This window comes from Desmodus rotundus, chromosome 11 (assembly GCF_022682495.2).
Source record: "Desmodus rotundus isolate HL8 chromosome 11, HLdesRot8A.1, whole genome shotgun sequence".
NCBI lineage: Eukaryota > Metazoa > Chordata > Mammalia > Chiroptera > Phyllostomidae > Desmodus > Desmodus rotundus.
Genome location: NC_071397.1, coordinates 24,052,497 through 24,124,585, shown reverse-complemented (window position 1 = coordinate 24,124,585; position 72,089 = coordinate 24,052,497). Strand labels below are relative to the sequence as shown.

General features: G+C 38.1%; 1 protein-coding gene across 2 annotated transcripts; it reads left to right on the top strand.

Moving 5' to 3' along the window:
- The first annotated feature begins 20,330 nt into the window (after positions 1-20,330).
- Positions 20,331-54,744, top strand: LGSN (lengsin, lens protein with glutamine synthetase domain). 2 transcript variants are annotated; one of them, XM_045184870.3, is made up of 6 exons: positions 20,449-20,536; positions 41,702-41,831; positions 43,117-43,203; positions 43,462-43,659; positions 50,052-50,218; positions 53,328-54,744. In XM_045184870.3, the coding sequence occupies exons 1-6, from the start codon at positions 20,507-20,509 to the stop codon at positions 54,525-54,527; spliced, it is 1,812 nt and encodes a 603-aa protein (XP_045040805.2). In that variant the 5' UTR covers positions 20,449-20,506; the 3' UTR covers positions 54,528-54,744. The 2 variants fall into 2 exon arrangements, with proteins under 2 accessions (XP_024432347.2, XP_045040805.2); XM_024576579.3 differs by lacking the exons at positions 20,449-20,536; positions 43,117-43,203 and adding an exon at positions 20,331-20,426.
- Positions 54,745-72,089: the final 17,345 nt, after the last annotated feature.

Sequence of the window (72,089 nt, the reverse complement as noted above, 5' to 3'; positions counted from 1 at the left end):
CCAGAAATACAAATTTTAAAATCTTTGAAACCATATTTCAGGCTAATTTAAATGCCCTGAGATAATCTATGATCTGTGGACAAATAACTATGACTAGACCCAGAAATCATCATTGTTAAAATCTGTGAAGTATTTTACAGTTTATAAATTTCTTTGTATATTTTAGTAGATTTGGGACTAGCCACAGTACTATGAAGTAATTAGTACAGTAATCATTTCCTATTACAGATAAAGAAAGTCAGACAAAGAAATCAAGGCACTTGTTGAGTATTACATGGCCAAAATTACTCTAAATACAGTTCTCTTAACTCCACAGCTTATTAACTTTTTACATTTTTATGAGTTAGTTTAATTAATTTACAGACTTGACCCTTTTTTAACTTTTGCTTGGCGTGAATAATTTTAAAGTGTTTTAAAATAATCAAGCTCTTCACTTGTCGATGTCTGGGCAGCTCTCCAATAACTGAGGTTACTGCAGTGCTGTTCTGATCCCGTGAAGCTGGCTCCGACCAGCAGGTCTCAAAATGTGGCCCTTTCTAAGTACTGTATACTGAATACTTGTCTTAGGGAACAGCAGGTGCTTTAGAAGGATAAAAAGTACTACATTTCACTACTATTACTATTTCTATTGCTGCTAACAAATTACCACAAACGGGAGGCTTAAAATTACACAAAAATAGGACGTCACAGCTTCCGTAGGTCAGATGTCCTGACATGAACGAGGTGAGTTCTGTGCTCGAGGTGTCACGTGGTGTTGGCTAAGATCAATTTTTTTCCATTGAATTTATTGGAGTGACACTGGTTAACAAAATTATACAGGTTTCAGGTGCACAATTCTACAACACATCGTCCTGTATGAAGACTCTGGGGAACAATCCACTTCCAAACTTATTCAGGCTGTGGGCAGAATTCAGGTCCTTTTTGCTGTAAGACTGACGTTCCTATTTCTTCGCTGACAGTTGACTGAGGGCCATTATCAGCTTCCAGAGGCCTCTCGCATTCCTTAGCTTCCCCCCTTTCAAAGCCAGTAACGGAAAGATATTTCCCCTTGCTAGCCCCTCTCCTGCTTTGAATCTCACTTCCCTGTCTGGGACCTCTAGACACGGCTTTAAAGGATCCACGTGGCTAGGTCAGGCACTCCTGGGTGATTTCTTTATCTTCAGGACAACTCATTTTGAACCTTAATTGCAACACAAAATTCCTTCTCAGCAACACCTAGATTAGTGTTTGACTCAGTAACTGGAGAAGGTGTGTGTATACCAAGGTCTAGGAATTTTGGGCCCTTTTTAGAGTTCAGCTGACTGTGCTTGTCAGCTGTGCAGCTACAAGCATTTTCTAATTTGGCCTCTAGTCTCCAGTCTCTGCTTTAATACTTCCATAAATTCACATTACAAAGTGGGCCCCTCAGTGCATCTTTCTAAGGCACAGTTCTGATTAAATTTAATATCTTGCTTAAATCGATAACAAAACAACCACCACTTTGAAGGCCTCTTCTAGCCTGTAAGTCAGATCTTGGAAAATCAGAATCTGTACCACCAGCTTCTCTCTACCTTCTCTCACACATCATTTAACTGAGAAATTGCTGTTTGTCCTGTGCACGGTGAGCTCAGTTCTTTCACTTCTCCCCCTCTGCCTCACCTTCAGTTTCACAAGTACAAATCCCAAATGTTATTTCAAGGCTGCATTCTGACAGTAACTCCTCCTTTAAAAGCCTTTGCTCTATTTTGTTTTAAAAATCTGTATCTCCAATGTAGTTAGCATTGCACCTTGGGTTAAGGTAATTAATAAATGCCTCCTTGCTTCTAAATGATGGATTCTTCTAGGCCAGATTGGGACTTGGTTCATCTTTGTCTCTCTGCAACACCCAGGAGTACCACGTAGAGATTTTATGTTTCAAAATATTTGTTGCATCATTAACTAAAAATCAAAATAGAAATCAGAATGTGCAAAGAGTTTACAGGCCTTCGCTGGGAATGCTTGATGATGTTTCGACATCTTTTACGGTCCAGGTTGATTGTATTCTTTCTTTTGTGGCTACTATTTTTCAAGATCATTGACTCCAGAGCTGCTGCTTTAAGTTAGAGCAAATTCTTCAGTGCTTAGCCAATACTAAATGATCAACTCGTTTAGGTTTTCTTCTATGATAAATGCTTTTTATCTCCTGGAGAAAAACGGTTTCTGTTTAAATTTAAGACACGCTTAGTCTTCTATCTTATTTTCTCATTCACAGAGTTAACCTTTTTCTAGTATCAGGTGCATTTCTATACAAGTCATTCCTTGATTAGTGGACTCTGCTGTATGAGTCATGTGTGACTCAATAATTATTTTGGATTTTTAATGAGTTACCATTTATTTAAATAGGCTTCAGAAACATGATTAGTCATTGTGAGATTCAGCTTGTACATTTCCAGTTAGTGACTAGTTAAAAATAAGAACAGAACAGATATTTACTTGGTAACTTTCCAAATTTTCAAAAGACTTTGGCATTAATTATCTAATTTTATTTCATGATGCATGTGTCTCAGTGGTTGCGGAAAACAGTACCTTATCTCAGAGACATATCTTAGAGACCTCTAGCTTTTATCACATACTGGACCAAGTCATTTTGGAAACCTGGAAAAAAAAAAAAAAGAAGACTAGCTTTGAAATTCATCTGTATGGGAAAATGCAAAAAATAATTCACAAAACTTTTGAAAAGGAACAGTAAAGGAAGATGTGCCCCAATAGGTATCTGAAGTTACTTGAAATTTGTGGTAAATAATTAGTGTAACAATCAACAAATAGGTCAATAGACTGAAATATGAAATTCAGAAACAGACCATTTATGTTTGGAAATTCAGTTTATAGAAAAGACAGTCTTTAACTAAGTGACGAAAATTATTAAGTAAATGATATTGGACCAGAGATTACTTGTTGGCCTGTTCTGTTCTGCTTTCATAGTAACAGAAGTCATGCTTTCCAGCTGGGAGTATGGCTGCCCACAATAAAGACAATACTTCCCAGCCTCCCTTGCAGCAAGCTAGCCATGTGATTAATTCCTGATCAATGGGGATGTAAGTGTGAAAGTTGTGCTGCGATCTTAAAGTGAAGGGCATGGCTATCAACTGCTATCCTGGAGAAATCTTGGCCCATGTAGGAAAGTCTTCATTGTGCTAATAAGATAGAAGGAACAGGGATGTTGACCTTCACAACAAACCCTGGCTTGACTATCTTCAAATTTTATTTTTGGAGGACAATAAAATTCTGTTTTGTTTAAGCTTCCATTATTTTGAATTTTCTGTTAGCTTAGATGAACCTCATTCTAGCTGAACCAGATATAAGACTTGATTATACATTTAAAAAATAAATTTAAAGTAAAAAAAGTAAAAAGAGAAGAAATATAAAATAAACCACCTTATTAAAAACTGCTTAAAGAGAAAGCAACAATTCCCAAGCCCAAACCATGTATTATTATTATTTTTTTAATCCTCACCCAAGGGTGTGTTTAATCCTCACCAAGGATTTTAGAGAGAGAGGAAGGAAGACAGAGAGAGAAACATGGACACGGGCAACATCAATTGGTTGCTTCCTGCATGCACCTGGATTGAGGGATCGAGGGATTGAACCCACAAGCCCTGACTGGGCTACAACCTGCAATATTTTGGTGTATGGGACAATGTTACAACCAACTCAGCCACCTGGCCAGGGCCCAAGGTATGTATATTTGAGCTTAGTTTTCATCTCTCTACTGCTAATGTAATAAGTCTTCAAAGGGATGTCTATCTATTTTTGTGGGATGATGATGTTGGTCCCAAAGTTCATTTGGAAGTTTCTTGATTAGGACCTGGAATATATTTTCCTATAGAAATTAAGCTGTGGCCCTGGCCAGTGTGGCTCAGTTGGTTGGAGTATCACCCCACACACTGAAAGGAAAGGTTGCAGGTTCTATTCCCAGTTAGGGCACAGACCTGGGTTGTGGGTTTGATCATCTATCTGGGTGTGTAGGAGGCAACCAGTCACTGTTCCTCTCTCTCTAAAATGCAATGAAAAAAATGTCCTCAGGTGAGGATTTAAAAAATTAAAAAGAAAAAATAATAAGTTGTGGATGATGGTTGAGTTTCCTATGAGCCCTTGCTGCAGAGGACAACGGTTGTTTCTGATGAACATGTAAGACTTTGAATTCAAATATTGATAGTAGTATGCATTTCTAGTCTAATATAATCACATGGCAAAGTTTAAAGTATTCTATGTGTTTATATTATCATAAATATAATTTTATTTATTGCTCAGCAAAATATTATAATTAAAAAATTTTAAATTATATAATTTTACTTCATGATGCATGACATGATGAACCATGTATCATGCATGCATAATTAGATAATTAATGTCAAAGTCTTTTTAAAATGTGGAAAGTTACCCAGTTAAAAAAAAAAAAAACCCTTTGTTTTCCTTGGGGTTAATTTCAGTTTATGTCCTTCACTTGTTTGTCCTTCTTTGTACTAATCATCATTTGACCCTAAACTTTTGATCAATTGTCAAAATCTCTTCTTAATACATTCAGACCCACCAGGTATTCTTACAAAGCCTGTTATTTTGAAGATTGTTTCCTAAACCTTCAGAACTTCTTCCATGTGGAATGGTTTCCCCGTGGGCACAGCTGTCATCCTGGGAACTTTCTTCACCTTGCCCGTGAGTGGGATCCCATTACCTGAACTGCACGACTTCCTGTGTTTTCACTTCCTTGCATTGTGGCAGAGCACATCCTGTGCTACTAGCTAGACTCCCGAGAAAGAAGGGTGATAATGAAGCATGCTGTGTTTTTTGATATCTCAGTATATTATCTTGATAGTTTGACTGGGTAGATGACTTTAGATTGCCTTTCCTCAGAATTTCAAAAGCACTGGTTTTTTTTTTAAACATAACAGCTTTGCTGTTCAGAAGTCCAAACCACTCTGACTCCTAATCTTTAGTAACTATTTTCATTTTCTACTGCTGTGTACCAAATTCTCACAAAGTAGAGACTTAAAACAATACTTGTTAATTGTTTTACAGCTCTGTAAATCAGAAGTCAGATTGGGTTCTGCTGGACTCTCTGCTTTTAGGATCTCACAACACCAAAATTAATGAGTCAGTCAGCCTGGGCCCTCATACGAAAGTTTTGGGGAAGAATCTACTTCTAAGGTCTTTCACATTTTTATCTGTAGGATTTAGGTTCCCATTTTCTGGCTAGTGATCAGCTGGTGTCTACAAACAGTGCTTGTTATGTGCTCTCCAGGTATCTTCAAGCCAGCACTGTTGCCTTTAATCCTGGTGATTTCCATTTCTAACTTCCCCTTGCGCTACCAGTCAGATGAAAGGCTCTGTTTTTAAAGAGCTGATGGGATTAAATTAAACATACCTGGCTAATTTCAGTATTTTAAAATCTGTAATTTGGGATTATAATTGCAGTAGCAAAATCCCTTCATAGTAGTACATAAATTAGTGCTTGATTGAATAATCAGAGGATGGAAATCTCGGGGAGCCCATCTTGAGAATTCTGCCTACCACAGTAACCATTTGTACTTTGCAAAAGACCCCTCCCTCTCTTGGAAATTCACCCCTTCAATGCTTGGTTAAGGAATAGCCTCTTCATCCGATTCCCGGTCATCTGCCGGTTCAAACTCACTACTGCCAGGGCCGGTTTCCTTCACAGATTCCACGGAGAGCACCTAAGAGTGTGGAAGGCCTGGCCATTTGTAAATGGAGGAATTCTGAGCTGGGTAATCCGTTTTTGACATACATATTTATTTAAGTTACATGCTTTTGACTGTTCTGTCTTACAGACATGAAACTCAAAGTGATAGGAACTCTTCAATGCCAGATCATATCTCAGGTTGACTAAAATAAGGAGGAAATAACAAATGTAACTGAAAGCCTACTCTTTTATGGAAATCAGGTTAAAATGTGAATATGACTCAATTAAAAATGATGCAGGCATACATAATGAATCAGCTCACAGGCTGTTTTCTTTCTACTAATCTGTTGGCATAAAATCATAATTAACATTGTTCCATTTATTATATTTCTAAGTATGATACAAGTAGGTAAGACATTATTGTTACCAGATGGGGTCTGGGCCCAGTGCGGTTCTACTTTGAGCCTGCCAGTAGTATGTGGGGTTTTTAATGTCTGTAGAAAAGGTTGCACAACACAAGTCCAGGTGATTTTGAGAGTATATTTATTAAAGTGGGAAGGGCTCTAGGTAGAAGAAGCAACAAGAGAGATAAATTGAGAGAGAAAGGGGGCTTTCAAAGTAGGTTGAAAGGGTAGTCCCGGGACAAGCTGCCACAGCTTGCTGCTCCCCTGGTTGGAACTCTTGTGGGGCCCCTTAGAGTTTAGAAGAAAGATAGCAGACATACAAGGTGTGGGTGTGCTTTGGCAACAGTGCACCATGTGACCATTGTCTTGAGGTCTTTTAACTTTCTTTGGTCACCTGGAATCCTAGGGGAGGTCTCAGGGGAGGGTCTTTAAAAAAAATTATTGTTTATGCTATTAGAGTTGTCCCACTTTTCCCCTCTTTGCCCCCCTCTACCCAGCCCGCCCCCAACTTGCAAATCAGTCCCCTCAATGATGTCATATCCATGCATCCTTCATTTATGTTCTTTGATTAATCCCTTTACCTTCTTTCAGTTAGTCCCCACCTCTCAGGGGAGGGTCTTAATAGAATATTTATTAGCTTTTCAGAGGTGTCCTTCAATATGTTTACTCATCAAAATGTGTGTCTAGAGAGACACAGGGGTTAATTTGTGGTTAGTTTCACTTTTAAAGAATGTTAACAAGAACATCATTGAAGAGGGACCGGGAAAAGGCTGTTCTGTCCCAGAATGGTCTGGAATGTGAAAACCATTTGCTCCTAAGTGTCCTTGGTTAGGCAAGATAAAACCTTGTGATTCATTAGCTGACTATAAATTGCTCAAATCGTTTGGCCTTGTTTAATTATTTTGTCTCAGTTTCCTTTATTCCACTTGTCAAGGAATTTCCCTCGCTTCTTGCTATCTTGCCTCATTATTACAATTAAAGTATAAGACATCTAAAGTTCTTTATATTAAACAAATCTTATTATATTAGCAAAATCAGGATGTGAACTGAAAAGGTCTCTTACATGTTTGAGAGGGACCAATGTTTTAATCAACTGGGAAAATCTTTCAACTCAAAAGAAGGCTGGGTAAGCCTGGGAGAATGTAAGAGGCAAAGGAGATTAACTCCAGCGTGTTAAAGGTTGAGAGCTGAGGTGACATCACTGAGAGAAACATGCTTGATGAAGAACAAATTAATGCTATTTGGCACAATCAAGCTGCTGTCTGTCTGGGCCAGAATTTGGCAGACAAGTAATTCTTTTATTTATTTTTTATTTATTTAATCTTTATTATATATTTTTCCATTACCATTTAGTCCCCTCAGTAATTCTGATTCTCAATGCATGGTTCTAATCTGTGCAACAAAAGGATAGTATTAAATCCTATTATTTCTCAAGTGATATTTACTTTTTAAAAATTTTATTGAATTTATTGGGGTAACATTGGTTAATAAAATTATTTAGGTTTCAAGTATACAATTATATAATACCTCATCTGTATATAGTATTGTGTGTTCACCACCTAAAGTCAAGTCTTTTTTGTAAACATTTATCCCCTGTTTGCCCTATTCTACCTTCCCCCAGCCCCCTTTCCCTCTGGTAATCACATACTGTTGTCTGTGTCTGCGAGTTTTTAATAAATTTAACCAAGGATGTAAAACACCTACTCAGAAAATTATAAGACATGGAAAAGAAAGAAACTGAAGAAGATACAAATTAGTGGAAGCACATACTGCGTTCATAGATAGGAAGAATTAACATCGTTAAAATGTCCACACTACCCAAAGCAATCTATAGATTCAATGTGATTCCTATCAAAATACCAATGGTGTATTTCATAGAACTAAAACAAATATTCCACAAATGTATATGGAACCACAAAAGACCATGAATAGCCACAGCAATCTTGACACAGGAGCACAAAATTGGAGGAATCACACTACCTGATATCAAACTATACTACAAAGCCATAGTAATTAAAACAGCACTTTACTTGCATAAAACCAGATATATAGATCAATGGAACAGAATAGAATCCAGAAGTAAACCCATACCTTTATGGTCAATTAATATTTGACAAAGAAGTCAAGAACATACAATGGGGCAAAGCCTGAAGAGCAGATAGTTGCTATGTAATGGCTCTGCCCTCACCCCCATTATCTCTGTCACGGTGATGTAACAGCACCCAGAATGCCACCTTATGTATTGTTTTGAGATAATTTTGAACTTACAGAAGAGTTTCAATAACACTGGAGTTCCAGTATGCTTCTCTCCAAGCTTCCTTTTATGTTAACGTCTTACATAATCATAGAACATTTATCAAAATTAAGAAATTAATCTTAGCACAATACTATTAAGTAGTTTTTACACTAATGTTCTTTTTCTGTTTTATTTTTTTTTATTTTTTTTTTAAATTTATTTATTGTTATTTAATTACAGTTGTATGCCTTTTCCCCCATCCCTTCACCCCACCCCAGGTGAACCCACTTCCCTCCCCCCTCTCCACCCTCCCCCTTGGATTTGTTCATGTGTCCTTTATAGTAGTTCCTGTAATCCCCTCTACCCACTGTCCCCGCCCCCACCCCCCACCCCCGCCCTTGCTATTGTTAAATCCCACATTCCATTTAAGAATGCCATTAGTTTTAAAAATTATTATTTTAGATACTCTCAGAAACTTTGCAATTCTTACCTGGGCTAATCACTAAGATAGGTTCTTAGTGGGAGTTCCTTTATGAAGTCAAATTCCTATTGTAACACTTACAGCCTGGGAGTTGGGGGCACACATAAAACTTGAATACCACAAGGAGTATAAATAAGTGAGGGCACTGTGGGTGGGTGCTCCTTTCCTTAATACTTTACAGAATCACAGAATATTGAAGTTAGATGCAACCTGAGAGATCATCTTGCCCCAAACCTCATTTTGCATGTGAAGGAGATGAAGAGAATTAGGTGAGTTGCCCTTAAGGAGCACATTTTCATTTAGAACTCAGGTTGCACTACTACAGCTGTTCTCGGTGTGGTCCCCCCCAAACCCCAGGCCCTTTGAGGAGGCGGTGTGGCCAAAATTATTTTGTAATAGGAAGAAGACATCGTTTGCCTTTTTCACTTTCATTCTCTCATGAGTATACGCGGGGTTTTCCAGAGCCCCTGTGTCAGGTGGTTTCACAAAAGCAGACACGAAATTCTAGTGGTTTTCTATTTCTAGATAGTAACAAATTCTGTAAAATTGAAATGGCATCAAGCTGCTATTACTTTTTGTATATTTTTAAAATGTAGGTGTTTTTCTTTAAAAACACGTTATTTATGTTAGCACGTACTATGTTTATTATTATTCTGTTTTTAAAATATGGTGAATGTTGATAGAACTCACATAAGTAAAAGGTTTGGGGTTCTCAATAATTTTTAAGCCCTGTTCCAGTAACTAGAATGATGTCATCAGTTAAGAGAAGGACATACAGACAACACCTACATCAAGTCTGTTAAATTAATGATGTGTCACTCCCTTCTTTCCCTAAATATAGCTCTGGCTGTTTGGGAATAATATTTAATTCATTGTATGTGAGTGCAAACTCCTTACATGCCGTGGAACTCAGAATTTCATGCTTTCATAGTCATGACTGATTTTCGTTAGCTTTATGAAGTTTCTGCTAAATACATGAATGCTTGTAGATATGTGCCAATAATCAAAATGCTAAATTAAAGTGCCTTGAACTAGATTTTTATTTTATGAACTCTGCATAATTGTGATGTACATTTTTCAAGGAGTTACATTGTTTTCTACATGCTGCTTAATTAATCTGAAAGAGCAGAAGGCAGGAGAAATTCCCCTTCCAGAGCAAGTGAAAAGGACAAAAAAGAAAAAAAAAAACCAAAACAAAAAACAACTTTTCATATTCTCTGCCAATGTGTATTTCTGCTTATCCATGAATTCAGGGATACTCTACTCAGCCCCACCCAAGCTTTATTATATATATTTTTTAAATCATGGGTTTTAAATCTCAATCCTATAAACAGATCTACTGTTTCCTTAGAAAATGAGGTGTTTCTAGGAAGAAGTGGGGAGAGGTGGGTGCTGGGTGAGTGGAGGGGACATCCAGCAGCTTTTGTTTTTAACAGTTCCAGAACTCCTAGGAGACCCCAAATGTTACTCTTCACAATTTTTTGCTATGTTCTCTTCAACAAAGGGTGTCAGTTGCAGTCTTCTCGTTGTCTTTGTCACAACTGAACGCATATGAAAGAGAAGCAAACCCATACAGCTTCTAGAACAAGCACATATCGGGAGGAAGACTAATTGGAAGTATCCTTCTCTCACTGTTGTCGTGGCCTTAAACCACAATTTTGTGACTGATGGAGGTGGTGAGAAAGACTATTCTTTTCTATGGACTCATTTTCACAAATCAGCTATTTCCTTAGTCCCATTGGGCATGTTTTATCCTATATCTTTAGCAGTCAGTGCTGGGAAGGCAAGAACTTTTCATCTCATACACTGCTTTGTAACATGTAATATGCATAAACATAAAATAAAACCAGAATCATTGTGATTTTATCTTCTACCACTGTTTCTCCCACAATGAAAGAATAGGTTTAAACTTTTACTTAATTTGCATCCTTTGCTCCTCCAATCCTGCTAAATGATTCATCAGAAGGCAGTAACTTACTGGTAAACAACATACTGTTTCCCCTTGTTGGTACTTAGTACACTTTAGCTTGTGCAATCTGTTCTCATAAAATGAATCTCATCATTCTTTAATCATTTTCGTCACTCCTCTTTGGATCCATTCAATTAGATTACATATTTTGGCAAGAGAAGTACTTGAGTTGAACAGTCTTCCCATATGTTATCTTAGAAGAGTGGTAGGGAAGAGCCTCGGATCTTATATTCATGGCTCAATCATTTTGACAGATACAGCCTCAATATAGTGGGTATAGAACAAATGCTTGAGAATGAGAAATGTAGGATATGAATTTATTGACAAGATACTTCCCCCCCCATCTTCTAAGCCCTTTACTAACATTTGGTTTCTTGAAAATTAATTTTAAATAACAGTAAGTCTTTTCATGTAGCTCATGTTAATATCTGGATTTGGTAATATACCACATGTCTAAGGACAACCAATGATTCTATTAGCTGCCTGTGTAGTCATTTTATGATACAGCTATTTGCCATGCATGTACTGAGCTAACAACATTGACAACATGAATAAAGTAATGAATGAATAAACTAGGAAAGCAGCAAAAATTTTCCAAAAAGACATAAAATATATGCACATAAATATATGCAAGTAACCTAATGGGCTTTATCATACATACAATTTGTTTCTACTTTAAAACTTTTAAGAGTGAAATCTAACATTTTATAAATTTTTAATATAATAAAATTCTGATTAAAATTACAATTGTTCTGCAAAACTTATTTGATTTCTTGACCTTAAATAATACATTTTCAATCAGTATTTTAAAAAACAAATCATAAATCACTCTAAGGAAAAGAATGTATAAACCTCATAAAAGACAAAGCATTTCAGAAGAAAGGAAATTACATTAAGCAAATAGCATTTATTCTTTTTGCTGACTTTAAACAGAATATGAGGCAATGTGTTAAATAAGAATTCTACCAGGAATATGAATGCAGTTGAAAGGAGTATTTTTAGAGAATAAATTTATTTTTTATTTTTTAATATATTTTATTGATTATGCTATTACAGTTGTCCCATCTTCCCCCTTTTATTCCCCTCCACCCTGTACACCCCCTCCCACCTGCATTTCCCCCCTTTAGTTCATGTCCATGGCTCATACATATAAGTTCTTTGGCTTCTACATTTCTTATACTATTCTCAAACTCCCCCTGTCTATCTTCTACCTACCATTTATGCTACTTTTTCTCTGTATCTTTTCCCCCTCTCTCCCCACCCACTCCTCCACTGATAACCCTCCATGTGATCTCCATTTCTGTGGTTCTGTTCCTGTTCTAGTTGTTTGCTTTGTTTGTTTGTGTTTTAGGTTCATTTGTTAACAGTTGTGAGTTTGTTGTCATTTTACTATTCATAGTTTTGATCATCTTCTTTTTCTTAGATAAGTCCCTTTAACATTTCATATAATAAGGGCTTGGTGATGATGAACTCCTTGAACTTGACCTTATCTGGGAAGCACTTTATCTGCCCTTCCATCCTAAATGAGAGCTTTGCAGGACAGAGTAATATTGATGTACGTCCTTGCCTTTCATGACTGAATACTTCCTTCCAGCACCTTCTTGCTTGCGAGGTTTCTTTTGACAAATCAGCTGACAGTCTTACGGGCACTCTTTTGTAGGTAACTGTCTCCTTTCCTCTTGCTGCTTTTAAGATTCTCTCCTTCTCTTTGATCTTGGGTAATGCAATTATGATGTGCCTTGATGTGTTCCTCCTTGGGTCCAACTTCTTTGGGAGTCTCTGAGCTTCCTGGACTTCCTGAAAGTCTATTTCCTTTACTAGATTGGGGAAGTTCTCCTTCATTATGTTTTCAAAGAAGTTTTCAATTTCTTGTTCTTCTTCTTCTCCTTCTGGCCCCTCTATGATTCAGATGTTGGAATGTTTAAAGATATCCTGCAGGTTCCTAAGCCTCTCCTCTTCTTTTTTTTTTAATTTTAATTTTTTATTGTTATTCAATTACAGTTGTGTGGCTTTTCTCCCCATCCTCACTTTTTTGAATTCTTGTTTCTTCATTCTATTCTGGTTGAATATTTATTTCTTCTGTTCCAAATCATTGATTTGAGTCCCAGTTTCCTTCCCTTCACTGGTGGTCCCTCTGTATATTTTTCTTTATTTCACTTTGTATATCCTTCATGTTTTCCTTCATTTTGTGACCATCCTCAAGCATTTCTGTGAGTATCCTGATTACCAGTGTTTTGAACTGTACATCAGATAGGTTGGCTATCTCTTTGTTGCTTAGTTGTATTTTTTTCTGGAGCTTTGATCTGTTCTTTCATTTGGGTCATTTTTTTTTTGGTCTCAGTGTACTTGTTACATAGTGAGAGGTGGAGCCTTAGGTGTTCACCAGGGCGGGGCAACCCTTGTCGCTGCGCTGTGATGCTGTATGTGGGGGAGGTGTCAAGAGAGGGAACAATGGCACTTGCTCCACTCTCTGCCAGTTTTCAGTCACTCCCTCTGCTACCCACAATCAAATTGGGCCCCTCTGGTGCTGATTCCCTGTGGGTGGGCTTGTACGCACTCTAAGCCCCTGTGGGTGTCTCCAATGAACTATCCTGTGAGGCTGGGAGTTTCTCCCGCTGCCGCCTCAACCCCCATGGGTGTTTTCAATCAGAGGTTTGAGGCTTTATTTCTCTGTGCTGGAGCCCTGGGTTACTTGGCCTGTCTTATTCCCCAGTTGTTCCTCCTGGTTTATCCGCACTTGAATGTGGGACTGCCCAGCCCGCAATCTGCTGCCTCGCCAGCCCGCCAGCCACACCGCCTTGCCGCAAGTCCTCTTTGCCCAGCTGCCCATCTCTGCCCCTCCTACTGGTCTGGGTGAGTGTTTCTTCTTTATCTCCTTGGTTGTCAGACTTCCATACCATTCGATTTTCTGTCAGTTCTGGTTGTTTTTTGTTTTTAAATTTGTTGTCCTTGTTTTGGTGGTGCGGGAGGCACAGTGTGTCTACCTACGCCTCCATCTTGGAGGGAAGAGAATAAACTTTTTATTTACTCCCCAAGAAACAAGAGGGGCATGGTGTGGAGAGATACACCAGCCTTCGAAAGGTGATATTTTTTAAAAAACAAATTTAATTTTATTCATGTATTTTCTCTAAATATTTTACACTTATTTTTAAAGTGGTATATAATATGTATATGATATGTTACATACTTTTATTTTATATAAAAATGAAAACAGAAAGTCTCTTAAGGGAGTTTACAAAGTATAAATGAATATATTTGTGGATCAAATCATCTCTATCAGAGGTTGGCCACCTGGCCACTGGGTTGGTCTGCTGCCTGTTTTTGTAAAGATAGTTTCCTTGAAACACAGCCACGGTAATTTATTTATATATTGTCTATGGCTGCTGTCATACCATGGCCAAGTTAACTACTTGTAATGGAGATCATGTGAATCATAGAGCTTAAAATATTTACTTATATGGCCTTTACAGAAGAAGTTTGATGTTGTTTTTCATTAAAAAAAAACCATTTCACTATTTTTTGTTTAAATTAATTAATTTAAAGATTTTATTCATTTATTTCTGGAGAGAAGGGAAGGGAGGGAGAAAGAGAGGGAGAGAAACAACAGTGTGAGAGAGATCCAACAATCAGTTACCTCTCATACACCCCCAACCGAGGACCTGGCACCTGGCCTGTGACCCAGGCACGTGCCCTGACTGGGAATCAAACCAGTGACCTTTGGGTTCACAGGCTGACTCTCAATCCAGGGCCATACCAGCCAGAGCTCTTTGTTTATTTTTTAAATTAAAAAATTTTAATTATAGTTGACATTTGATGTTATGTTAGTTTCAGGTGTACAGTATAGTGGTTAGACCTTTATATAACTTACAAATTGATCCTCTGTTAAGTCTAGTACCCACCTGGCCCCATACATATTTATTACAATGTTATTGACTATATTCCCTACACATCCATGTGACTATTTTGAACTACCAATTTGTAGTTCTTAATCCCTTCACCTTTTTCACCCATCCTCCTACCACCCCCTCCCGTATGGCATCATCAACTTGTTCTCTGTATCTATGAGTTTGTTTCTGTCTTGTTTGTTCATTCATTTATTTTCTTTTTTCTTTTAGATTCCACATATAAATGAAATCATGTAGTATTTGTCTTTGACTTCTTTCACCTAACATAATATCCCTAGGTCCACTCTTGTTGTTACAAATAGTAAGATTTCTTTTCTTTCTTTTTCTTTTTTTTTGTGTGTGGTACATTGTATATAGGTACCACATCTTCTTTATCCAATCATCTATTGATAGACAGTTAGTTACTTCCATATCTTGGCTATTGCAAATAATTCTGTAATGAACTTAAGGGTGCATATATCTTTTTGAATTCATGTTTTGAATTTCTTTGGATAAATACCCAGAAGTGGGATTGATAGATCATATGGTAGTTCTGTTTTTAATTTTTTGAGTAACATCCATACTGTTTTTCATAGTGACTGCAGGAATTTGCAATTCCATCAACAGTGCATAAGGTTTCCCTTCTCTCAGATTTATTCTTAAATTCATATGTGCATGTTAATTATCTTTCAATAATTTCTTTTAAACATTCTTCTACTTCAAGGGTTTTTCTTTCTCTTTTAAAAATTGAGAAAAAAGGTCAAATTGGTAATTTCTGAAAAAGATGAGATAAAAAATGTGAAATACATCTTGGTCTCAAATTCTCTATACATTCCATTCTGAAGTTTTCCCTCTTTACTCAAACCTTTAGGTATCACTCACTTTCTACAGATGAAGGACCATCATTGCTTTTATCTAACGTCTCCAGAATGTAAGAATATGAAATATATGATATCAAACATGACTTCTAAAAACTAAAAACTACCTGTGCCCTCCTAAAATAGATTGACAATTTGATTTTGTTGCAAGTGGTCAAATAAATTTCCCATTCAGATCAGACAATTTTAGACCAAGGAGTAAGACCCACAGAGTTTTCTTTAACCTGTGTGGCATCAGATAGGCTTTCAAATGCAAAGGGACAGGCTAATTGAAGTTCCCCACCTTAGTTATGTACGTATTTATGTTTTCTTATGGGCTGCATTTTTTTTTTTAAGCATGAATTCCCTCTTATCTTGCCCTGCTGGTTGTGTGGACTTTGTCCAGCCTACTGGACCTTATTTTGCCTTTTACTAGGTTGGGGCTTCAGCAAGACACTTAAGATTTCTGTATCTCAGGCAGCCAATCTGTGAAATGGTAATAGTAATATTAGTAATTCATTGTCTTCTTTGGAAGTTAAATGAGTTAGTATCTGTAAGGCACTTAGAAGTTTACCTGTATTCACTAAGAACTATATAAGTGGATACTACTTTGTGTACTGCAGTAACGTAGTACTGTTAAATATTTGTAAATTTTGTAAAGCTTTCGTTGTAAATACAAACTTTTACAACTGGAATATAGGAAATAGTGAGGACATTCCAGCTTTATCTAGGTCACAGTTCCAAAGTGAAGAGATTGATACACATTGTGTTGGCACAAGGACTTTCGCTGGAGAAGCTCAATTATCAAGTCAACGAAAGGGGTATTTTTTTTATTAAAATTTTAAAAATTTTCAGCTTTATTACAAGAGTAATTTTAAAACATCACAAAACATATTGAAAAGCATAATGACAAAGGTCATTAAGTATTGGAACCCACTGTGTAGTGTATTCTGTCTAAGATGGCACTCTCCATTATTACTTTTGCATGCCCATCTTCTCCTTCCACTCTCCCCCAAACTCCAACCCACTAGCACCAAGGAAGAACTATGTATATGCTGTCTGTAAGCACAAAGCAGGCAACAACACAGGGTTAGGCCAAAGGAAAGCTAGGGGCAAAGAGAGAACTCTTTCTCTACTTCACGTAACCCAACCTCAGGTATGGATACTAAAAAAATGTTCTATGATTCCATGGCCCGGAGGGCAACCATGGTTAACATTTGGGTGGGTAAACATATACATAGATATGAGACTTCTGGCCAAGATGGAAGTGTAGGTAGATACACTTTGCCTCCTCACACAACCAAAAGAAGGATAATAACAAATTTAAAAACAAAAAATAACCAGAATTGCCAGAAAATCAAACTTTATGGAAGTCCGAAAACCAAGGAGCTGAAGAAACATTCATTCAGATTGGTAGGAGGGGCAGAAAGGACACGTGGTAAGGTGGTGGCTGGAGGACCAGGAGGTTCCACATTTGCATGCAGGTAAACCAGGAGGAACAACTGGGGAATGAGACAGACCACAGAACCCAGAGTTCCAGTGTGGAAAAATAAAGCCACAAAACCTCTGGCCATAAAAACCCGTGGGCATTACAGAGGCGGGAGAAACTCTCTACCTCACAGGAAGGTTTGTTGGAGAGATCTACAGGGTCCTAGAATGTGCACAAACCCAACCACCCAGGAATCAGCACCAGAAGGGCCAGATTTGCTTGTGGGTAGTGGGGGAAGTGACTGAAAGCTGGCTGAGAGTTAAGAAAGTGGCAATGTTCCCTCTTGGACACCTCCCCAACATACAGCACCACATGCAGTGAAGTGGGCTGCCCTGGCCCGATGAATACCTAAGACTCCACCCCTTACATCATAATAGGCACACAGAAACAAAAAAATATGGCCCAAATGAAAGAACAGATCAAAACTCCAAAAATAGAACTAAGAGATGAAGAGATAGCCAACCTATCAGATACAGAGTTCAAAACACTGATAATCAGGATACTCACAGAAATGCTTGAGGATGGTCACAAAATGGAGGAAAACATGAAGACTATACAAAGTGAAATAAAGAAAAATATATAGGGGGCCCACCAGTGAAGGGAATGAAACTGGGACTCAAATCAATGATTTGGAACAGAAGGAAGAAATAAATATTCAAACAGAACAGACTGAAGAAACAAGAATTCAAAAAAATGAGGAGAGGCTTAGGAACCTGCAGGATATCTTTAAACATTCCAACATCTGAATCATAGAGGGGCCAGAAGGAGAAGAAGAAGAACAAGAAATTGAAAACTTCTTTGAAAACATAATGAAGGAGAACTTCCCCAATCTAGTAAAGGAAATAGACTTTCAGGAAGTCCAGGAAGCTCAGAGACTCCCAAAGAAGTTGGACCCAAGGAGGAACACATCAAGGCACATCATAATTGCATTACCCAAGATCAAAGAGAAGGAGAGAATCTTAAAAGCAGCAAGAGGAAAGGAGACAGTTACCTACAAAAGAGTGCCCGTAAGACTGTCAGCTGATTTGTCAAAAGAAACCTCGCAAGCAAGAAGGTGCTGGAAGGAAGTATTCAGTCATGAAAGGCAAGGACGTACATCAATATTACTCTGTCCTGCAAAGCTCTCATTTAGGATGGAAGGGCAGATAAAGTGCTTCCCAGATAAGGTCAAGTTCAAGGAGTTCATCATCACCAAGCCCTTATTATATGAAATGTTAAAGGGACTTATCTAAGAAAAAGAAGATGATCAAAACTATGAATAGTAAAATGACAACAAACTCACAACTGTTAACAAATGAACCTAAAAGAAAAGACAAATAATGAAAACAAAAATGAAGCAAACAACTAGAACAGGAACAGAATCAGAGAAATGGGCATATGGCAAGATTTCAATGGGGAGGGGAAAGGGAGGAATGGGGGCGGAAGTACAGGGAAGAAGAAGTATAACTGGTAGGCATAAAATAGACAAGTAGAGATCAAAAATGGTATAGGAAACAGAGAACTCAAGGAACTTATATGTACAACCCATGGACATGAACTAAGAGGGGAATGCTGGAGGGTTGGGGGGTGCACGGTGGAGGGGGGATAAAGGAGGAGAAATTGGGAAAACTAATAGACTGATCAATAAAATATACTTAAAAATAAAATACATTTGCTTAATAAATACGTATTATTTTAAATTTTATAATGCCATCAGAAATTTATTTATTTGTGATGTAACATAAAACATACCAATGGACCTGAAATATATACCATTTAGATGATCACTTACCATCCTTTATAACAGCCAGTACACAATGGAAACCACTTTTTCAAATGAACTGAGGCCTTATTACTCTAGTGTCTAATATCCTTATCGGATTTTTTTGTGTTCAGTTTGTGAATCATTCTTAATAGATCACCCCTAGAATGATTTTCACCAAACCTGAAACAGGTGTAAATAATATAGACTACCTTCTGAAATCAGCAATTTAGTCAGAGAACACTTAAGTATTTGGTATATAAATCGTGTGAAGAGCTTTGATTTTATGTAGCAACTCATCATGAATATGAATTGTTATTTATGGGTGAAGATATCTGACAATAGATATTTTCAGTCCTTTATCTAGTAGAAAGCAAACACTCATGATGGCTTAAGTGGCTACACTGATTGACGGGAGCACAGAGGATATCACTGGAAACTAAGCCATCATAAAAATCTGACTTAGAATGGCACAAGAGACTATATGTTCTTTGGCAATACACACTTAATTCTTACAATAGAAGTGTGGCATTTTTTTCCCAGATAATATATTTATTGTTTCTTATACATCATTCATTCATTGAACAAATGTATTTTGATCTCTCATTGTAAGTCAGTCAGTGTTCCAGGTGCTGGAATTACAAAACAGAAGCTAAACCCTCTAGGAATTCATATGTTAGGTGGGAGATACAAAGACAGCATGGTAAGCATTATGTAAAGTTTTGTGAAAGCCAGAGGATAGAGTGACTATATATTAAGAAATGAAATATGACATTATCAAAGAAAGAAAGAAAAAAAAGATCAAGCAAATATAACAATAGAAAACAACTTTCTAAAGACCTGGCTGACAGACTGGCTGACAGACTGGAGTGTTGGCCTGGGCTTCCTCAGGCCTGTAAGTCCCAGAGAGAAGTGATCAGCTATGGAGACCTTACACTCGTAAGTGAAAATTGCTTAGAGGGTTTTATTTGATTCAGGAAAAAAGAACAAAAAACCCTTCCCCTCTGTATCAACTAGTACCTGAAGGCACAATTGAAGGCAGCAGAAGCGTAATTTCCAACTCCCTTTCATAAAGCTCCCCCTACTTCCTCTGACTGAGGTAGGATTGTTTATGGTACCATGTAGGGCAGCCTGCAGATAATCCCATGCTCACTGTGGCCAGCTGGGAAGGGCTGGGGTTTGTCAGAGACTGACATTTGGAGAACTGAAAAGGCCAAAGAAAGATGGCTGTATTTATATAACGAAGGAATTAATTTAGAATTAATTTAAAGGGCAGAAGAAGACCTGAAAAAAAAAGAAAAATGGGCATTACAAAAGAGTAGATTTTTGCCATTGGTAAAAATCTGGGTCACTTACCGCTGTATTTTTCCATTCGTGTCTTTGTCTGTGGACTTTGATAGCACAATTGTCTAGTAAGTGTGCATCATCCGAGTCTAACAATAGATTTCATTCCAGAATACAATTGTTATATAACAAAAATTCACTATGTTGGGGAAAAAGCCAATCAATACAGTTTTTAAGCTTTGTATGCCTTTGTTTGTAGGAAGTCAGGCATAAATGAGCGTTTGTCATTGGACTCTTCTAGTGCGTTTTCAGCATACTGTGCCTTGGGCATGATACATCACAGTCTGGTGTTTATCTTTTATTACCTGCCAGACCCCTCTGGAAAGAGCCTCCATGGAATTCATCATCTGCAGTGTTTGTTTCAGGTATACATATAAAAACATGTTGAATGCATCGGCTGGGGATATTGTGGTTTCCAAGGGTAACTTAAATAAAAAAGTGTGAGATGAATAATGAAGGGGACCTTCTGGAGGAGGTATGAAGTTAATAATTAAAATGTTATTTATGAAAATACTGATAGCAAAGCCTTCTATTGCTGTATGTCAACTATTTGAGTGCCAGTGTGAATAAGGACTGCATGATTATACTTGTTTTATGTCTATTTTGGAGAGTTTTGTGAAGAAACTCCCTTCTTTACTACACATTGAATTTATAAAAAAAAGTAAATTCAGAGTTTGCATTCGGAAAGTTCACTTAGTTTTAATAATCACTTAAAATAACTTCATTAAGTACCAAGTTTCAGAAGCATAAGGATGCTATAAAATTTTTTATGCCTATTTTGATTGTTATCGAGAGTGCAATCTTTGTTTTTGTTAGAGTGTTTGTCTCATTCTAATAAAAGGTGTTGAGGGAGTGAGGGCTGGGTGGAGAGGGGCAAAGGGGGGAAACGGGGGTCATCTGTAATAGTGTCAACAATACAAAAGGATTTGAGGTTAAATGGTTAAAGTTGAGAACTTTGGGAGCTAAAATAGAATAATACTTTTCTCTACCTTCTAAGTTCTTCTGGCTTGTCTAATAACCAAACTAACAGCTTAACAGGAGAATATCAAATTTTAATACACACGCATGAGGAATTCACATAAGCATGAAAATTCCCAAAACAGTGAAGCCGAATTGAGTAAATATGCCATTTTGGACAAATGAGAAAAGGTGGGGTAAGGGGGTATTAGATTTTAGAAGTGAGAATGGGCTGGAATACACAGGGCAGGCAACTCAGAAACCATGGAAAACCAGGGTGTGTCTAGCTAACAGGCCCCAGTCGGAAGCCCTCCTATTTACCATACTTAATTTGAATTAGGCTAAAGCAAACATACCAAGGTTTTCTTCCTGAAGAGGTTTCTCTATCTGAATTTCTTGGGCAGGAAAAGGGGAAGGGTCAAGGTTCTCTCTGTCTCCCCCCCCCACCCTTAACAAACAGCTTAAAATTGATATTTCAAAAAAGGCAACTTCAGAGTGGCACAACTCTGGTCCCTCTCAGAACTCAATTTCAAGTTATATTTGAAATGTTCAGCATTTTAAATGGTGACAGCCACTCATCTGTTCTCGAATATATTAAAACAGTCAGTTGTCAACATGTAGCATTTCTCCTTAGTTCCTAATGTGTATGTGCCCAAGTCCGACCTTTGTTTTTCTGACAGATTACTCTGAAAAGCTGAAGTGTAGCCTGGAAGGCATGCTGCGGTCAAGTCTGGGAGGGTGTGAGTTTTCTTTAGATAAAGTTAAGAAAATATAAGGCAAGTAGCATACCTACTATGTGCAAGGCACAATGGTAGACTAATTCACTGTGGAATAGTGTCATATAGAGAATCGACCAGATCCTTACTCCTTCTTCCTCTAGTAGAGAAGACAGATAAAAATCTAAGGAAGAATGAGTCACTGCTATGTATACTGCGCATAAGCAGTGTGTTTTGGGATGGAGACAAGACTAAGCATACTTTCCACGAGGAAATTGGGTAACGCCGCATGAAGAAGGGACTCACTGGTGAGGAGCTGTGGCTTATCAAATAGTGACCTATCATTGTCAGAGGCATCAAACGATGGACATATTTGTGTAAGACAACCAATTTATCTGAAAGCAGATTTGTAGTTGCAAGTGATTGTTAGGGTGGTCAGTGACGTGGGCTGTGAAAGAATTCACAAAGAGAAGAAAGTACAGAGAGTAAAGGTTTTGTTTTTACTTTACCAAGAGAAGGAAAAAGCTAGGTGTGGAGAAGTGCACCAACCCTGAGGGATGGGGCTTTGAGCTTTTATCGGGGAATGGGGGGTTGTAAGGCAGGATGTTTCAGCTGGGCTGCAACTTGTTTCAATGTTATCTTTGGGTGCAGGGCCCAGTCTGGTCATTGTGGTCTGGTTGATGTGGTCTGGTGTGTCCTGTTTCGTAAGTTCCCAGAGCTTCTGTGCCTTCAGGATGCTTCCAGTAATTTTCTAGTCCTGAGGACAAAGGCTCATAAAATATTAGGGTTGATCATACATTATGGGGTCCAGCAAGCTCTGGCAAAGAGGGCCTGAAAAGGGGGCTTTTGTTCTATTATTCTCCGCTCTGGTTTTTGAGATGGATTTATTCTTAATGACCTGAACCTGTTCTGCTTCTGAGGAATAGAGATGAAGTTCTCTTCTTCTAAACTACTTCCTGCGGATTATGGACATAGAGTTGTCCCTGCCTGTGGATCTGGGTATGAGTCATTAAGAGGGAGAGGGTGGAACTGGACAGCCCAAAAGGTGAGAGCTGTTGTCGGGGTTTTTTTGCAAAAGGAGTCTCCTAGAACTTGGGTGCTTTGTTGGGTGAAAGATATAAGGTATCTTAGGAGATATGGCCTAAGGTGACAATAAAGAGAAAAGCAGTAATGGTACCTAGAAAAGCAGTCAGCCAAGAAAACCAAGACCAGATATTGGCCTTAAAATCCTAAAAAGGAAAAGGCAGAGTAGTGGGTAAAGTCTGTGTGGCTGACACTGCATCGGTAGCTCTCAAGTCCAAATCAAGGGGTGAAAGAAAAAAAATGAAATATTAGCTTGGAAGAAAGCTAGAAAAATTAGGATTTAATCAGTTTTTGGGTGACAGTAAACATTGTGATTTCCACTGAAACACAATTTTTCTCCCTAAATCACCCTTCTTTTATCAAAGAGACTGCATTAAGTCCAGTTTCAGTTTGCCCTGATTATTTGCATGAACACAACAAGAATAGTAATTGATCATATAGGCTCTTTCAGATCTGCTTTGCTGGAATTTTACAAGGAACCTTCAGATTGAACTTTAGCCAGCCTCTCAGGGCAAAGAAGCCAAGCCACATAGTTGCTATCTGGTTTTGCCTGAAATTGCTATAAGTTTGGGTAGATTTCTCAAGTTCTTGGGGTCCCCCAAATGTCTTGAGGTTCCTTCCTTGCCATCTTTCAGGAAAGCAACCTTCATTCCTTACCTGGAAAGACTGCTATGAGCCACATGACCAAGCAAGGTACCAGGCCTTTTCTCCGAGGGGCTTTTATTGGCTTCAAAAATCACTCTTAATTCCTGAAGGCTTTCTGGGGACATCCAGAGTCCAGGAATGGCTCTTTAGATCATGACATTCCAGACAAGACTTGGCTAATAAAAGCACCTTTGGAAACTGGCGCTATTGTAAAGAGAACAGATTCTTATTTGGTTTATGCAAACAAACACATTGGCATGAAAATAATACTCATTCATTAAGAGTTGCCAAATTCTGGAGGGATTAGGTAGGGAGGAAAATATAAATGTTTCAATATTGCTTATGAGGGTGTGCTTTAGAAATTGCGCTAGAGAAAAAAAAGTTTCCTTATATTTAGAAAACAAAAAGATTTAAAATCAACAAAATTTTGAAAAAAATTTTGTTTGTCTTGATTATTTGCCTGCATTTCCATGAATCCAGTTTTCTTTAGGGTTCTATAAATCTTCATTTACTTCAAAAATATGACCTGCCTAGATACCTGTAATTTAAAGGCAGATTTCTTTTCGTGAACCTTTCCAAAGATACATTTGCAAATATGTTAGAGTAAAACGCTGAGTGTTTATAAATGACAAAATTTAAAATGACATGGTTTGGTTATAGATTTGGTTATAATGCAATTGATAAAACAATTTGCTTCTTTGTAAAATATAATATTTCAAGATATCAATTTCATAATACTTGTTATGAAATGACATAAAAGAACAATATAAGCCTATATTTTTATTTTTATTTTACTTATTTATTTATTTTTTAAAGCCCATATTTTTAGATTCAACATTCAATTTCAAAGCATATAAAGATCTAACAGTATGCAAGGTTTTAAAATGTTGTACAGGACTTACCGGAAGTGTGCATTGAGCACTGGAAACAATTCATAAATTCCTAAGGTGTGAGTTACAAACACACAGAGCACCACTGCTGGATGTTCCCACAGGGAACCATCGCTGGTTGCTTATCCAGTGTCACTGACAGGGCACCTGCTACCCCTCAGAGCCTCTTGTTTGAACTTGGCTTTAAATTTTTGCAAGTTTCTTTCTAGAGCAGGTTGGAATTCTAGAGAATCTATTTTGATAAAAATATATGTATACAAATAGAACATAGTCATTATTATTCTGTTTGGCAAAGCTTCCCATGTAATAATTAAATAGGCCTAATTAGTTCAAAGATGAAAATTCTTTTGCAAAGAATAAATCCTTAAGGTATTTGAGGGGCCCATTGGAACAACCCAAAGTCATTTCTTGGTTAAAAGGTCTTTTAAAATTTAAACTTTGGGAAGGTCATCAAACAAGCTTAATTAAAAGATTATAACATAAGCTTGGTGTAAAACAAATATATGTATGTATTTTTTGCCAATAACTCTAAAAAAATTAATCAAACTTAAAACTTGCTTTAATATCAAAAATTTTGTCCAGAACATGAGATCCTGCTTAATTTATGTAAGTATTTAATATCTTTAGGCCAATGAAATACTACCCTCTAGTTATGTCATTCGGAGGCAGAAAACATATCACATGTAACACACAGACAAACACATATCACATATAGGCCACACATATGAAGACTGAACACATGAAGATGCGTAATTTGAATTACTAATTTTTGTGGAGAAAGCACAAGATTTTTCTCATTTGCATTTGACACCTTTTAAGAAGACTGGGAGAGGAAATGGAAGGTCCTAAATACCCAGAGAGAGGACCTGCTGAGATTCTCAATGAAAGCTTCAAGGACTGTGAATGGACGGTGGAAATAAAGAAAGCCTTGGCTTCAGTCCAAGGAGTCTAGCAGCAGGGAAGAGCCTTGGGGGGGGGACTGCTTTGGCCCCCTGAAAGGTCAGAAACCTGGTGTCAGAAGGTAAATGCTCCAGAGAGAGGACCAGGAGTTACAGTAATGAAAACAGCTCAAGGTCCTACCAGGGGCAAAGATGTCATCAGAGAAAAATTAGGTAGAATAAGGGGTACTGGAGCCTGAGGTTTCTTTCTTCACAAATTTAAAACTTTTAACAAACTTTCACAAACCTTTTGGCAACTTTCAAAGAGTTCTTATCCATTCAGAAAGAACTATCTTTAGAACAATTCACTTTCAATTCTTGTTCTTCAAAATTGCATCTTCGTGCCTTAAGCCTTCTAGTACTAAAACCATACAATTTCTTTCCAACTTAATTTGACTTTGAACTTTTAGAAACCTCAATTTCCAATGATAAAAGGTACGCAACTGGCATTCCCTAGATTGACTTTTATGAACACATTTCACGACCTTTAGAAACATAGGTTTCTCTACTGGCAAACACACTCTCACTTTCAAGAAATACACCTCTAACAAAGCACAAGACATTAATCTACAGCTCCAAATCCACTTTACAGTCTCTTTGTAATAAAAAGCCAAAAGCAGGTAGACTTAAATTGAATTGCTTTGCTCATATATAGCTAAGGTTTTTCCCCTTTTGATAAGAATTATCTTCCCAAAATTTGTCTGGAAAAAAAAATAAAACTGGCAAGTTGGACCTCAGTTTGGGAGAAGTTTGACATTAAAAAGGGAACCTGGACCCAAATAATGCCTTCTGACCCAGCAACCTCGAGGAGAGGGAGTTGGGTCACAGGCTTAGGGGGTTCCTGAGAGGGACAGCTGGCCAGAACAGGAATGGCCTGGAGAAACCCAGTCTGAAGTGGGGGCAAGAGGAGAGAGGTCTGAGGAGGAGAAGTAGGAAGAAGAAGAGATGGAAGGGGTGTTAAAGAGTCAGGCAAAGAGGCAGAAAAGCGGGTTGAGTTTAAAATGCCATTTTTTTCTCTGCATTGAGAGGCAGACCCAGTTGTTATAGGATTTAGCAACTTCCAGGTGTCCTGGGGAAGAATTCAGAGTGTTTTATAGTCTGGGAGGGGATAGACTCAGTACTGAGGTTTACAACAATGACAACGAAAGGAGGGGTAAGCTATCACTTTTGATAAAATGTCTTTGTCCTGAAATTCTGAGAGACTAACTGATTGCTGGCTGTGAAGATGGGTGAGCAGCGACTGTCCTCGGAGTCTGGAGAGATGGAGAAGGATCAGAATCTTCTCTCCAAACCTCACAGAGACAGGGTTAGGGAGTTAGCCCCGGTCAAGCTTCTACTGCCCACCGCTCCCTTAGTCACAAATCTCAGGAGGCAGAGGAGAGGGAGAAGTAGAGGATGTCACTGTACGGGCCACCAAATTGTTAGGGTGGTCAGTGACGCAGGCTGTGAAGGAATTCATGAGAAAGTGAAGAGAGTAAAGGTTTTATTTTTACTTTCCCAAGGGAGGAAGAGGGCTAGGTGTGGAGATCTGCACCAGCCCTGAGGGGTGGGGGCTTTGAGCTTTTATCAGGGAATCGGATGGTTGTACAGCAGGATGTCTCAGCTGGGTTGCAACTTGTTTTGATGATATCTTTGGGTGCAGGGTCCAGTCTGGTCTTTGTGGTCTGGGGTCTCGTTGTTGTGGTCTGGTGTGTCCTATTTTGTAAGTTCCCAGAGCCTCTGTGCCCTCAGGGCGCTTCCAGTACTTTTCTAGTCCTGAGGACAAAAGCTCATAAAAACAATTAGGGTCTGTCAGTACTTTGTGGGGTCCAGCGAGCTCTGGCAAAGAGGGCCTGAAAAAGGGGCTTTTGTCCTGTTAGTGATGGTTTAGAGAAAGAAAGTAACTAGTATTGACATCACCAGCTTTTTGAAATTTTGATTTCTACTGAATTGGAATAGGTTTTGCTACTACTGAGCTTATGGTAGAACTGTGTTTTCTCCCTTACCTCTCTCTCATAGTTTTAGCCAAGGCTTCCAGGTGACCCAGTTTTTGTGAAAACTCTTAAGAGTCACACTGTCTCTAGTCCAGTCTAGACCATTATTGATTGTTTGCTCTTAGGAGAACAGAAAAAACAATGACATTTTAAAGTACACAATTTTCACAGCAAGAGACATAGTCTCTCTTTTGGAAAAAAGTTCCTTGTTAACTGGGATGGAACATTATATTTAATAGATGTAATAAAGGTGAGCCTTGGCGTCCACTTGACCCAACTGTCTGCTGAATAACCTCCTTTGTGCTCTTCTGAGTAGGGTCATGTTCTCAGGAAGAGAAAGTACTTGGGAGGACAGAGGGAGATAGTATGTGCCATTTCTTTTCCAGTTAGCTAGCTACTGTCTGGGAAAGGACGAAGATTGTGCTCCATACCAGATGCTCTGGCAACGTGAGCAGCTGCCGCAGGAGGGTAACCGCAAAAACACGGCAGCCGAATGAACAAAGGCTTGATGATTCAGGAGGGCAGATTGTGTGTGTGAAGAAAATCTGCTAGGATGATCACTTTTCCAAGCAGATTCTTCAGCAGAACCTTCAGTAAAAATGAAGTTATTAATCTTAGATTTGGTATTTCCCTAAAGAATATCTTACTGAGATTCCCTGTTCGAAGCAATATCATAAAGTCATGCAATCAGCCGAATTCCTAACGGTGGTGAACAAGAAATAGATCAAAAACACATTCTTATTCCCGAAGGTAGATCGTATGGGTGTATGAGGTTGCAAAAGTGAGGGAAATGGCAACATATCATAATAATTAAAATCTATCTGTCAAAAACCTTGTGTGTGGCACTGAGCTAGGTAATATGCCAAGCAAGTTGGGTAAGATCTGTTCTCTGCCCTGTAGATGCTTATGACTCATCCCCAAAACACCCGCACAGGTAGACAGAGAGAGCCACTGCTGCCACATTGTAGGAGGAGTGAATGCCCCCCGAGGTGAGCCCAGAGGTCTCCTGTGCTTTGCAGCATGTATGCGTGTGTGTGTAAGGGCACTGACGCACCAGCTCTGTGCGAGGCTACGGCTGACCTTCTACGGGCGGGACTCAGGGCTAGAGGTTTACTGGCCCGAACTTACCCTACTTTCTCTGCTTTCTGTTATTTTTTGTGCAACTCTAGACAAACTTCCTGATTCTATTTTTATATTTTAAGTACATTTTATCTCTTAGGATTTAAAGTTTTGTTTTCAGATTTCCAGGTTTTTAGTACATTTTATATTAATTTTTATTTACCTCAAATCCACCTTTTTCTGGTTCGAGTACCTCTCTCGATGTTAAAAATAGGTTGGTGTTTCACACGCATGGTTAAGAGTCCACTTACTGAAACCAGAATGTCTGTGTTATGTTGTAGGCTGACCAGTAATATCTCCACTAAGGTTTCATTTTTATAGCTTTAAAGAGTTTTATTTTCCCTTTGCATAGGAGACCTTTATATGCCTTTTGATATAATAATAATAACAATTTTATGTGGTATACGTTTATAGAAATAAACACATATTTATCCACTTGTAGCCCATTAAGACTTTCCTAAGATACAGGGCCTAGAACTATATTTATTACTCTAGTTCTAGGCGTGTTATATTTTTAAAAGATAGAATGCCTTCTCCCATTGTATTTAAAATATTCTGTTTGATGAGGCCCAGTATTTTTATCTGCAGCAGCCCATTCATTGATATCTTCACCAACAGTTCTATAATGTTTTTGGATAAATTTCACACTATATCAGAACCCATTCTTGTAAATATGTATTACATACCATATGTATATTTAAAATTTTCTGCAATGTCTTAATCAATGTCACTCCACTACATTCAATAAAAATTTAAAAAAAGAAAAATTTTTTCCTGTAAGTCTTTTCTTACCTTTGAAGTATATCTGTTGCTTTTCTGCCTATCCACAAAGCTTTCAAAAATTACTTTGATCCTCTCCACAGAGATAAATATATTTTTAGGTGCAAAATCTTAATGTCTCTGGAAAATATGGAGATTTATTTTTCAGTTCACTTAGGCTAAATAAGAGAAGTACTAGCACTGAGCTCAGGGAATTGACCAGATTTTTTGCTTGCTTTACTATTTTAGCTTCCTTTATTATTTAGATTCATCTTATTAAAATAACATGGCACTATACCTTCAGAAGATTATTTTCTTCCCTTCTCTGAAACCATTGGTTAGGCACATTTCCCCATAGAGAGAGGTCTGTGGCAGCCTTTGCAGGGCCTTGCTCCCAGAAGGGATCTGCTCCCCGCTTGGTGCTGCTGTTGCGTGTTTTGCTGTCTTCCTGGGATGGGTGTGAGATCCAGAGCTCTTTACACGAGAAACAGCCCCATCATTTACATTGTGACACTTCTTTCACACAGAGCCTCTTTATAATGAAGCTGTTCAAAAATTCTTGGGTGGATGTGGGTATATAGGTGCAATAGGGTTCCACCTACCTGTGGGCTTGGATCTAGGTCATCTTATTGTAAAAGTGGTGAGCATCTCTGGTGGTAGAGCTGGAGGTATCTGGTGATTCCTGACATTTGACTGTCTGATCCCTTTACAAATGCACTTGAGGATGGGAAACATGACACTTTCCCAAACAGACCATCTCATTTTTAGCTCATTATGTTAATTAAAATTCTGATTCTCTGTAACTTTCAAGACATTTATCTGTATTTTCCTTCTGTGCTTAGTTTCACCTCAAAGGACAAAGATGTTACTGAACTCGAAGTTGAAGTGTGAAGTTAAAAAAGACTTATATTTACTGCTGCATTTTACATAACACCGCTCAGCATTTAGTTTTCTCAAAGGCAACATCTTTAGTTTTTAGTGTTTTATTGTTTGTAAAATTTGTAAGTAGCATGAAGAAATGAAAGAAGACTTTCAAACCACCCTTTTGGATTTTGTATTTTCTAGCTGTGAAATTAGGTGCTTTACTACATCTTTCAGAAATTCAGCTACCTCATCAAGAAAATGGTCTGGTAGTACCTTCCTTATTCATATAACATATACTCATACACCTTTTTAGTCATGTATTATATTACATTCCATGAAACAAGTAATCCATCTTCTAGATGTTCTAGAAGAACTAAAGATGGATTAGAGCATAAAGATGGATAAGAGCATCTAGAAGAACTAAAGATGGATTGCCCTATTCTATTGCTAAAGATGTGACTGGCCTATTCTATTCTAAGTACTTGTGGAATAAATGAATTAATTCTGTACAAAGTAGAGTAGTCCCAGTAAGTCACTTGCCAACAAGAAGTGTGAATATACTATATCTATTCTCTTCAATTTCTATTTGGTATATTTTAAAATGTGTCTGGCCCCAATCAGTCCTGATACATTACATCTTTATTAGAAACAACTATTAAATAATTTATATTAGAAAATGAACCATTACAAGAACTATTTGTAGTAATAAAAAAATAGTTCTTTCTGAAAATATTTACTTGTCAGAAATGTACACATTATGGGAAAACAAACAATTTTTATTACACATTTTTAATTTTCCATTTTACTTTATGAATTTCTATACTTTTAAATGTTTGCAATGAAGGTTATTACATTTGTAAGAAAGAAGAGATAACAACAAAAATCTCCAGAGATTCAATGTATTCAGATGGGACTTCCAAAAATGCAATGGAGTTTAAAGACTAAAATTCTTTAAAAATATACAAATGAAGGTATAGTTTTCAGTACAAGTAGCCCTGTGGATAATGTGTCCTTAAGAATATCTTATTTTCTGTTAGTTGGAAAATGGTGGTCTTTTGGGTCCTTGTGCATAATGATCTCAGAGAGTCCCTAAATTTGTGTAAGACTAAAGGAACTTTGTAGAAACAGCTTGGTTGAAGGAGTGAATCACATACTAGACCATAAATGTGTTCTATGTTTTCAAATAATCTCCAAATGTTGTTTATTTATCTGGTTGGTGAATTAGATATGTCAAAATGAGAATATTTCAGGCAGGATCTTGAGTATGATATGGAATAGATAAGCATCTACAAACATTGTTAACCACCAGGATTAAGTAAATATTTTGTAATTGATTCTTTTAAATGTCTCTGAATTTTCTTTAATGTCGCTTCTTAATGTTTAGAAAATTCTCTTGGAATATCAGTATGTTTTTGTTGTGCTATGAGGAAGTATAGGAAATAAGATTTTGTCCAGGTCTTAAAGGGAATAATCATTACCCCTTGTAATAAGTTGTGGTTTAGAGGATAAATACAGTAAAAAAAAAAACAACACAAAAACTCTGAAGAAAATGAGAAACTAATGGGGTGAAGAGACAAGTTTGCTCTGAAGTAACTTGTCACCAGCAGAAACTTTTCTTTTTCTAAGCCATTCCTGAGAAAACTTTGAAGGAGTCCATGTGATATTTTCTCTAGGAAAGCTTTTTTGATTACATCAGCTTATTGTGTTACCATCAGATCCTGTTGGACATCCAAAGAAATCTTACTTGGAATCATTTATGAAGGAGAGACTGGATCCAAATGTCCCTTCTGATTTTGTATTTCAACATGGTAGGCCATAGTTGCCATTCATTCATTAGAAAATATTTATTAAATTTCCATTTTATTCTAGGCAATAGATTAAGCACAAGGACACATTTAAAATGTCATCTTCTAGGGATCTCCAGTCCTTGTCAGTCTTTCCTGATTTCACTTCCTATTTTACCTATCTTGGATTTCACATTTTATTATTTTAGCCTCTTACTTGCCAATATCCTTAACTTATTTTCTTATTGTCTTCCTGAGTTTGTATACTCACAAACCTCAACCTTGTATTTCTTCACATCTCCAACAGGGCTTTGCTAGAGAAAAGTTATTTATCTGTGTGCTGTGGATTGGTGCCACCACAACACTAAAGTCTCTAGCTCCTGCGGGACACTCAACAATTTTGTTCCTTGAGTTGGCCCTTTCTCATTCTCTGCTGACTGTGTCAAACCATTTACATCTCCTTAAAAATTTAGTTTTCCATATCCTTACTGTCTGAGCCTTTCCCACCCAAAAGATGAAATTGGAATCTCTAGAACTGTACACCTTTCTTATCCAGAGTAGAAAAGAAGTGAATTGCCACTCTCTTCTTGAAATGGGTAAGAAAGATCAAAGGCTTAAAATTAGTTTTATATTCAGATTCTGCCACTTAAGTGACTTTAATCTTCCTTAAGCTCAGTTGTATCATTTGAAAAGCACTCATTAAGTGTTGACAATTTCTTTTTTTCTCTTCTTTTTCTAATTTTCCTCTTCCTCCGTATTTTTCTATTTCCTCCTCCTTCTAACATTCTATCTTCTTTTCTTCCTTTTATAGAGGAAGATATTTTAAAAATTCTATATCCAGTTAGACACCAAACTACCAAATGTACCTCACAATGCATCTGTAGTATCCTCATTTTTCCACTATCCCCACAGCCATGATCCTAGTTCTGGTCAATGTAATCGCTACCCTAGATTGCCTAACTGGATATTAGTGGTCTTACTTAGTTCCTTGGTTTATAGCTGCAGTGGTTCTTACCCCTAGAGGAGGTATATATATATATACTTGGCATTTAAGGAATCACAATGCTTGGGCTAAACTAATCATTGCCTTTTCATTTAGAGAAAAAAATATGTAGATGAAAGAAAGCTACTTTAATGATACTGATAATTATTTTACAAAGCACTGAGTGAGATTTCTAAGAGGAAACTAAACAGTTTACCAACTGCGACGAAGAAGACAATAATCATGATTTATTTGAATGGGCTACAGAGTTTAATAAGGGATCTAGTGTCATTGGGGATTTAGGAAAATTAATCATCTTTGAGTGAGGTGACCACAGTGAGTTGTCCAGGGAGTTGGGTTAATTTTGAGTGGTGGCTGTAAGAGTAGAAAACTACCTCATTGGGTTAGGCTAATCAATAGCTAATCAATAATGGCCTGGGCAAGAAGGAAACAACGTTGGTCTCAGGAATGAAAAAACTAATTTTGTCAGTATGGAGATAGGTTTGTGGGGGAAAATAACCAGCTATGGAGCCTGGAGAGATTGGTGAGGCGGTGCCTCAGAGAATACTAATTTGAACTTTTCCTGAAGGTGATAGGAAACTGTGGAAGTGTCCTAAGCAGAGAAAAATTGTGATTTAAAGAAGTAACATGGGCAGTAGCCTGGAGAATAGGTAGGGGAATGGTAACACTGAATGTGGGAGAACAGTTCGGCAATGGCTGTGGTAATCTAGGTGACAAAGTGGGAAGTGGAAGCACTCATTTCTAAATGGGAGTCACCGAACAGAATTATCATAATGTATTTACCTCCTCCTACTTTATTCTTTGCTGCTTTCAAGTGGCACTGGGTATACATGTAACTCTATACACTTTAAATTATTTTCGTAGAGCCCTGGCTGGTGTGGCTCAGTGGATTGAGCACCGGCCTGTGCACCAAAGGGTCATTGATTTGATTCCCAGTCCAGGGCACATGCCTGGGTTTTGGGCCAGGTCCCCAGTAGGGGGCGTGTAAAAGGTGACCATGCATTGATGTTTCCCTCTCTTTCTCCCACTCTTCTTCCCCTCTGTCTAAAAATAAATAAATACATTCTTTAAAAAAAATTATTTTCTTAGACCAGGTCGACAGAGATAGAAATGGTGGTTAATAGGTATGGATATTTTTAGATAAGTTGATTCAAGGGTATGATGTGCTCTTTGAAGTATCTCTTCTGTAAATATTTTAAATACATTTCCTCCCTTTTTCATTGAAGAATATATTTTAAGAAAACTGAAGACACATTCTTTCAGTTTGACATATTCTTTTAAATCTGATAATCATTCATTCTTTCCCCCCCATTACTTCTAACAGAGGTTAAAACTTGTGAGATTTTCTTGGCTTGCTTTCTGTTTTGTGCACCTGTATCACTTGCAATATCAGAATGTATGGATGATTTTACCTCAGACCACAGCCAGTATACAGGGGTCAAAAGAAAGGTTTTAAAGTATTGACATTAAAACAGTAACTGTTAGAGAAAATTAAAAGTAAATGAATAAAAATCATTGATATTTAGAATGTAAATAACACTGGTTACTTTGTTGGAAGGAAACTTATTAGGTCGAATTAGGGTCTACATTTAATGCTTGGCAGCATCCCTTCAGGTTAAACCTCTTTTACTTAATTTGATCAAGACACTGAGTTGAAACACGAAATGACAATATTATATTAATCCATATAAACAACTTTCAGAAGAAACACTGTGATGAGAAAAACACAAATTATGAAAATATCTTGTAAAAGAAAACATTCTATAAAGCCATTCCTGTGTATAAGACAGAGGAGCCATCTGATGGAATGATAGCAGAAACATTTCTCAAGTGGGAATATGTTTTTGGGTGGAAATGTCAAAAGAAATCAGAATCAACCTGTTGGAGAATTTGAGAGTCTACATTAAGCATGAGTTAGATTTGTATACTTATCTATGCGATTGGAAACTGCCTATCTGTCCCGGTGCTCAAGGTCTCTCTAATCATCTACTGCATCCCTCTCTATCCTCAGTTCAGGTGTCTCCTTTCCTTCTTTAAGCTTGGCCTAGTTTCCTTGGCTATGTGAAGACTCTATTTATAAAATATCCTGCCAGTTTAATAATAGCAGCATTAAAGTCCAAGCCTGAGAATGTTGTACACACTGCTCCCTCTGAGAAGCCTCAGACTACTTAATCCACCCTCATCTGTCCAATAGATTCCTCTAGTTTACTGAGTTCAGAATCTAGAGCTGCTTAGATAACAGATTAGAACCTGACCCAATGGAAGGTTTTCCCCATAAATTAGGGGCCCATGAAGTATTCTAAAATGAAGTATCTTCCCACAGAGATCCCCAGTAATGCATGGTGCCTGGGTAATATCACAACTAACATCTATTTAGTACTTACTATGCGTCAGGCACTGCTTGTTCAACATGAAGTTGCAACCTGATTTGTCAGCTGTAAATGTATTGCTGACGGCTTACATAACATTTCCAAACTAGTAGATAAACAGCTGCAAAGAGTCAACACCCCAAACTTCTCTAGTAATCCTACCACTCCCAAAGGGTCCTTGGACCTCTCCAGAATCCATCAACTAAAGAGTTAACACTTGGCCCTCAGGAGCTCTCTAGCATTCTGCCCTAGCCTTCTAGAGCCAATTGCTGGGATTCAAACCCTAGCTTTACTATTTATAATATGTGTGATCTGGGGCTAATTAGGCTTTCTCTGACTAAGTTTCCCTCATCTCTGAAATTGAGATGATGATATTATCTATCTCAAGAGATTGTTCTGAGACTAAATGAATTAATATACACAGAGCATTTAGAAGAGACTTGATACATAGTAGGTATAATAAAAAGTGTTTATTATTTTTCATAGCTGTGCTAATGGTTAAATATTTTGACAGTCAACTCTCAGTACCACACTAGACACCACTGATGGCAAAAAACACAGGGTCACTGCAGCTATCACTGTGCCCAGGGCCCTCTACAATTGCTGCGTATCTGACAGCATTTCAGTCTTTGAGATCTTCTGCGTGGTAGTTGACAAACTTTCTTTTCTTCTTTACTCCCTACTTTATACTTTAAATTAATTGCCAACATTTAAAAAGCATGAATCTTTCCATAAGAACCCAGATATCTGGCATTCCTTGGAGATTTGGGAAACAGGTGTCACTGGGGCCACGTTTTGTCACGGCAACAACTGGCTAGCGCCCCATGTTGGCTCCTCTCTGGGAAGGGGTGTCAGCTCTGGTGTTCACCATCTAGCCCACGGTGGCTCTTTATTATCGGCCTGGATTTGAGTTTGCTGTCCATGAGATCCCTGAATCACTTTATTTACAACATGCAGAACTTTAACTTCCATACTACTACTTCCATAATAATACGTTATTGCCTATTTTTGATTGTAAGATTATTTAAAAAGGGACTGTGTTCTATTTATTTTTATGTCTTTAACTTTGCCTCATCCATAGTAGGTTACCCATAGTCTTCATTGTTTGAACTGATGAAGTTTAAGCTGGTGGTAAGTTTTAATCCTTATACAGAAAAGAGTTATAAAAATCACACAGTTGTAAAAGGTTATATTGAAGAAGTTGAGTGAACAAGTTTTTATGAGTCACACAGATACCATTATATGGTAGAAGTGGAATACCATCTAGTTCAATTGTCAGGCTGCGGTGATGTGGGAAGCTCCTTAAATTATTCCCATTCTTCCTTGGCAGTCATATGAACTTGAACAAGTGATTTAACCCCTGTGGAGTATTTTTCTGCCTTGGCAAAAATGTAGGCAATAATGAATTTCCACTGGATGTTTTATATGTGTTAAGTGAGACATAATATTGATTGGGTATGAAATACTTATAAAATGTTGATATACTTGCAGAGTATGACTGTATTTGTTGTAGTGTTTCTAGATGAAAACACCAACATTACAGTAGAACTTTCCGCTTAGTGGAAAAGTCAGAATTAGAACCCAAACCACACAAATCCTGGTTAGTATTTTTTTTAATTTTTAAAAATGACTTTCTTTTTTTGCATTTTTAAATTATATTTTATTGATTAGGCTATTACAGTTGTCCCAATTTTTCTCCCTTTGCCCCTAACCACCCAACATGAATGTGTTACTTTGCAAAACTATGGTGTTGAGGTAAATGGTAGTGACTATTGTCATTTAGGAAGAACAAGTAAAAATACCATCAAAAACTTGTATTGAAAGGCTTCCTATTGGGAGATTTTTACTGAAGAAATGCTAGTTTTTAAATTTTATTTTTAAAAAAATTATATATTATTGATTATGCTGTTACAGTTGTCCCAATTTTTTACCCTTTGCCCACCTCCACCCAGCGACACCCATTCCCTCAGGCAATCCCCACACCATTGTTCATGTCCATGGGTCTTGTGTATAAGCTCTTCAGCTACTCCATTTCCTATACTGTACTTTACATCCCCATGGCTATTCTGTAACTACCTATTTGTACTTCTTAATACCCTCACCCATTTCCCTCTCCTCCCATCTGGCAACCATGAAATAATTCTCTGTATCCATAATTCTGTCTCTGTTTTTCTTGTTTCCCTAGTTTCTTTTTTAGGTTCAATTGTTGATAGACATGTTTTTATTGCCTTTTTACTGATCATAGTTTTGGTCTTCTTTTTCTTAAACAAGTTCCTTTAACATTTCATATAATAATGGTTTGGTGATGATGAACTCCCTTAGTTTTTTCTTGTCTGGGAAGCTCTTTATTGGCTCTTCGATTCTAAATGATATCTCTGCTGAGTAATCTTGGCTGGAGGTACCTGCTTTTCATGACTTTGAGTATTTCTTGCCAATCCCTTCTAACTTGCAAAGTTTCTTTTGAGAAATCAGCTGACAGTTTTATAGGAACTCCCCTGTAGGTGACTAACTTTTCTCTTGTTGCTATTAAGAGTCTCTCTTTATCTTTAACCTTTGGCATTTTAATTGTGATCCAAATGTTAAAAGGCATGAATTTGTCAGAGGCTGCTTACACTATCCTCATTTTCTTGGATTCTTTTTTCTCCTAGTTGTTCTAATTGGTTGTTTTTTGTTTCCTTATGTTCCAAATTGTTGATTTGATTCTTGGCTTCATGCAGTCTACAGTTGTCTCCCTGTAAATTGTTCTTTATTCCAATGAGTGTATCCTTTGTTTCTGACAAGATCTTTTTTATGCTGCTCACTAAGGTCCTCACTAAGTTCCTTGAGCACCCTTATAACCAGTGTTGTGAGCTCTCCATCTGGTAGATTGCTTATCTACATTTGTTTAGTTCCTTTTCTGGAGTTTTGATCTGTTCTTTCCTTTGGGCCTTGATTCTTTGCTCCTTTTGATGGCCTCCCTGTGTTTGTTTCTATATATTAGGTAGAGCTGCTTGACTTTGTGTCTTAGCACGGCCTAATGTAGTAGGTGTGCTGTAGGGTACAGTGACATGGCCTCCCCTATCACCCAAGCTGAGCATTCAAGGTATCCTTTGTGTGGGCTGAGTATAGCTTACACTTGTAGTTGAGCCTTGATTGGTGTTGGCAGGTCAATGAGAGGGATTTACCCAGGCCAGTCAGCTGCAAGGACTGGTTTTGACCACTGACCACCAACATCTGCTCTTTGTGGAGGATCAGCTGTGCAGGGTCAGGGTGGTATTGCTTTGACATGGTCTGTAGTTGTCCACTGGGTGTGCAGGCACTGGAGTTTCCCAGGTGGTGCAGGCCAAGGTCAGTTCCACCTGTGTTCTTCCCAGGGCCATGCTGCATGAGCTATAAAACAACTTGAGATGGCTGCTACATATGCTGGGCTTGGAGATTCCCAGGTGAAGCCAAGCTGTGAATCTAGGCTGGCTGCTGCTAGTGCCCATCCTGGGGCCACTTAGCAAGAAGTATGGGGGCTGGGGACTCACTGAGGCTACCTGTTGCTTATTTGATAGGATTTAGAAAGTTATGAAGCATGAGCCAAGACCTACCATTCATATGAAAAAGTCATGGTTAACAATTTGGGTGAGACCATAAGTTGGGTAGGACAGAGTTCCAGGGGATCTCCAGGGCAGGGCAAACAATGTTAGCCAGGTTGATGGCGTCTCAGATATGGCAGTCCACTGCCAGCTCTGTGGCTCTGTTGGGGGAGGGTTCAGAAAGGGAACAATGGCCTCTGCCTGCTTTTCTGTCTGGGAGAAAGCTATCTTCCAGCTCCCACCTTGATGTCAGATACTTCACTTCCTCACTGTAGGTCACTGGTGCATTTCAAGCTGCTACCTCAGTGCTGGAGCTCAGAGTGAGTGAGTCTGAGTAAGTTCGTGTGTAGGTTCTTTGAAGGGGAACTGCTTCAGCCTCCAGCAGTTTCTTCTACTGATTCAATTCCTGCTGTTTTTTGCAGCCAGAAGTTATGGGGACTTATCTTCCTGGCACTGGAACCCTAGGCGGTAGGGCCTGGTGTGTGACTGGGACTTCTTGCTCCCAAAATATCCCTCCCAAATTTTTATTCACCATATGTGGATGTGGGATCAAGCCCATTCTGCATCTTTGCCTCTGCTACCAGTCTTGGATGGATGTGGTTTCTCTAATTCCTTAGTTGTCAGACTTACATTCAGCTCAATTTCTGACACTTCTGAGTGAATGGTTGTTTTATATTTTAGTTGTAATTTTGATGTGGTTGTGCAAGGAGGTGAGCCATGTTTACCTATCTGGTCATATTCTAATGATTTTTTTTACTGAAATATCATTCACATCATAACTAAATATAATTGAAAGACTAAGGAGAATAAAAATACTCCACTGGAGGCAGGACAAACCAAAAATCTCCTAAATTTGTTTCAGCTATTATAGATATGTCTATACTTTGGCCATCCTAGTATACAAGAGAAAGTCAAACGACTGAACTAAATGTATTCTTTATGTAAAAATATTTTCTCTTGAACATCTATTATGGAGTCAGAAGTACATACTATGACTTAGTTCTGGGATTTTAGTGGTGAAATTCTCAGGTTAGTAAGTAGGTGAATTGTCTTTGTTGTTTTCTTAAGAAACTTTTCCTTTTGGTCTTGAATATATGGAGACAGGTGAATGTTACTAAAATGAACTTTCTCTGGGCTTCAGTCTCTGGCATTTTGGAAGGACAATGGCATTTGGAAATCAGAAGACCTGTTTGTAACCTGCATCTTCCATTTACACATGTGGCTTTGAGCAAGTTATTCTGGATTTCACTTTTATCATTTATAAAATGGAGATTCAACTACTTTGAGGGTTATGCTAAGGAAATGTGCCTAAGTGCTCAATTTTAGCATATTACTATATCAGTTGTATGTCAGAGTTTAAAGCCGGAAGAAATCTTAAAATTTATCTCATTTGATTCTTAAGTCTCTATGTAAGGGGACCCTCAAAAGGTCAAACTAGTACAAATGTTAGTCTGCTCAGTTTTCTTTGATATTTATATACCTGGACAAATATTTTATTTTCTAAATGAGACTTCTTAAAAATAAACAAAGACATATATTTATAAAAATAGTTACCAAAAATATAATTATACATTGACACCTATATGACCCTAGTAACCAATGTCACCCCAATAAATTAAATATAAAAAGAAAAACTACAATTATATAATGTATATTTCTGGCAATGCAATTTTAGAAATGATAAATATGTAAATAGGTTAGTATATTACTATCAGAATTCTATAAGAAGTGTATTGGGAAAATTTACACAGATATTTAAATAAAATTGTATACTACTAAGAAAAAATTATCTCACAATTAGTATCATATGGTCCAAGTATAATATTATCTGGAGTGAAAAAGACCACAATACTCTTAAGTAGTAAAATTTTAAAATAACAAAAAAGTTTTACCTTGTGAAATATAGCTTTGTTAACATAGAATCAAAAATAACATTATTATAATTACATATAAATGAGAAAAAGAAAAAAAATTTTCTCTATTAACTTTCAGAGGCTGAATTGGTTTTCTTGAAAAACAGGTACAACTGTGCCCCAGCAACTGCTCTGCTTGTGTTTATATAACTTGCCCCCAGATATGGAACTTCTGAGATCCTGCTCTTCAAAAAGATAATAGCTCAAAATATTTTAGAGTGTAGTTTTTGACCCTGACCATGCCACTTTCATTTCCCCTCAAAATACCAGTGTCAGCTTAAAAAAAATTGTCGTTTTTTTTTAGCGTTGGCTTTTGTATCCTGGGGCTCAGAAGTGATTCTGTCCATTGCTGGTGCAGAGCCACAGGAGCTCCTCACCCTCGGCCCCTGCCTCTCTGCCCAGTTTCCTGCTGGAAATAGCCCTCCACAGATCTATCAAGTGATCCTGTGGAAGATGAGAGTGCAGGAAGTTTGGTTATTTAGTTTAAAATTGTTTTTCTTTACACATCTTAAGCTATAAAACAGTTTGAGTATGACACTCGATTTACACATATAAAATACAGTCACAAAATAGCATTTTATCAAGTACATTTTTGAAGTAAATATTGATGCAATAAGGATGAGGTAAGAAAAAAGAGAATCAAATTCTCAAGTTCTTATGCCTCTGGTCAAAGATATTAGAGATGCTAAAAAAGAAATCTTAAGAGGAAAACTTTTTAGCTGAAATGCATTTGTTAAACTTATTTAGGAATAAATAATATAAAACACCCCAGAGTATAAAATAAGGATAGAAATCTTGACTAGTTGGACAAGATCTTAATTTATTTCATGAGATTTTCTGTACCACATCCAAAAGACCATACAGAAAATCCAGCCTGTCAGCAGAATGCTGGGCTTTGTAATTTTGAATTATTCAAGTGGAGGTGGAAATGACAAAATTTACCTTGTCATAAAAGTCTCCTATACTCACTTTAAAATTTAGCTGTCCAATCATCATACCTTCTTGACAACCAAATTTAGTTGTGTGCATGATCTGTTATTGGACCTTTTGTTGATTAATTATTACAGGACGCGAAAGATGAAGATAATGAGACGGAAGGCAGCAGGATGAGTAAATTAAGGAGGACAAGAAAGAAAGACACTAAATCACAGATTTCTTCAACTGAAACAGGGGAAATGGATATATCCAACTCAAAAGGTACCTTGTACACGTGCTTGGGTAGCTTAGTCAGTAGAGTGTGAGACTGACTCGGTCTCCGGCAAGCAGTGTCCACGGTGTTCTAGCTGAGACGAGACAAATTCACATAGACTACCGAATCCTGTGGAGGAAAAGGGACGGCATGGCCACTCTCTCAAGAGGAGAGCACCAGGACCCTTGCCTTGACAGGCTTTTATTGGATTAATTTGCATAGGAATACAGGGTGTACATGGAAAGTTCATCAATCATTATCAGGCAGTAATAATCAAATAGATAACATTCAAATAACTCTGAGGGCTTATTTTGAGTCTGGGTCAGATAGCTAAAGGACCATAAAACTTTGGGGAAAAAATTCATTTCATGCTTAGACCCTTATCATTTAAATTGAGGGCATTAGCAAAGCAGGTTTCATAGGATTTTATGCATTTTTTCTTAGGCCTGATCTACCCAGGGGAATCCGCCCTTTCCAGCACAGGGCCACACCCATCTCTGGCATTGTTTCAGGCTTAAGTCAGGCAGGGGAAATGAGGCAGCCAAGAGATTAGGAGACTTCTTGCAGACAGAATGAGGACTCAGGCTATGTCAAAGCCAAGGGGTGAGGGCCTATCACCCCCTTTTTCTATAGTCCCCCAAGTCCTTCCCTGAGGGCCCCCTCATGGCCGTGCCTTAGATCATCCTTCCCTTGAGGAATCTTACCCATCATTGGCTAACCGGTCATGCACTGGGGGCCAGACAGGGTGAAGTAAAGTGGGCAGAGGTGGGCCTCTGCCAGGGAGATAAGCTTTGTCTTCTTAGTGGCTTAGGGTCCCAAGGTCTCTCACTCAGTCTTAGCCATGGGGGGGGGGGTTACAGTCTCTGAAACCAGGCAGGGCAGGTCCCAACATGAGATTCTTACTCTCAGGAGGTATCTTGTGACTGTCATCCCTCAAAAATATGTGGTCAATGACAATCTCTATTTGGTCCATCTTTTCATAATAAATTTGTTTTTCTTCAATGGAAGGAAATCAAAGAAATAAAATTTATTTCTACATGGGCAACATAAAAGATGGCAAATATGGGCTTACAATGTAAATATATGAAAACAATCAACCAAAATATTCAGAATTTATAGGGCAGCAGAGTGAGGAGATATAGTGGGGAAAAAAGAGAATGTAACGGAAGGAACATATAAGTAAGAAAAGAAGCGCATGTCTGTTCTGAGTCCAAAGATTATTACTGAGGATTTGGGAGGTCACGATAAAGGTGTGGAGCATGTTTTCATACTATATGTTTGAATTCCAATTAGACTCTAATGGATCCGAAACAGTGCTGAAACTACAAGTTAATTTGGACACGGACTCAATTCTAGGAACATTGGTGTTTTCCAAAGCAGGTCAGTAGGAATGGCTATTGCATGGCAACAGTAAAAAGCAGTCAGACTTTTTTAGATTTTTAAAATTGTTTTTAAGTTCTCTATAGACGATGCACCCCTTATGGCCTGCAGCTAGGGTGTACTATGCCCACTGCCCCTTATTTGGTACGTCACCACCTAGGAATAAAATTGTTTCATCAAGCATTTCTCTCCATGTCATATTGAAAGACAGTTGGAAACAATGGCATTATGCCTTAACATTTTTCTTTATTACTACAGAAAGGATCAAAAAACAAATGGTGTGCCACAAAGTGGGGGATGTGAGCAAACCAGTTGTGGGACATAGCTCTACTGAATCTCATCTGCCACAAGATGACAAGGACTTCCAGGATCACGTAACAGTGATAAAACCCTCACCCCTCAAAACGTCAACCAGTGCTCCTGGTGGTGAATTCAACCCAGACTCCAGCTATATTGGTAAGGACTCTGGGCATATTTTTCCAGCCACTAATCCCAAATTTGTGTTTGAATTAGAGATAATGTGATTTTGGCCAAGGAATGCTGGCTTGGTAGTTAGAATACTTAGAAGAATTTATACAGCTATCATTTATAAAGTGCTTTACAGCTTTCTTTACCCACTAGGCTGCTTATCTGGAAAATGGAGGGGTTGTAATGGATGATCTCTCAAGTCTTTTCTAAAAGTGACTGTATGTTATTCTAAATTTCTGGCTTTTTAATAGTGATATGGCTATTTTGGACTATGAGTACATGGGTTAAAAACCTCCGAGAACCAAATGAGAGAAACTAGTTAAAAAGAGGTAGGGTATTTTTTTTTCCTTGAGGAAATCCACAATGAAAAGATTGAACAAACAAGGTTTGGAAAGGCAGAAATATAGCAGGGTATGAAGTTAGAGAGACTGTATCCACCAGGCAATGCCTACTTCTGACACTAATTCCATGCTTGGGAGTTTCCCAAGATTAATTTTAGTTTTCATAATGTGCTATAGGACTCACAGAATTCACTGAAAGTGATTATACTCAAGGTTATGGTTTATTATTATGAAAATACAGATTAAAATCTGACAAGGGAAGTGACTAGTTATGGGGCAGTCCAGGAAAGTTCTAACCATGAAGCTTTCTTTGGCTTTCTCCATGTGGAGTCATGAATGACACTGTTCTCTTGGCAACAATATGTGACAATATGCACATTGTGTTGTAAGCAGAGAAGCTCACCCGAGTCTTGGTGTCCAGAGTCTCTATTGGGTTTACACAGCCAACTGGCCATGTGACTGATCTCAGTCTCTAGCTCTCCTGGGGGTCAAGTTGATACTGCATGATGCAACAATAAACGACATTGCTAGACTTTCTAGGGGGGCCAGAAGCCCCAGGTAAACAAAGATACTCTTGTCAGGCAGGAAATTCCAAGACCTTAGAGATGACCTCCTAGGTGCCAAAGGTGAAGGCTGGTGCTCTCCTTGGGCAAAGTGAAATTCTTTACTACACATAAGGGCTAAGGAGGAAGTAGAGCCTGGGAGTGAACACTGTCAGAACTCCATATACTTGTGCATTAGTTTTCTATTGATCCCATAACAAATTACCACCAACTTAGCATCTTGAAAGAACATAATTCATTATCTCAGACTTATGGATATCAGAAGTCTGGGTTGGTCAGCTGCTTTCTCTTTATCAGGTTTTGCAAGGTCAAAATCAGAGTGTTGGAGCTCTGGGTTCTTAGATGGAGACTCTAGGGAACTTTCCACTTTCAGTTCATTCAGATTGTTGGGAGAATCCAATTCCTTACAGTTGTAGAACTGAGGTTCTTATTTTCTGCCTGGCTATCAACTGGGGTGGCCCTTAGCTCCTAGAATTCTCTCCCTGTTTCTATAAGTCAGGGCCAGCAATGCCTCAACTCCTTCTCATGTGTGGAATCTCTCCCAATTCCCCTTCTTCCACAGTTCTTTCCTGCCTACAACTGGAGGCAGTTTTCTGCCTTCAAGGGCTCACCTGGATAATCCATAACAATATTCCTATTTAAAGATTGTATATAACTATAACAACATCAAAAAGTGCCTTTCGCCATGCAGTTTGATGTAATCTACAGGTTCAAGGGCTTAGGGTGTGAAAATCTTTGGGAGGATATTCTGCCTATCACACCATCTCTCACTTCTGCATTTCTCTGTGCTTTTGTTTTCATGAATTTCTCCATGAAGAGAATGAGCACTGACAGCCCCTAAGCACCAGGGATTATCAACAGAAATGCCATAGGGGCCAGGCAAATAACACAAATGAGTGAGGTGGGCTGGTATAGAAAAATAGGGAGTGGTGCTGGCTGTGAGAAACTAGAGCAGAGGTTGACAAATTATGGCTTGGGACCAAATTCAGCTTGTGCACTGGTTTTTGAAAAGAATATTTATGTATTGTCTGTGGCTGCTTTTGTGCTACAGCGGCATAGTTGAGTAGTTGCAACAGATAGTATGAGGCTTGAAAAGCTGCAAATATTTGCTATCTGTCCCTTAACAGAAAGTGTTTGCCAACCCAATTAGGAGATACATACTCCATTCCAGAGCTCTAGTTAATGGTTGCTATGAAGAAATATTCACCTAGTGTTCCACATCTAGTTTTTTCAAGGGAAGCTTGAGCTCAAGATTTTTATATGAAAATTTCTGATATTTAAAGGGCAACTAATTTAAAAAAAAGTTTTCAAACATTGGGAAGACTAATAAGAAAACATCTGCTGGCCATATTGGCTCTTTCACAAACAGTTTGTAACCTTTAGCCAAAAAAGAGAGGTGGAATTTACCATATCTTAGTCTTAAGAGAAAAAATCTGAGGGAAGAACCTGTGTCATGAATTGTATTTGCACAAATCAACTAGGAGCTTGGGTACCATTATTGACTCAACTTCATTCGGAAGCTCCCTCTCTGGCTCAGGCGTAGACTAAGTGTTTTTGAGCACCAAAAGGTTTATAACCCCAATTAAACCACCTTCATGGGTATTTTAAATAATACATAATTTGAAAATAAATATAAAAATCAACCCCCAAAATAAGTGCAAAAATTTCAACATGGTATTTTCATCTCTGTGATAAGTATTTTGAATTAAAAATAATTATATACATTTTTTTTCAAAGAGAAGCTCTCCCCTCCCCACCTACATTTCCACATTTTATTGTTTCTGTCCCTGCTTTGGACCAGGTTGTTTGGCCACCTGGGCTCTCTGGTACGCAGAGGGCGGGGTACATTTGCACTAGCAGGGTGGCTCTCAGAGCGGCCATGTGGATGAAGGAGGGCAGGCCATGGAAAAGGAGTGTGACTAATTATCCCCAACATTCCATAAACTGCATGATTACAGAGTGTACTCCCAAATGCACTTTTCCTTTTTGAATTATTATTTCTGAAAGCCCAAATGCCTAACTAATCTGCCTTTTATAAGTGACCATGGCTTGCTCTCAACAGCTGAAATATGTCCTCATTGTCACTGAACACAGCAGCATTTCTCCAAGGCCTTCTAGTTGCTGTAGACCTTGGAGGATTTTTGTTCTTTTTGTATGTATTATCTGATTTTCCCCCCTAAACCCTCACAGCAGTAAAATTTCCTCTATAAAAGCACATTGATTTAATTTATTAGTCCTCTGGGGGATGAAAAAGGAGAGCACCTCCCAGGAACCACACTGTAAGAAAAACAAATGGGACCCCGAACTGGCAATTATCTGTCTGCTATTCATCATGGGCATCCAGGGAGGGCTGACCAAAAGGTTTAATTGTAACTAACAAGTATGACTTATTTGAAGAAAAGAACTTCAGACAATGATGCAGCAAGATTAGTTACTGCCTTGAAAATGAAATTAGATTGGAATAGGGTTCTCATATTTAGTAAAAAAAAATTGAACTTTTAACTGAAAAATTGATATTTAGGGTACATACCTAACTATTTGATGTAAATTTTGCTTGTTAATTAGATAAGACCAAATCCCATAGCATGCGTTAATTGATTAAATCACACATCCACTTGTTAAAGCCATTGAGAGCCTATGATATGCAGGTACTAGGGATACAGCAGAAAATATAGCTCAGCCCCTGATGTCTTGGAGCTGACATGCAAGTGTGGAAATACAGACAATAACCTTTGCTTATACAATATGGCAGGTCATGGTGAGGACTCTGAAAGAAATGATAAGAAGATGATATGTTTTTATGGACTAAATTGTGTCTCCCCCAAATTCATATGTTGAAATCTAAATCCCTGGTACCTCATAATGTTGACTGTATTTGGAGGTGGGATTTGAAAAGAACTAAATAATGTTGGATGAGTTGTGTAAGGTGGCTCCTAAGTCCCGTATGACTGGTGTCCATGTAAGAAGAGATCAGGACACACACACACATACAGTGAAGACCATGTGAAGAAGACAGACATCTGTAAGCCAAGGAGAGAGGCCCTCAGAAGAAACCAACCCTCTTGACACCTTGATCTTGGACCTCTACCCAATAAAACTATAAGAAAATAAATTTTTGTTAAAGCCTCCTGGTCTGTGGTTTTTGTTACAGCAGCCCTAGCAAACTAATACATATACTCACTGTGTATCCACAGTGCAACTTGGTGATCTTAAACTGAATCCATGGTTGGATCTGTCCACACTGCGATCAAATCTTATAGAACTAATATTCCAGGAGATTGTGTTTTATTCATTTTTTTCAGCACTTTTCACCATGGTCAATTATCTCAGCTTTGGAGTCATTCAATGGCATGTTTATTGTCTATAGTTCCCTCATTCAGTAGTGTAAAACTTCATGTGGGCAGGAACTTTTCTGCTGCTTTCTAGAAGGTGTTCAGTGTAAATAGTAGTGGCAACTAAAAAAAAAAAACTATCTTGAGTTGATCAATAATTTTCTAATTTTAAAATAATACTATTTGTTGTAGAAACTTTAGAAGATACAGATAAGGCAAAGAACTAAATGAATTACTTGTGATCATATTACTGGTGAACCAATAAAATGAACTTACTCCTTTATTAGAAAATGCATTCTTATTTTTTTATGTTCTTAAAACATTTGTAGCTTATATATAATGGCTCATGATGTTTAGAATACTTATCACCTCACATTTTTCATATTTTAAAATACCTATAAATTTTATTTTCTTTAAAGAGAATTATTTAACTTAGGCAGAATACCCAATGCTTCAGAATAGGTTGGGAACACAGCAGCTGCTAATTTAGCATAAAATACTGTAATTACTATAGCTTAATTGTTTGTGTTAAATGGAAGGTAGTTATAAATCCTCAGGAGTCTCAGAGTAGCCAAATGTATCAGTGACAGGACATTATCTCTAATATATTCACATAGGTGGAACCAGTAATTTGTTTCTCTCATGCTTCATCTACTTAAAATCTACTTAATCTATGTTTTTAAACTGCCAATCTCTATGCTTATTTTTAAAGGGTAATTATATGTCAAAAATGATACTCAGTTGTCACTTTAAAATTATAGCTGCTCAATGTCAGTGATGTGACAGATTGATGGGTATTCAATTCAGATATGATCATAGCAGCATCATTAGAATTAGAGTAATTGTGCTCACTTTATGCATTTAAGGAGCACTTATATGGTGTTTATTGTCTGCCAGGAACTATTAAATAACTTGTTTAATTGTCATAACAAGCCTATGATATAGGCTTAAATCATTATAACAAGCCAGTAGATATATTGTATCAATGAGAAAGCCGAGGCACACAGGGCCTAAGAAATTCACTGGGGCAAAGGCAGGATTTAGAGAGAGGCAGATGGACTCCAGTGTTTGTGCTGAATCTCTACAGTCTGCTGCCTCTCCTAAAGGTTCAGATAGTAGCTAACATTTACATTGGGTATGTGCCTGACCCCTCTATATGTTTTAGATGTATTCAGTCATTTTACGGTGATGAGCTACCCACTAAAATAAAAAGTTCAAATCTTAGTTTAAATTTTGGTAATGAAGTGAGAGTGTGATTTGGGGAGCCTCATTGTATCTCTCTGGGACTCCAGCTAATGAGTTGATTGGATTAGCTGATTTATTTTCAAAGTCTCTTCTAATTCCAAAGTTTTAGAATTTGAAGACTATCTTAAAAGTCTTGAAAAAAGCATTTTTTGTTTCTAATTTTAGAGTGATTATTGATATATGGGGACTTCCTATAGCCCTTTCATCTTTTGTTTTCTGGTTGCTCTATGTTTCTAATTTTAAAATCGAGTACTCAGTCTAGATTTTTCATCTCCTACACTCTTATTCTTGAAAAGTACTTTTGTTTGTTTATTTACACAAATTTTAAATTTGACATAAAAATGTAGATGCCTTAGATTCACACACACACACACACACACACACACATATATATATATACATATATATATATAATAGTTGACATGATTATAGATGTAATAGCCCTTTGACAAACAGAACAAAACAAAAAAAATTACAGGAACTTTTAATTTAGGTATTACCAGTTAGTTCAAGAAGCTCAAAGTGTTCTAAATGGTAGTCATCTATATACAGATTTATGTGGTGCCAAAGCTGTTCAATTATGCAAATATATTCTAATTTCCATAAGCAAAAGCATTTTCAGTAAATATTTACATATGATGTTGCTATATACTTATGCAAATAATGTTAACTTTCACCTAGTCCCAAGTGATAAACAATCTCTTAGGCTGTTTAGGGACAATGTTCTTGGGAATATGCAAAGTCAGAGTAAAAAAGGTAAGATCTCTAACTCTAAGCAAATGACATGAATATATAATGCTTTTGTTAATAATCATAATAAATAATTCACCGCTCTCCAGCCTCTTTTTGCTTTTCATTTCATTATGATATAAGTTTTAGAGCCATTCTTTGTTTTGCAGATAATAGCAGGGACAGCAAACAAGTGCCAAGAGTACCTCCACCCTCCTCTAGAATGAAGCACATTAAACAAGAGATGGCCAAAAATCACCTTCAGTTTGTGCGATTTGAAGCGACAGATCTCCATGGGGTGTCCAGGTCTAAGAGTATCCCTGCACACTTCTTCCAAGTAAGTTTTCCGAGTAGAGTTATAACTGAATGTGATTTCATGACCATTACCAAGCAAATGGTCCTTATTATTCTTTCCATTTTATCTTAATCTATTCAGTAAGTTTAGCTGGAAACTGGTAATTTATTTTATTTCCTCCTTTGTCCCTTGCCAAACACATTATTGCTCCTCAAGTGATGGATGAACTCAAGAGTAAAAGATTTTAGCTTCAGTCATAGTTGATAGGCTTGAGTGATTAATGCGTGTGGAAAGCTGATATTCCAGAAACTAAACTGCATGACCTATGTGACTCCAGGAGGTCAGCAAGCAGTTCAACCCTTGCCCCCAGGGTGTCTGCCAGTGATAGAGATGGTATCTGAGCCTGTGTGTTCTAGGGAGGGAAGTCAGTGATGCAGATAAAGAATTGTTGATCAGCAAATAAAGAAGTACTAGGAAAATCGCCTCCAGACTGGAACTCTTATTGGATTAACCTTTTCCCAAACCCTTTATCTACCCTTTCTTCTCCTTATAAAAAGGTCAGCTTGAGATGAGATATTAAGATGATATGAGATATTTATCTGATAAATAAAGCATATATATGTGTGTGTATGTATATGTGTATGTATATGTGTGTATATCCCAGGAACGTTAAAGAAAGCTTTTTTAGAATATAGTACAGGCAGTTAGTGACAGAGGTGGGATGTCAGTCAGTGATTCCTCACTTCCATTTCCAGAATTTTTGTTTGTTTGTTTATTTTACTACACCTTCTGCCTCCAGTTTAGCTTTTATATTTCCTTTTATTGTTAATTTGAGATAAGAATTCTTTCTTATAAGATTGAAAAAATACTGGTATTAGAAAACAAGCCATTTACTCAGAATAGAAAAAAGTCTGTCACGTAATTGGAAAAAGCTACATGGGGGGCCTGTGATAATGACGTGTCTACTTTTGAAAGAGAGGTCACCATGTGTCTGACACTCTGCTCGACGCCTTACAAACATGAGCTTATTTAAACCTCACAACCGACTTACACCGTCTGTCCTAGCAAAGGGTTACCTTTTCTTTAAATTACGTGCAGATAATGTAGGTTCTACATTTGATCTAATCAAAACATGATATATTGCTATGGAACTCTTAACTAATTCTTTGCTTATTTCAAAAGGTGACCTTTACCATGGCCCAAATTTCAGTTATCATAGAGATTTGAGCTACTCTAAAAATTTTCATTGAGTCCCTGGTGATATATACTGGAGTGTGAAGTTGTTCTAGTGTTTATATTTATTTATAAAGAAAATTTAAGACAACAATGGTCAAGAACATGATCTGTTTATATATATATTTATACATTTACCACTACTAATAAAAAGAAGTTTGCATTCAGAATGTTCATAAAAGAATAAAGTAAAAAATAGTGAGGAAAGAGTGCTCAGCAAAACACGGATTCAATAACCTGAAGAATGAAGTGTGACTTTTTGCTGTGCTTTACATTCCCGAGGAGTGAGATGGTAACAAGCTGTTCTCTATTGTTTACAACCGAGTGAATGCACGCAGATTTGAATTGCAGGAACTCTTGGAAGTCTCATGAATAAAATACATTGCCCCTCATTTCAGATATAAAATTAGCATGCAGATTTGCAAACTAAAAAGTTGACAAGTTAGGGAAATAACATTATTTGTTACAGAGAAGATTTGAATTAAAGAATTTCATACTTGAGTACCCTTAAAAATCCCCAAATATGTCTGTGTATAAAGTTTATATGCACAAGTCCATGAGTGAGATGAAAAGTTAAGCAGCAGAGGAACAGTGCTCCCCTTACTCAACTTTACTACTGGTAACAGCAGATTTGGATCAGCTGAGTCCAATGGCGTTTGAAAACGTGTGTGGAGATGGTGGGAAAGCGAAGGAGGCAGTGGCTCCGGGTCAAAGGCAGAAGAGTGGACTAGCAGATTGCGTCTGCTAGCGTCCGCACCTCTTTGGTAGCCATGCTCTTGGGGTTTGGAGGTAACACAAGAAACAATCTGGCTTGCAGAATGGCAGTATGTTTTATTAAACTCATAATGCTTACTGACATTGTGGGAATCAAACCTATGGTTGGCTTTCTCTATCAAGGAACGTAGCCTTCAACACATGAAGCCTTGTTGATATTCCTATTACACAATTTCTAGAAATTGCTTTTTTGTGTCTGTTTGACTTTATAACCTCATCACTTTCCTGTTGTTTGGTACTAGCAAAAGGTAAATAAATGACCAAGTCCATTGAACCCAAGAGGTATATGGCTAGAAAGTGCCTTAGCATTCACTCAGTCTTAACACTTGTGTTTCACAGACCGTGGATGCCAAAGTGCACACAGTCCAGCGACTGCCTAACTTCACACAAATAATGAAAGAACCAGGACTAGAAGTCAGATTTGGTGACGCCCCTGTTCACGCTCAATCGAAGGCTACAACATTTTCGAAATAGTAACTGTGGAGATACAGGTCCACGTTCACGGGCAAGGTTTTTGGGACTCTGGAACTGTGAGGTGGCTCATTCGTAAGAGGCTTGGAAAAGTGAATGAAGGAGGGGTGCAGCTGTCAACAGAGCTGGCTCCTCTGGTGTTAGGGCCACTGTCCTGTGTGCTGTGGTACTGACCACAGCCGGCTCTCTGAGGAGGATTGGGAATTCTTTCCTGTAGACTTTTGAGAGTCAGTTAACTATGGAGATTACAATAGGATAAGCCAAACAAACAAACAAAACAAAAGAAAACAAAACAAAAAAAACCTTGTCTGAAGTATTAGGAACTAAGCCATGAAGTAAAAAGGGTTTGAAGAGTACCTTTGGTTACAATCATTTCAAATAATTCCACAAGACTTTACCTTTGTCATTTGCTATAAACACATTTTATCATTACACCTTTTATTTATGACTGCTGTTTTCAGATTCAAGAGCCTATAAAGCTTATAAGGCTAAAAATAATGAGGTGTTTCTAAAAGTACCTTTGGGGTTTTATTTCAAAATATGTAAAATCAAGTTAGTGTTAACTATAGATGTTAAACACATTCTTTTTTTCCTCAATTGCAAGCACCATCTCCATCTTTTTGCTTGTTTTCAAGGTTTAAAACCTGATTGCTCTATTCTTTAACTTCTTTAGGAAAAAGTGATCCATGGTGTTTTCATGCCCCGAGGTTATCTTGAATTGGCGCCGAATCCTAAGGACGAGGAAGTGGATCGCATAAGAGCAACGTGTTTCAACAGTGATATAGTCCTGATACCGGAGCTATCAACCTTTCGAGTGTTGCCCTGGGCTGAGAGAACAGCCAGAGTGATCTGCGACACATTCACCGTGGCTGGTGAGCCCTTATTGACCTCCCCGAGGTACATTGCCAAGAGGCAGCTGAACCAGCTTCAAGACTCTGGCTTCTCTCTGCTCTCTGCTTTTATCTACGATTTCTGTATTTTTGGTGTGCCTGAAATGATCAATTCAAAGACCATATCTTTTCCGGCTTCAGCATTGCTCAGTAATCACGACCAGCCCTTCATCCAGGAACTTGTTGATGGTTTGTATCACACTGGAGCCAATGTCGAGAGCTTCTCCTCCTCCACCAGGCCTGGTCAGATGGAAATCTGTTTTCTGCCCGAATTTGGCATCGGTTCAGCTGATAATGCATTTACCCTTAGATCGGGTGTCAAAGAAGTGGCCAGGAAATATAATTACATCACTAGCTTTTTCTTTGAGGCTGGATTCTGCAATTCCGGCATTTTGTCTCATAGTCTCTGGGATGTCGGAGGGGAGGAAAATGTGTTCTGCAGCAGTTCTGGAACGGAGCAGCTCACGATCACCGGCAAAAAATGGTTGGCCGGACTCTTGAAGCACGCTGCTGCGCTAAGCTGCCTGATGGCTCCTGCCGTGAGCTGCCGAAAACGTTATTCCAAGGAGGGTAAAGAGCAGAAGGACGGAGTGCCCACAACATGGGGCTATAATGATAACAGCTGTGCTTTTAATGTCAAGTGTCATGGGGAGAAAGGCACCCAGATCGAAAATAAACTGGGCTCAGCGACAGCGAATCCTTACCTGGTGCTGGCCGCGACTGTCGCAGCTGGTTTGGACGGACTTAGAAGCAGCAATGGTGCCCTGGCTGGTCCAGATGACAGCACAGAGCTTTATCCATCAAAATCTTCTGAGATCCCTTTGAAACTGGAAGATGCCCTTGTGGCGCTGGAGGAAGATCGATGTCTGAGACAGGCTCTAGGAGAAACCTTCATTCGATATTTTGTTGCCATGAAGAAATATGAGCTGGAAAATGAAGAAACAGATGCTGAGAGAAATAAATTCTTAGAGTATTTTATTTAGAATGGAGCTCTTAACTATTCCTTTAGAGGTGTGATTTTTACTTCAGTAGCCGATCTACCAGAAAGGAAAGATTGGACTTTTGTAATTGACAAGAAGATTGCATATGCTTTTTTATTTTTATTTTTTTGCCCCCATGGAATATTTGACAAATGAAGTGGACTGCTGAGAAGATTCTGATAACAATAAAGTTGTGGTGAAGACGGAGCATGCAAACTTACCATGTCTCACCAGTCGGTCGTCATTTCCTCTGTGCAGGTTACCCAAGATAGAAATATTCAGTTTCTTTCAGGCAATTAATATATTTACACAATAAAAATGTCTGAAGAGTTAGAAAGCAGCCCCAACTGCTGTAGCTCAGTTGGTTGGTTCTTGTCCCACAAAGCAAAGGGTCACCCGTTAGATTCTGGTTAGGGCACATGCCTGGGTTGTGGGTTCTGTCCCTGGTCAGGGTCTGTATGGGAGGCTACTGATTCATGTTCCTCTCTCACATCAATGTTTCTCTCCCTCCCACCCCCTCCTCTAAAAATAAATAATAAAAAAAAATTAGAAAGCAAAATTCACTTAAAAAATAATTTCAATTATACAGATAGGTTGTGACTGCCAAGGAGACGGAAATACTTGCTAATATAATCTCACTAATCAGGACACACTGAGGATCTGTTTTGCAAGCATCACTGTGATGTTTCTAAATAAGTTAAATAAGTTTTGCAAAAATATGTCATGATGACAAGTCAGCAGAAGTGTTCCCATATGTCCCTTTTCTTTTTACCCTTCTTCATTAGCTTCTGAAAGGCTTAGAAACTTCAAGGCTGTAACGTCCATAAGACACAAATCCACAAGAAATAGAATTCAGGCTTGGAACAATGAGGTCAAACATTTAAAACCTTAAAAAAAAATCCAATGTCTCATCTAGAAGCGCAATACATAAAATAGAGGTGGACCAAGTTATATGTGTGGGCATGGATCAGCTCTGTGTGATTTGCTCCCTTCTTTGAAACTAAAGATTTCAAAGATACCTCTGGTGCTTTGTGAAGTGTGAGAACAAATGCTTAGATAACTAGGGCTATGTTTGCAGCTTAACTTTGTATTTAAATTACTGATTGTGCTGCCCACAGAGGCTGGTGTCTCTCCAGATAATATTTGTTCCAGACCTGAATGAGATAACACTGTTACTATAACTATTTAATTTCTTTAGGGATAAGATCCAAAATCCACTTACTAGCAAATGAAAACCCTATTCTAGTGTTTAGGATCAAACAGGAGATTTTATGTTCAATTAAAGCCAACTGTGTTCTCAATTTAGACAGCAAACACATAGGCAGAGGATTAGAATTTGGCTCAGATTCTCCTATTCAGGTTTGTAATACAGTAGGCCCCCCTTATCTGCGGGATTACGTTCCGAGACCCCGCCCCCAGGGCGTGCCTGAAACTGAGGATAGACCTGAACCCTATAGATGCTACGTTTTTTCCTATACATGCATACATACCTTTTCACGTAAAGGAAGCACCTTATGCTTCTCTCTGGTATTTCTGAATTGCGGTATCATTGCTCTAATGCTTGGGGCCATTATCAGGGGTGGTAAAGGTTACTTACACATAAGTGCTGTGACATCGAGGCAGTTGATTGGTAACCCACATGGCTCCTGAGTGACCAATGGGTGGGTAGCATGTACAGCATGGATACTATGAACAAAGGGATGATCCATGTCCTGGTCAGGTCAGGACAGAGAGGGACAAGGTAGGATGTCGTCACGTTACTCAGAAGGGCATGCAATTTAAAATTTATGAATTGTTTATCTCTGGAATTTCCCATTTAGTATTTTTCAGACTGTGATGTGGATAACTGAAACCATGAAAATCGGAACCGTGGGTGAGGGGGGACTGCTCTACTCAGCAGCTTAAATAGTGACAGTCGGTCTGTCCTTCACTAATTGCTCCCCTTGCCTCTCCTTTGAGCAGAAATGTGTTTGGATACATAAGAATAAGATTCTTTGTGGACTACGAGGTAGAGAGAAAGGTGGTGTAGGGTGGGTAGAACAAAGAATGAGATTCTACGCATTACATCAGGGCAGAGAGAGGAGGGAGGAATCCCATGACAGCTTGCTGGTTGTGTGCCAACGTTCATTCTCCCCTCTCTTCTCACTAATAACACCTAAATACGTCAGTTGGGAACACATTATGAAAAATAAAGGTGACCTTCCATTGTGGCTGATTGTGGTCATGTCATTAGGTTCAGGCCAAAGAGATGTTAGTAGGAGTGCTCCATGGAAGCTCAGGGAAACTTCCTTAGGCAGACACTCTGCTCCTGATCCTTTTTCCTTCTTTTCTCCTTCACCCTTCCTGCTGGCTGGCCTCTGATAAGGTGTCTGGGGCAACGCCCTTGGGAACAGAGGCTATGCAAGGTGGAGTAACAAGATGGGAGTTCCGATTTGTGGAGCAGAATTCTATTTGCCCACATTCAGACTCTTATCTGAGAGAGAAACAAACTTCTAGCTCCTTTAAAGAACAGTGATTTGGGGTCTTTTTTCCTTGCAACAAAAGTTGTATTCTTTCTTACTTGTGTGTGAGTGTGACTGTAGCGTGTGTGTGAGTCAGATGTCTGAGTGTACGTGTGTCGGGGGGCGGGATTTGAGGGATCTGGGGCTGAAAGAATGAAGACATGAGAAGTAAGAGCCTGCTTCCTCGACCTTTCCACATGTGCAGAGTAGAATCTGAGTTAGAGGAATCCGCACACGCAGACAATTGTATGGTCTCACACCCCAATGCAGCTCTAGAGACACCTTCACAGTCCACAGGCGTTTTTGAAACACGTTTCGTGCTTTGGCTTGGATTTTACCACAATGGGTTAAAGATGTTATAAAAACTCTGCCAATCACTTGTTCGTAGCCTTTAGTTTTTTTCTCATACATTTTATTAGCATTTATAAAACACAATATTCAGGATGCCAGCAGGAGGAATTCTGGGAATGTTATCTTCAGCATTCAGTATACAGTAGTGAGGTGACAGAAAACATTCAGTCTCGTGTTCCCAATCAGTTTATGACAAGTTGGCAGGGCAATCTCCATGGAGGTTTCCCTTAGGTGTATCCCTTAGGTGGATATTCTTCTTCTTCTTCTTCTTTTTAATTTAAGGCAAACCAACCTTGGCCAAAAGCATTTAGGGCTAAAGAAAAATTGGAGTAGATATAAAAATTCAGTTATGGTTTCTGTTTTGGAGGGGACTTTCTGCTGATGTGTCTGCCTCCTTAGTGTAGGTAAGAGGGCCAGACAGACACTCAGCAGAATTTATTGGGCTCCTTCTGTGTGCTAAGTCTTCTGCTGAGACTTATAGAACTTGGGGAGATCAAGACAAAGAAGATGAGCAGACAGTGAAAGGGTTTTGGGTCTGTATCTTAAGCAGAGCAGAAAGAATTTTTTGTAGCCCTAATGCTGAAGAAAAAAAAAAAAACCCTACTTAGATGGCTGCTTTATGGCTTGAAAAGGACGCTTTATGAATCTCTTCACAGAAATTACTTTCTTATTTTCATTTACCATAATTGTTCTAATCAAAGCTTACGGGAAAATGTGATTACTGAATTTAAAGTTGTTTATTAAATGAGTATACATAAGACATGTAAATTAAAAACTATAATATTTTAAGACTGGAAAGTAAAACATTAGTATCATAGTAAGAAGTTTCTATTTTCAAGGACAGTTTATGATCTAAAAATTTCATTTTACAGTGAGCGTCTGAATAACAATGAAGCTTGAAATGATTTGAAGGCAGTGAAAGATCTAAAAGCTAAATATGAATAAAAATTGAAAGCACACAGTGCAGTCTGAACTTGTGAGCATCACACAACAGTCTATTGACATGTCTCCAGCCACCTGTGTAACAAAACAGACTTGCCAGTATGTTTGTGATATAAGTATTATCGAACGATATCTTTAATCTTGGGCTTTCTATTACAGGTGTTAGCACTTGTATCTCTAAACATTACATCCGTGCACAGTGCCTTGCTTCTTCCCTGTTGAAGCTCTTCTCGTGTTGCCTATAATTAGTGGTTTACACGACAGATTTCCTAATTAAGATATGAGTTCCCAGAATGAAGGACACAGATCTTATTCATTTTATATTTATATTTTTGTTCCTTGCTCATGTTCTGGAATTTAATAACTGTTTAGTCTATCAATCAACCTGTACACTGTATGCATAATATCCTTCTATCCCTGTACAGTGTAATACTCTCATACACCTCGCTCTACCCAGAGAGAGTGAGAAATAGAGATGGGACAGCTGAGACAATCAATAACTTGTGGGTTGTTATTGGCCTTCAGTTTCTCTGTTTCTAGAAACTCCTGAGTAAACACAATTTGATCAGCATGATGGGGATCATAAAAAGCAAGGAGCAGGGTGAAATGGCCATGTGAAAGCCATCCATAGCTTTTGGTGTTTGTGGGATTTCTCTCCTTGTGTCTCCTGTCTACCGAGGTAGAACGCAGAGCCTTGCCTGCCTGGTTTCCCGCAGCCACGGTGCTGCAAAGACTGCGCCAGTCAGATGCAGTCACTCAACCTTCCGGGACTCCACTCGGGGTAAGCCAGAGCGGGGCGGCAGTGATGAGTCCCCGGGGCAGTGAGCGTGCCGGGGTGTGTGGCACTGGCGGGACTGTTGCCCAGGGGCAGTGGCTCGGGGTCTCTCTGGAGCAGTTAAGTGTAGCTTCCAAGCCTGATTTTTTGATCCTCCTAGGTGCTGTGCATTATCCAATGTTTCTTAATAAATTCATTTTAAGCTTAAATAAGCTCGAACTTGCAAAAAGAACACTGACTGAAAAAGAGATAAAGGATACACAAAGAGCAAGCAACTATGATAAAGGGGAAGGGAAAAAAAAGATAAGCAATTTACCTTGAAGTTGAAATTTAGATTAAACAAAGGTTTATTAGGTTCCTCGTACAGAGAGTACATCACACTGGTGCTTTCTATTTCTTGGCTTATTCGATGCTCTCTACAATTTCATGAGACTGCCGTGCTGATTATTTTAAAAGTAAGAGACGTAAGACTCAGAGAAATTAAGTGTTGAGAGAACTGGAAGTCAAATGCAGGTTTCTCCCACCTTCTGAGCTCATGGTCTCTGCGCTGTGCCGAAAAGCCATTCACCACACAGTTCCAGCTGAGTACAAAACCGAAAATGATGCTGCACATTAATGCTCAATATTAAGGCTTCTGGGCGCCAAAATGCAGGTAGATATTTAAATAATTGGACCTTTGCTTTTTGTTAATATGCAGTCTGATTTAATGTAGTTTTACTGAGTTTTAGTTAATATGTTTGACTACAAACAAATCTCAGCAAACCAGATGTGGAATTGTTCCGGTAATAGCCTCCTGCCAGCTACTCTATCCAGGCCAGAAAATCTCATCACAAAAGAATGTCAGGCCATAACAGGATCTATTTCAGAACTTTTCTCAGAGAAGAATAGCAAATCATGTCTTAAATGGTTTTTATAATTTTTTGAACATAAGAAACACCTGGTAAAATTTCTGACAGTCCTTGGAATTTGAACTGAAATTATTTTGTTCCATCTCCAAAAATATCCTTTGACAAGTACTCAGTATTCACCAAGCACATAAAAGATTTGATACTTATCTTTAGAGGCTTAAGGAATAACAGATAAGAAAGCACATTGATTTTTAAAAACAGGCAGCTTACCTGAAAGGAGAACGTAAAAATTAAGGTGAAAAGAGAATTGGTTGAGAATATAGAATACAATAACCCTATAAATCATACTAGAAAGGAAAGGGATGTCTAATTTTAATTAATAACCATACATATTGAATTGTTACAGAACTGCTAATACATGACTCATTGAAAAAGAATGGATATCTATTTACTGGGCATATACACGAGATTATTGAAGACATTGCTACATGGCAGGGAACTTTTCAAACGTGAGCTAGAGGGCAGCAGTGTACCATTAAAGAGTCAGTACTGGTGGCTCAGCATTCATTCAAAACCCAATACTAAACATGAAAGTAACCAGATCTGAAATGCATAGAAATTGAAAAGGTGTATTAGAAATACTAACAGCAGAAATGCATTTTTAATCACATGACTTACATGTGCATACGTTTAGGTTAACAGATATTAAGTGCAGGCTCAACAGCAGTGGGGAGGGGAGAAAGGGGCATGGGAAGGATGTTACTGATAGTGCAGGGTGTATCCAAGAGCCATTAGAAATATGAAACCATGGAAACATTAGCTTCATTATGTGATGCCTGAAATTAATCCAGGTTTTAAAAATTCTGGATGTGTCTGCAGTGGATTTGGAATAAATAGTTCTGAAAAGAAGTAAGGAAGAAATATTTAACATTTAAAGAAACTATGAAAGGGATAATAAAAAATCTTGCTATAATTTGTTACTTATTTGGAGGTTCATTTAAATGAGTCAGATTATAAAAGTCTCTAAAGCATCTACAAATTAAATAAGTTCTACAAAGTGCTAGTTTTTTTTTCCTGAAATCATCAGAAAGCACATATGCGAATTCAATTTTTAAGAGGTAATCAGAAATTATGATCCTTTTTTTGTGTCACAAGTTAGAAAGGATGATTAGATTTTAAGTTGCTATTGATGTTGGATACTAAGTAGCATTTCTATTTAATTTATTTAAAAACTGTATTTGAGAACCATTTGTCAGTTACTGAAGAGAAAAGTACAGAACTGGACAATACATGCTTTTCTCCCACAAAGAGATTTCCATTTAATTGAGGAGATTGGGTATATTTATACATTTGTGGGGTGAAGACAGAATGTATGTGCTGCCGAAGAGAACACAACGGCTTAGAGGAGGACGACATCGGCCAAACGCTGCTAAGGTTTCATCTGGATCGCCTTCTTCCTGGGCTCCTCCCTCCTTTGCCGCAGGAGGGCAGGGCCTTCAGGGTTCATGTCTCCAGGACATGGAGAAGGAAAAGAAGCGTGGCTAGAAAGGAGAGAAGAAAACCAACACTAAAAGTGGCTGAGCTCTTCCACTTCCCTAATTCCCTAACAGTGACCTGGCATCTTACCTCACCTGACCACGGTTCCCCGTTCCCTCTGCTTGTGATGCAAGAGGTGTCCCTCAGGGGTTCTCAGGATCCCACCCTTCTGGCCTTCTCAGGCCCTAATGCTACCTATAACTCTCTTTTCTACTGTATTTCTAATATGTCAGTCTCCCTACGTTTCTTTTCCATCAGAATTTAAATATGTTGACGTGTTTCCAACGTGTATAATAGACACACACATTCCAGGAGAAAAAAAATACCCTGTAATAATCCCAAGTCCCCTTCATACTATCTCTTCTCTTTAAAGTCAAATGTATTGATTGGGTTACACATATCCTTGTTCTTTCTGTGAAATCTTACTATCTACTCCTCACAGCTCCTCACAACCCACTCCAACTGCTCTCGCCAAAGTTTACAGTGACCGCCCTCTTGTTAAATCCACTGGCCACACTTCATTCTTTGTTTCGTGACCGCCAGACAGGAAGAAGTTGACACTTTGTTGAAATTGGTTACTCTTGACTTGGAAGACACTATAGCTCTAGGGTTTTTTCTTTTTTTTTCCTACCACTTCTCCATCTCCTGTGAACTCTTCTCTTCTGTCTGATATTTAATGTTGCTTATTATTCAGGATACTTCTTTTCTCTCCAAAAAGTCTTCCTCATTCTAAAATGTGTCTCCATAACATCTTATTATTCATATTACTTTTTATTGATTAAAACTCTTGATTTGAAGTAACAGAAATCAAATTAAACTTGATTAAATAAAAAGGAAGATTTTTTGGGGGGGGTAGAGATAGAAGGTTGCCTCATGGACCCTAAGACCTTTGATGTAGCTACGTTTCAGGGATGAACCGAAGCAAAGCACTGTAGATAAACCGAAACTTCTTTTCTCTTTGTTCTCATCTCCATGTTTCTCTTTTTGCTTTACACAATGGAAAATGGTTGCTGAAAGAATAGACCAAATTCATATCTTTTATAATAAGCAACCTGACTGAAGTTGGACTGTTCTAGGTCCAATTCCAAATTGCCTGGTTCAGTTTGGGCAACGTACCCTCTCCTCATCCAATTAACAGTGGCCTGGAAGGGAGAAGTCACATTGTGCAACTGTGGCTACTCTTTCTATTACAATGTGGTTGGTACAGAAAAGAGGAAGCCTTGTGGGAAGTGTGAAAACACAGTGAGTGTCCGTGGTAGGTTCCATGCTTTCAATTTCCATTTAGAAACAAGTGATTGGCAAATTGGTTTCTCAAAATGCACCTCCCCTTGAATGGCCCCCAGGTATCTCAGATTCAATATATCCAGTGTTTGACTCATGACCTTTTGGCCTCAAAGTCTACATATTGGTACTTGCTATTTTTGAAGTCTTCACTGGCCTCCTTCTAGAAGAAATCCCTTGTTATACCTGGTAACTGATCATCTGCTGTCATCCATCGTTCATGCCTGGAGGGGTGGTGAGACACATGGTCTCTCAGCATAGTGAGGGCGTCCCCAGACCCTTTTCATCTGCTCACTCAATCCTTCAGCTCTTCTTGCCTCCATAGGTCCTCTGAGTCCTGGCCACGTCTGCAATCCACTCACAGACCTACATGGCCCACTAGGCAGCTCCACTGTGGCTTCATCTCATCCTGCACACTGGGGCCCACAGCAGGCCTGCTGTCTCCTCTCTCTATGCTCTTAGCATGTGATCTTGGGCAAATAGCCTAATATTTTTAGTTTTCCAATTACTGTTTACTTTCAACATTATTTTTTTACTGGTTTCAGGTGTATAGAATAGTGTTTAGACAATCACATACTTTACAAAGTGTTCCCCCAATATTCTTAGTACTCACCTGGCATAGTTATTGCAATATTATTGGCTATATTTTCTAGCTGTGCTTTATATCTCCAATAACCTAATTTCTTTGAACCACAATTTCTCAATTGATAAAATGAGGATATCCTTATTCACAGCAGAAAACCTGTTACAATAATCCCCCCTTTTAACTTAAAAATACTACACATAATGTTACATCACATAGCTGAGAAATGTTAATGAACGTATTAGTTATTTTTTACATTTCTATGATACATCATCTGTATATTGCATTGTGTGTTCCCCACCCCAAGTGCATCACAAATGTATTGTGCTGAGCTCCTTTGGACATGCCTTTAAAAATGTGACACTAAACGGATGACTGTATAATTTAATCATCCAGTAGATACTTGAAGACTTTGCTGTGAGTTGGATCAATAGTGACCTAAATGGAGGATAAAGAAATGTCTTGACTGAAAACTGCAGAGAGCATCTGAATTAGACCCCACATGTATTCTATTTCAAATCCCCTTGGCTTCTCTTTACAGCGTGAAACCACACCCTAAAAATTTAACTGGCAAGGCCACCTGCCACAACTGAAGCTCATGGACAGGGTGAGATAGAATTGTTCCTCACTCAGGGCTATTCATTTTTCACGCTCAGGTACGCAGCCGAGGAAGCCCGAAGCTTCACTGTGACCTTGTATTTGTTTTTTGGTCGGGGCACATTGATTGTGTTTGCATGTCCTGTGGTTGCCAGAGCTGTTCTCTGTCTCACTATGATGAGAGAAGAGAATAAAGTAGTGGGAAAGAAAGGCAGTTTCAGGAATCACGGTGGTTACAAGGATGCCCTAAAACAGTGGAAAGCTGCTCAAAGCGGTCCTGGCAGCAGCAGGAGAATCACCTCTGAGCTTTTTCAGAGATGCAAACTCTCAGCCCAGGAAGGTGTGTTTCCACAGTGCTCTAGGCCACCCCCTCTGCATGCCTAAGTTTGAGAGGCACTGCCCCGAAAGACCCCGACCTGTCCGACGTTCACAGAGATTTCCCTAAGCCCTGAGTCTAAGGGGGGAAAATAGACAATGGCGTCTGCTGTTTTGAAGATGCTACTTCCATGCTTCTTGTGCCCCTGGGGCTAAAGTTTGCTATTCTAAAACCTGCTACAGACATCAAACAGCTGTTCTCGCACCTAGGGTATCTTCTTATTACCCAAGGAAGGCTTTTACATGGAGCAGAAAAGTATGTTATCTGCTGTGCTATTAAGTCCAATGTGGTAACTATTAATCAAGTTTACAGCTAAGACAGTTAAATGCTTCTTGACATGTGAATGATCTCACTCTACTTCATCACTTACTCCTTTAAGGAAGGAGAAAGACTATAAAAATTGTCTCTGATTGAATGTCTGGCAACTTACTGGTTTTGGGATATTTTTAAGAATAGAATTTTGGCAGCACATTTAACCTTATTGAGCTACCTGATATCTCAGGAGGCAAAATTCTTGTATGACCAAGAAGTTGTGTAGTTTTTGTTCGGTACTGCTGAGGGTTATGAAATGGCTCTTAATTCCCTTAATACTTCTTAATTCTCTCTAATAAGCTCATTCCCCCCACCCCCAAATGACAGAAGCAGCTATGTCGGGATATACACTCCCAATAGGAAAACACGTTGTACACCTTGCATTTATCCACATTCTTCTGAAGGACTCTTAAATTTCTGCAATGCATTACTCACGTTAGATTCACACACACACAGTTATGAGAGTGACACGATGTATTTATTGACAATAGATCTAAACCGTTACATAAAACACTCCCTCCTGTACAAGTTGGAAAAGTACAGTCATTATCCCTATTGGGGCAATCTAGCGTGGAGTCTTACCCAGCACGGCCTGTGCGATTAGACCTCCTGGGTCCTGCCCTACCACTTACTGTCTCTGTGTCCTTGGGAAGGTTTTGCAAACTTTCTGTGCTCAGCTTCTGCACCTGTGAAATGAGGTTCATAATAAAATCTCAAAAGTCACTGTGAGGATTAAATTAGTTTATGTGTGAAAAGCCCCTCAAATAGTGCCTGACATATTTGTTAAGCGTGCAGTAAATATTTGCAAGTGAGCTACAGTATTACTTATTTTTTGAGACAAGAGGAAACATGGATTTCGTTTTATGTTGTCCAGATGGTCTGAGACCTCCCAGCTGGGGGTTATAGCTTTAAAAAGGAGTTCCCTTGGAGACATTTATGATGGGGGTGCATATAGAGGATAGGGACCGGTTGTAGCATTTAATTTTGGTGTCTTCTGGCTTCTAGGTTTGTTTTCCTTCTTCCCACTACAAATAATTTTCATTTCTCTGGACAGGATAAGAGAACACTTTTTTTGAGTATATATTATCTTATAACTTGTAATACACATCAGAGATAATTAGTCTTTGACAGAAAACATAATAGGATATAAAACATAAGCAGTCTCTCAAACATTGTTCTTCACAGTTGCAGTCTATATACATGTAAGAAGAGAACATTTGCGATAGAACCTCCTGGAAGAAATCTCATGTAGCATGGATTTTCATCTGCCTTGAAGTTGAAAGGAATCTTTGTAGCATATTAAATCACAATGCATTTCTTGAACAGTACAAAGGACTGAAATGAAGGACTATTCATTTTCTTACTACTAAGTACATTTTTCATGTTAAGGCAAAAAAGAAAATGCAGGGTTAAGAGAAAGGCAGACTTGAATAATTTATGTAAAGGACATAAACCTAACATATACAAAAATGATGTTTGACATGTTTCTTCTGAAAAGAGCTTATTTTATTAGATTCTGAAGAAAGGAAGCTTATTCTAAAGAGCAACAGATTTATGGTAACCTTTTAAACAAAAATTCTTTCCTAATGAGAAATATTTATAATTAAATTGAGAAATGAAATATTTTAAGTTGATAACAGTATTTGACCAAAAAACACCATATAATTTTATACATTGTATGACTTCTTTTATATAATTTTTCCAGTTTGAAAATCTTGGAAGACTTTTTTCTTTGAACACTTTTTAAAAAATCATGTGTAGAATAATAATCTACTTCATGTTGTGTTACCTTGTTTAGTCGTACATAGTTCAAATAATGATTAACAGACTTTTCTAAATAAGAAATAAAGCATGAGAAAATTAAAATATTCTCAAGCAATCTCAAAGTGTTCAGAAAATAGAGCTATTCTTAAAGTAAATGAATACTAAAGGTCACATTGTTATTTCTCTGGTCGGATTTGGCATTTTTATACTAAGAACTTCACTTAAATTATTTTTTGGCATGGGTAAAATATTTTATACCTCTTACTAAGGGAAAGATTAGTAACACACGTGGCTTATGCCAGAAGCTGTTCTCCCAAGGTTGCTTTTTCATGAGTTACTTCCATAGAGTAAGACTGTGCTTGCCGTTGTTCATGGTTGGTTGGAGCTGCATTTCAGGGTGCAGAAGGGCTTCTAATGAGAAATTCACAATTGGATTAATGAAATTTCAAGTTTTGTTACCATGGAGTGACAATCAAATCCTCTGTGATCCATATTAAACCAGAGAGTTTTGCCACCAAGGGACTCTGTTGGTTTTATGCTGCTGCACGGTGAATAAGAGTCTCCCAATAAGGCCACACCATGAGCTTCTATATATTGTACAGGAAATCAATAGCATTTTACAACAGAATTACATGGTAAGCTTCTCTGTGCTTTATTCTAAATCAATGGAGATTCACAACAGGATTCATCTTTTAGCTTCTATAAATTGCATGGTAAATCAAGTGTCCTTATTTGTTTTAAAACTGGGTAGTTGCCATCACATTAAGCCATAAAACTTATAAGCATATCCTTTCTGATAAGAATGAAGTTTTATTTTTAAGACATGCATCAAGACAGATATGAATTTTTCAAGAATAAAGCTAGTAATTCCTAAGATGTCAAATACTACAGTCACTTGGAGGAAAGGAGCAAAGCTTACCGGAAGGAACAAGACAATTTTCTGAACCACAAACTTGTGAAGAAACTGAGGACCAAGAGAAGTCTTCCTGTTGGTGACGGGTGAGATGATGGTGGGTAAAAGGGTTTAGAGAGAACGAGGAAGTTGTGGGAGGGAAGCGGAAGGGATGCTGGCCAAGCATTGATTGAAAAATCCCATCCATCGATTAGTAAAAATTTTATTCTTTCTTGCCAGAGAGAAATAGTTATTTATTTCAGTCTCTTTTAATTATAATGGTTTTGGGATTAAGGAAAAACAATTTCTAGAGAAAATATTTTACCAACCTCAAAATATTTTAGCAATTCTGGAAACTTCTTTCCTTTTCAGTACAACACTATTAATTTTCTGTAAACTAAATTTACATAGGGTAAATTCAGGTTGGGTTTTAGTCTATTGAAGGTGGAAGGAATTATAGGTATCAAATTGGATTTTAAAGCAATTTTACTTTACAATATAATCAAATGGTGTAGACATTTCAGACAATCCAAAGTGTGAGCTTTCCAAGTAGGTACAGAACCAAGTATTTTGGGGGTGTCAATGGTATCAGTTATCCCTCATCTTTCTTTTAACGATGAGGAATCTAAGGCTCAGAAGATTTTATATGACTTGCATAGGGCTGTTAGTTACTGGTGGAGCCCAAACTATATAAGGACTGCTCATTTCCAGTCTAGTGCTTTAAAAAATAAATGTTGTACAATATCAGTTTCCTACTATCCTATATTTAAATAGCATTTTTGTGCTGTCACTGGAACTTGTAAAATATTTTTACCCTTGAATTTGCCCTTTTATTTGCATTTTACCATGTTTTAAAGTCCCATTGGTTTTCTGCCTAGAGGAATTTTGAATTAAATTGCCTTTTGGGTTCTAAATTTGTTTTAAAACTCATTTTGAATTGGCTCATAAGACTGTGAGCTTGTCCTGTTCGAGTTTCGGCTCATCTGCTGATTTAAATTGACTTAGACATAAACTGGAGATAATTTCCAATTTTTCTCTACTTCCCAATCACCAGTCAGACTATTGCCGTCCTGTTTTATGTCCTTATGACAGGAACTGAGAAAAGCATCCCAATCCTTGAGGTGATTTAAGAATACGTTGGACCAGATTCAATCACATAAAGAGGGGGAAAAAAGGAATGGTGGTAGATTTTAGGTAAAAAGTGGATTCAAACCTGTTCCAGAAGGAATGCCAGCAGGTGTCTTTGACTCTGTCCTCTAGTCCTTTGTCACCTCATTAACTTCCCCATGTCTGACCCTGGACGCTCACAGCTACGTCATTGTCAGCAGCTGGCTTTCCATTTTCTAAGAGGAGTGGGAATTAATCCTCTATTCAACTTACAGCTTTTTCTGACAATGTCATTTGGAAACTGGAGTAGTAGAGAAATGCTATATAAACATATTTGTTCTGTTTTGGGCACCTTTACCTCTAACCTTCCATAATCTTTCAGATTTTTATCTTCTCTGCATTCAGACTCACGCAGGAGCTCCTAACACTTCTGTCTTCCTTTCCTGCTGTCACAGTCTTGAAACACACCAGGGGACACAGTTTTAAGCAAGATTTTGCAATAAAGATTATACGAGTGTGTGTGTGTTTTAGAGTATGTGTGTGGACGTGTGTAAGCAATTAAGAAATAGAAAATTATTTATGTTTTTTTAAATGATTGAAAGGTAATGTTCACATTCAGCTTAAATACTTGTAGGGTAAAAGAATGGAATTAGGGACCTTTTTTTTTTCACATTTCGGTTTTGGTCACACCTCTATTTTGGAAGACAGGCCAGCTGGCAGGCCCAGCTCTCCGGGTTGGAGCTATACTCCAGCTGCAGACAGAGATGTTCACATGTCATCGCACTCAGGTCACAACTCTATAATTGCAGCCCAGGGAGTGGAAGAAGAAAAAAAGAGAGAGATCTGGGGTAGAAACACTCTGGCTGATTATTTTCATCCCTCAGAACAGTGGTTCTCAACCTTGGCTGTGCCTTGTAGTTTCCTGGGGAGCTTTAGAAAACAAGGAGACTCGGATGCTCAGGTCTCACCCTCAGACATCCTGATGTGATTGGTCTGGGGTGACTTGTGAGCATGAGAACTTGAATAAGCTCTCAAGGTGATTCTAGGGTGCAGCTGAGTTGATCTTAATCTTGGTCTTATGGAATTATTGATTAGCAATTCCGCTTCCGATTAAGCCAGTAGTTCTCAAACTTGCCTGCAAATGAGAATCACCTTTGCAGGCAGTTAAAGATGCAGGTTCTTAGGCCTCATTGTAGCTCAACTAGTCAGAATTACTTAAGGGTGGGTCCCCCAAATTGGTTTTTAAGAAAATACCTCCTTAGTGATACTTTATGCAGCCAGCTACTTAGAAACAGAGAATTATGTATCTGCTCTGCCAATTACTAAGCAACTTCTACTGATTTATATCCTTAGAGTTCCGCAGGAACCTCTGCTGACATTGTTAGTCATAGCTGAGGGGGGGAGGGAGTTTACAGACAAGTGGGAGTTGCTGAAAACACCTTCCAAGTGAAGAAGAATAGGATGAAAGATAGAAGAGGGAGAAAATTTTTGTGCAAATGTAATACTATTTATTGATAAACCTACGTTCACTTAAGTGTGAATCAATCAAATGGCTCTAATGCTGTAATGGGCTGCATTTGCATCCTGGAGCTGCCACTCACCACTGCGTCAACTGGAGAGATCAGTGTTTTCAGCTCTACAATGAATGTAAGACCACATTTCTTGTGGGGTTATTGTGAAATAACCTATGGAAAGATACTTAGGAAGAGGCAGCCATTTTTATAGTGTATACATTTTTTTTCTGAGCAATAATACATGTAGAGAGGATTACATGGTGAGAAGGATAATTAAGCAGAAGCATATCAAGCCTGAAACAATCATGAAACTTAATTACCATCTATTATGAAAAATAAAAATTTCAAGGTTTTTTTTATTTTAGTCTTACTTATATGGCTCTAAAAAATGTAGGTGGTCTCATAAATGCAATGCAATTTTATTTTTGAAACATTCCCTTTTACTATTGTTAGTGCCTTCAATCTAATTTCCAAGAACACATAATTATTGCCACTATTAAATGATCATCCGCAGAATTATTACTTTTTATCTCAGATATGCAAATATAGCCTAAAAGATCAATTTTGGCTTCACTATGTTGAGTTTGTGTTCTTTTCTCCAAGCCCTGGAAGTTTATTAAATTATAGAAAAACATAAATAAATTTGACTCATATCTATTAAATAGGGTTTTCTATTTGGTATGTTGTATCAATTTTAATATATTCAAGCCACAGAATAGTCTATGTGAATATGAACAGCAGGCTGATTACATTTGTTTTGCTCCATTGAAAGGGGGAAAAACTTTGGATACTTTAAATGGCAGAAAGACAAAGAGTTAAGATATTTTTTAGTTGGGCAATAGAAAATCATCTCATCTACTATACTCATAGCCTAGTTTCATTGGGGTGTAGAAGAGAAGGAGAGAGAGAGAGAGAGAGAGAAAGAGAGAGAGAGAGAGAGAGAAAGAGAGAGAGAGAGAGAGAGAGAGAGAGAGAATGAATATTACTATTGCAGAAGTTCCTTTCTTTATATGACCCCATGTACAATGCCCCAACTGAGTCATAATACAATTATCCTTTTCTAAAAAAGTGGTGTTGGTGACTTATTTTTAGAGTATCATTGGTAACTACCACAAGCTCCACAAACACAAAAGAAGAATTCACAGAGAAAAAAGACTGCCAAGGCCCAATGGTAACAGGGATGAGAACCACAGACTCATGTTCTTGAAGTGAGTAACTCCGGTGGGAGAAATGACAGAGGATGTGGAATTCACATAAAAGCTTAAGATTATGGGGTGAAAGCTTCAAGTTTCAAGCAACACTGCAAAGCAAATATGATTAATCATTTCAAAGGTAAGGTAAGAAAGACTTCAAATAGACTTCTATAATGAAGGAAATTTATAATATTGTCTAGCATTATAATGTTGACTGGGAATAGCTTTTTAAAGGTGGTTTGTATTTGATCAAAATGGTAGAATATGCTCAAATGAGTGATTTATTCTCCAATGGCTCACACTGTCTCTGAGAGACCATGAGAATGAGATGGACCAGCGCAATTATGCATTAGGATATGCTAAGAGTGTGAGGCATTCTTCTCAATATCTGAATAGTAGTTCTTGGTGGAAGCTTTCCATTATTATATGTGATTTCCATTATTCATGCAAAATAGTATCTCTGAGGATTAGACTCATGTAATTAACAAAAAGACAAATTCTTTCAGGCTGGAGGATTGAGGTGTTCTCAGTGGGTGGGATCTCCAGAGAATTTTTCAGGCAGAATAATGAATAATCCAAAAGCCTATTGACATTTGAGATCTCACAGTGTGGTACACATGTGGTCATTCTTTTTGATAACAGGAGCCAATTTAGGTAATCTATTTACAAGTCCTGTCCTACATTCTCTGTTTTGGTTCTTGGATGCCCAAATAAGTATATGTCTTCTTATAATGAGTTCTGTGTGTTAATGTGTTGACATGTTATACACAATATCTTTTTCTCACTATTTTTCCACTAATAATATGGATATTTAGTCCTTCTCGCACATAGATTAATCTTTGTAGATATGGTCCAGATATCGTCACCCACCTGAACAAAAAGCATTAGTGGCTCATGGCTGCCTGTGGAATATTTATATTCCTTAGCTTTTATCTACAGTGTGCACTCCCCTCTAAGACCTCATCGCTGTCCTAAACTGAACTGTTCACAAGT

Excerpts from the sequence above, each read along its gene's own strand:
- LGSN (XM_045184870.3), top strand. The coding sequence starts at position 20,507 with ATGAATAATGAAGGGGACCTTCTGGAGGAG. Across the intron at positions 20,537-41,701 it reads AAGGGGACCTTCTGGAGGAG|GACGCGAAAGATGAAGATAA; the intron begins GTATGAAGTTAA and ends TAATTATTACAG. Across the intron at positions 50,219-53,327 it reads TCCCTGCACACTTCTTCCAA|GAAAAAGTGATCCATGGTGT; the intron begins GTAAGTTTTCCG and ends TAACTTCTTTAG.